The sequence below is a fragment of the Lynx rufus genome, unplaced genomic scaffold (assembly GCF_022079265.1).
Source record: "Lynx rufus isolate CCGP_SWC_20201006 ecotype Redwood Valley unplaced genomic scaffold, mLynRuf1.p SCAF_16, whole genome shotgun sequence".
Classification (NCBI taxonomy): Eukaryota; Metazoa; Chordata; class Mammalia; order Carnivora; family Felidae; genus Lynx; species Lynx rufus.
Genome location: NW_025814830.1, coordinates 31127183 through 31199271, shown reverse-complemented (window position 1 = coordinate 31199271; position 72089 = coordinate 31127183). Strand labels below are relative to the sequence as shown.

Genomic DNA, 72089 nt, shown 5'->3' with positions numbered 1-72089 from the left:
CTTGCTTTTTGTCCCAACTGTCAGGTGAGGTATTTGTTGCCCCCAAGTTGCCTGTCCCTCCTGTCTGTCTCAATAAGGTGATGTGGATGAATCCAGGATGTTAATTGCTGCAATGAGGCAGAATATCTTAACAGCCAGGCTGACACTCTCCTAAATTGTTTTGTTTTATAGAAAGGGACATTTGGAGTCCTTCCTTAATTAGTTAATTGGCTGGTTTAGATACATCACATTTTGTTCCAAAAAAAAGATCTTCTTGTTCTAACTCTTACTCAGTAAGCGTTTACTGGCCGATAAATGTTAAAGATATGATGTATTTTTTGGAGTACAATAGTCTTTGTTAATTATTTATAATAGAATGTTTTAAAAATTAACTCTGCTCCTTTGATCTCCACGGAAGGGCTGGAAATCCAGTGCATCCTATACTGGATAAATGTCCCTTACTATATAAAGGTAACCGTGCTTATTCAAGAGAAAGTACACAATTAAATGAAGCTCAAAGCAAAATCTTCCTACTCACCAGCATCCTCACCTTCCTAAGCTACTCCTCAGGGGTGTGGATGTGGTCTGTTAGACATTTTCTAACCAAAACCAGGGGCACCTGGGTGGCTCAGTCGGTTAAGCCTCTGACTTCAGCTCAGGTCATGCATGATCTAATGGTTTGTGAGTTCGAGCCCCACATCAGGCTCGCTGCTGTCAGCACACAGCCCGCTCTGGATCCTCTGCCCCTCCCCCACCTGCACTGTCTCTCAGTCTCTCTCAAAATAAATAAATAAACTTTAAAAAAGAATTAAAAAACCAAAACCAGAAATGAGCTCATGCTCTACACCCTGTTTTGTAACTTCCTTTTCTCCTTCAACAATAGATGGCCAAGGCCTTTTGCGGGGTCCAGGCATTGACTTGCACCCCCTTCTATGTACTGGCTGAAGAGTCCTGTCCACGCAGAATTTGTTCTTAAAGGCATCGGTGGCCTTGAGCACCGCCATCTCTATCAGAAAAAGCAGACTTCAAAGAGGCCAATACAATTTTCAAGGGGATCCTTGAAAAAAAGTTTTTGTAAATCGCCAGCCTGTGGCTGGATGCCATGGGCCTCAGACTCCTGGAAACTGCAAATGTCCCCCAGCAGCAAGAGGGTCGTGGGCAGACCCAGACCAGCAGCAGAGAGCAGTAGATGGTGGGGGCAAAATATACGGCTGTGTTGCTGGATAAGATTCCTGCTATAGGGGATCCCAGAGCCCCAGCAAAGCGTGTTGTGGTCCCATTTTCCACTTCCTCTGGGGTTTTGGTCATTGAGAATAAGAAATATGACAAGTTGATTTATTTTATGAGGAAAAGTTCCTCCCAGGAAAACGAATCGTTAACATGCACTCAGCATAGTCAAGCAATGATGTTTCTTTAGTGTAATGGGTTAGTTCTATAAAACACAAAGAAAATCCTTTATGCTTGCATATAAAGACCTGTACAAAAATAGTTTCTGCTGGATTATTTAATACTTTAAAAATTGGGCATAATTCCAATGTCCATCAGCAGGAGTATGAATAAATAAATCGAGGCAGGGTTGCTAGAGGGGAGGTGGGTGGGAGGATGGGCCAAATGGGTGATGGGTATTAAGAGGAGCATGGGATGCACACTGGGTGTTATATGTAAGTGATGAATTGGGGTGCCTGGGTGGCTCAGTAGGTTAAGCGTATGACTCTTGATTTCGGCTTAGGTCACGATCTCACAGTCCATGACTTCGAGCCCTGCATCCAGCTCTGTGCTAACAGTGTGGAGCCTGCTTGGGATTCTCTTTCTCTCTCTCTCTGCCCCTCCCTCGCTTGCTCTCTCTCTCTCTCAAAATAAATAAAAAGTAAACTTAAAAAATTTTTAATAAAAAAATAAGTGATGAATCACTGGGTTCTACTCCTGAAACCAATACTGCACTGTATATTAATTAACTTCAATTTAGATAAATAAATTTTTTAAAATGCGAAGTTACAAAAGTTAAATGAATTATAATTTTAACTGCATTTTAAAGATAGTACATGTGAAATTATTAAGTCCAGATAATCAATAAACTCAAATGCATACATAGGAAAAAAATAAATAAATTGAGGCACATTCATAGGCTAGACCACTTGACAGCAATTAAAATGAATGGACTAAAACTTATTATTTTTATTTATTTACTTATTTATAATATAATTTATTGTCAAATTGGTTTCCATACAACACCTAGTGTTCATCCCAACAACTGCTCTCCTCAATGCCCATCACCCACTCTCCCTTCTCCCCCAACCCCCATCAAACCTCAATCTGTTCTCTGTATTTGAGAGTCTCTTATGGTTTGCCTCCCTCCCTCTTTGTAACTTTTTTTTTCCCCTTCCCCTCCCCCATGGTCTTCTGTTAAGTTTCTCAAGATTCACATATGAGTGAAAATATATGGTATCTGTCTTTCTCTGCCTGACTTATTTCACTCACCATAATACCCTCCAGTTCCATCCACATTGATGCAAATGGCCAGATTTCATTCTTTCTCATTGCCAAGTAGTATTCCATTGTATACATAAACCACATCTTTATCCATCCGTCAGTTGATGGACATTTAGGCTCTTTCCATAAGTTGACTATTGTTGAAAGTGCTGCTATAAACATTGGGGTACATGTGCCCCTATGCATCAGCACTCCTGTATCCCTTGGGTAAATTCCTAGCAGTGCTACTGCTGGGTCATAGGGTAGTCCTATTTTTAATTTTTTGAGGAACCTCCACACTGTTTTCCAGAGCAGCTGCACCAGTTTGCATTCCCACCAACAGTGCAAGAGGGTTCCCGTTTCTCCACATCCTCACCAGCATCTATAGTCTCTTTATTTGTTCATTTTGGCCACTTTGACTGGCATGAGGTGGTACCTCAGTGTGGCTTTGATCTGTATTTCCCTCGTGATGAGTGACATTGAACATCGTTTCATGTGCCTGTTGGCCATCTGGATGTTTTCTTTGGAGAAGTGTCTGTTCATGTCTTCTGCCCATTTCTTCACTGGATTATTTTTTTTTCAGGTGTGGAGTTTGGTGAGTTCTTTAATAGATTTTAGATACTAGCCCTTTATCTGATATATCATTTGCAAATGTCATTTCCCATTCCATTGGTTGCCTTTTAGTTTTGTTGACTGCTTCCTTTGCAGTGCAGAAGCTTTTTATCTTTTTTTTTTTAAACGTTTATTTATTTTTGAGACAGAGAGAGACAGAGCATGAACGGGGGACGGTCAGAGAGAGAGAGGGAGACACAGAATCGGAAACAGGCTCCAGGCTCTGAGCCGTCAGCACAGAGCCTGATGCGGGGCTTGAACTCACGAACCACGAGATCATGACCTGAGCCGAAGTCAGACGCTTAACCAACTGAGCCACCCAGGCGCCCCCAGAAGCTTTTTATCTTGATGAGGTCCCAATAGTTCATTTTTGTTTTTAATTCCCTTGCCTTTGGAGATGTGTTGAATGAAAAATTGCTGTAGCTGAGATCAAAGAGGTTGTTTCCTGCTTTCTCCTCTAAGGTTTTGATGGTTTCCTGTCTCACATTCAGGTCTTTCATCCATTTTGAGTTTATTTTTATGTATGGTGTAAGAAAGTGGTCTAGTTTCATTCTTCTGCATGTTGCTGTCCAGTTCTCCCAGCACCATTTGTTAAAGAGACTGTCTTTTTTCCATTGGATACTCTTTCCTGCTTCGTCAAATATTAGTTGGCCATACATTTGTGGGTCCAATTCTGGGTTCTCTGTTCTAGTCCATTGTTTCTGTGCCAATACCATACTGTCTTGAAGTGGACAAATTCCTAAACACCCACACACTACCAAAACTCAAATGTGAAGAAATAGAAAATTTGAACAGACCCATTACTAGTGAAGAAATTGAATCCTTTATCAAAAATCTCCCAACAAATAAGACCAGATGGCTTCCCTGAGGAATTTTACCAGACATTTAAATTTTTTTTAATGTTTATTTACTTTTAAGAGACAGAGAGAGAGACAGAGCACGAGCAGGGGAGGAGCAGAGAGAGAGGGAGACAAAGAATCTGAGTAGGCGCCAGGCTCTGAGCTGTCAGCACAGAGCCAGATGCGGGTCTCAAACTCACGAACTGTGCGGTCATGACCTGAGCCAAAATTGGACGCTTAGCCGTCTGAGTCACCCAGGCACCCCTCTACCAGACATTTAAAACAGAGTTAATACCTATCTTTCTCAAGCTGTTCCAAAAAAAGAAATGGAAGGAAAACTTCCGGACTCATTCTATGAAGCCAGCATTACTTTGATTCACAAACCAGACAGAGATCCAGCAAAAAAAAAAAAAAAAAAAAAAAAGAACTACAGGCCAATATCCCTGATGAATATGGATGCAAAAATTCTCAACAAGATACTAGCAAATCGAATTCAACAGCAAGCATATAAAAAGAATTATTCACCATCATCAAGTGGGATTCACTCCTGGGTTGCAGGGCCATTTCAACATTCTCAAATCAATCAATGTGATACATCACATTAATGAAAGAAAGGATAAGAACTTTATGATCCTGTCAATAGATGCAGAGAAAGCATTTGACAAAATACAGCATCGTTTCTTAATAAAAACCCTCAAGAAAGTCAGGATAGAAAGAACATACTTAAACATCATAAAAGCCATTTATGAAAAGCCCACAGCTAATATCATCCTCAATGGGGAAAAACTGAGAGCTTTCCCCCTGAGATCAGGAACACGACAGGGATGTCCACTCTCACCACTATTGTTTAACATAGTGTTGGAAGTCCCAGCATCAGTAATCAGACAACAAAATGAAATAAAAGGCATCCAAACTGGCAAAGAAGGAAGTCAAACTTTCAATTTTCGCAGACGACATGACACTCTACGTGGAAAACCCAAAAGACTCCACCAAAAGTCTGTGAGAACTGATACATGAATTCAGCAAAGTCGCAGGGTACAAAATCAACATACAGAAATCAGTTGCATTTTTATACACCAATAATGAAACAACAGAGAAATAAAGAAATTGATCCCATTTACAATTGCACCAAGAACCATAAAATACCTAGGAATAAACCTAACCAAAGATGTAAAAGATCTGTATGCTGAGAACTATAGAAAGCTTATGAAGGAAATTGGAGACGATATAAAGAAATGGAAAAACATTCCGTGCTGATGGATTGGAAGAATATTGTTAAAATGTCAATACTACCCAAAGCAGTCTACACATTCAATGCAATCCCAATCAAAATTGCACCAGCATTCTTCTCAAAGCTAGAACAAACAATCCTAAAATTTGTATGGAACCACAAAAGACCCCGAATAGCCAAAGTAATATTGAAGAAGAAAACCAAAGCGGGAGGCATCACAATCCCAGACTTTAGCCTCTACTACAAAGCTGGACTAGATCTTAAAATCATGTTGAGTGAAAGGGCAAGCAGAAGAATGTTAGGTATGGTGTGAGACTTTCAAAAACACACAGAATGTTGCACATTTTTATGGATGTGTGTGATCTGTAAGAAAGTGTAAAAAACAACCACCAGAGGTCATGGTGCTAACCTTGGGGAGGCAGATGTGGAAGACACTGCCTGCCTGGACCACATCAGGTCCTTCACCTGCACCTGTGATGTTAATTCCTTTTTTGATTAAAAAAAACACGTAACACAATTTACCATCTTAACCATCTCTAAGTGACCAGTTCAGTCATGGTAAGTATATTCACACTGTCGTGAAGTAACAAATCTCCAGAATGTTTTCATTTTACAAAATTGAAACCAAACCCATAAACAATAACTCCCCACCCCCCACCCCTGGCAACCACTATTCTATTTACTTCTGCAAATTTGACTACTCTAGTCACCTCATATAAATGGAATCATACCACAGTTATCTTATTATGACTGGTTTGTTTCATTTAATGCCATGTCCTCAAGATTCATCCATGTGGTAGCATGCATGATAGTTTTTTGCCTTTTTAAGGCTGAATAATATTCCATTTACAACATATTCTTGACTATTTATCTGTTGATGGATTTGGGGCTGTGTCTACCTCTTGGCTCTTGTGCATAGTGCAGCCATACACATGGGTGTGCAAATATCTCTTCAGATCTTGCTTTCAATTCTTTTCATGTATACCCAGACATGGGATTGCTGGGTCGTATGGTAGTTCTATTTTTAATTTTTTTGAGAAGCATCTATACTGTAAAATGTACCATTTTACATTCTCAACAACAGTGCACAAGGGTTCCAATTGTTCCACAACCTGGCTAACACTTGCTGTTTTGTTTGTTGTTGTTGTTATCATTTATAGCAGCCATCCTAATGGGTGCAAGGTGATAACTCACTGTGGCTTTGATTTGCTTTTGCCTAATGATTTAATAGTAATCATTTTTATGTGGTTGTTATCCATTTGTATATTGTCTTTGGAGAAATGTCTGTGCAGCCCTTTGCTCATTTTTAAGTCAGGTTACTTGATTTTTTGTTGTTGAGTTATGGGAGCTCTTTATACATTCTGGATATTAACCCTTTATCAGATAGATGATTGCTAACATCTTTATCCATTCCACAGGTTACCTTTCACTCTGTTGATTGTATTAATTTCTTTTTAAGAAGGCACAAATATGAAAAAGATGAACTTATGCTCATGAGTCCTTGTTATATTACTCTTTATGCTTTCATTAAAAAAATTTTTTTTTTATTTTTGAGAGAGAGAAAGAGAGAGAGGGAGCATGCAAGCAGGGGAAGGGCAGAGGGAGAAAGAGAGAGAATGTTAGGCAGGCTCCATGCTCAGCACAGAGCCCAACACGGAGCTCAAACCCACGACTCTGGGATCATGACCTGAGCAGAAATCAAGAGCTGAACATTCAACTGAATGAGCTATCAAGGCACCCCATATTTAAAACATTTTTAAAATTAAAAAAAAAAAAGGTTGGGGCGCCTGGGTGGCTCAGTCAGTTAAGCATCCGACCTTGGCTCAGGTCATGATATCACGGTTTGTGGGTTCGAGCCCCACGTCGGGCTCTGTGCTGACAGCTTGGAGATTGCTTCGGATTCTGTCTCCCCTTCTCTGCCTCTCCCTCTCTCTCACTCTGTCTGTCTCCCAAGGGTAAATAAATGTTAAAAGATTAAAAAAAAAAAAAAGGTGGTGGGAAGCCTTGAAGGTCAGACAGGTCTGGGCTAAAGTCTTGGCTTAAATTACTTATCTCCTGAGTCTATTTCCTCATTTATAAAATGGAGACAATAAAACTCACCAACCAGGAGTATTGTAAGAATTAAAATAATATACTTAAACCCTAGCAGATTGCCCTCCTGTCCAATAAATGGTGATTATGACCTCACTGATGCTTGAGGCAGAAGCTGTCTTAAGTCACTTCCCTCCCTCCTGTAAGATTGAAGAACCCTACCACCTTATACTTTTCCCTTTCTGCTCTTTTTTTTTTTCTCCTCTTCTCTTCTATTCCTCTCCTGCTTCCACCGTCTATCCCTATCTTCTTCCCTCCTTGTTTTCCTTTATCCCAAAGTTCTGCACTCAGGCTTCCCATAATGAGGCAGGCTGGTGTAGGATAATAGGGAGTGGTGGGTCCTGTGACGTCTGGGGCATGGCTGGTATAAAGAGCACCCCTGAGCTCCAGGCTGCCATGCTGGAATGTGGGCCCAATGTTACCAGATATTTGGGTAGGGAGGATTTTGGGAAGAAGTCAGAAATCCATATTCGTATGGGAAATCTTTGAACTTTTTATTGTTGGAAGTATTCTAAATTTTATTTATCACTATGGAGTTCAAACTGAATTCTTAAGTGGGCCAGATCTAATCAGCAGAGTATCAGCCTCTGAGAGGTGAAGGAGCCACATACATGGTGGTGGTCAGGGCAGGAAAGGAATGGGAATGGGAGCTCTTCTGGGTCTCTGTGTATGTGAGTATGTGTGTCTCTATCTATGCACCTGTGTATGTATGTGCACCTACATGTGTATGCACCTACATGTGTGTCTGCACCTACATGTGTATGTAGATGTGTGCACTTGAATCTGTACATGCATAGGTACAGGTGCCCATGTAGATGTGTATATGTGTCCCCATATCTATGTGCTTGCATGTGTATGTAGGCGTTATGCCTGCATGTGTATGTGCACATGTGCATAGGTGTGCATGCGTGTATATGTGTATTTTACTGCCATTTCCAGTCCTAAGTAATGAGAAAGGAGTTGGTCACCCTGGATTATCTGGTAACTGCTGAGGCATTGGTTGTATAAGACCTGGGCCATTAAACTTCTATCACGTGGGGTCATTACCTTTTCTCTTGGAGACCCAAAGGTGCATCAGAGACCCTAAAGTGCTCTGGAAGGTCTCTAGGCCCAACATTCAAGTTAAGCCCAAACATCCTAGTTTCTTCCTGCCCTACAAATCTTTAAAGACTGTGTGCACTCAAACTCATGCCTGCCTTGGACTTTTCTGTCCTTCTGAGTGACAGACAAGATTTTCTGTCATATAGATTTCAAGCTGGCAGTCACTGACGGGACCTGGCCATGGCTGCCTCCTTTAAACAGGCTCCTTGCTCCCCAGTCACCCCAGTTCCTACTGCTCTGGATCCATCTCTACTCCAATGCTGACAAGTATCAGCGACATTTTATCATCACACCTGTCATGCTCTTGTCTCACAATAGTGTCAAGTAGTTTTTGTACCCAAGTCTCTATCAAAAATTAGGGAAGGGAAGATCAGTGGACAAGGTTATGTGTTTCATAAAAAATATGAGGGCACATTTCTTTGTGGAAGTGAAGAATATTCCTTTGCGCTTAATAAGTAAATAAAGTGCATCTGTATTAGAAAGATGCAACTTAAGATTTCATTATCGGGGCGCCTGGGTGGCGCAGTCGGTTAAGCGTCCGACTTCAGCCAGGTCACGATCTCGCGGTCCGGGAGTTCGAGCCTGGAGCCTGTTTCCGATTCTGTGTCTCCCTCTCTCTCTGCCCCTCCCCCGTTCATGCTCTGTCTCTCTCTGTCCCAAAAATAAATAAACGTTGAAAAAAAAATTAAAAAAAAAAGATTTCATTATCAAATAGATCATAGTAAGAACTATAATCAGCATCTATAAAAGATGAGTGCTGCTCTCAACAATAGCCAAATTGTGGAAAGAGCCTAAATGTCCATCAACTGATGAATGGATAAAAAAAAACTGTGGTTTATATACACAATGGAGTACTACGTGGCAATGAGAAAGAATGAAATATGGCCCTTTGTAGCAACGTGGATGGAACTGGAGAGTGTTATGCTAAGTGAAATAAGCCATACAGAGAAAGACAGATACCGTATGGTTTCACTCTTAGGTGGATCCTGAGAAACTTAACAGAAACCCATGGGGGAGGGGAAGGAAAAAAAAAAAAAAAGAGGTTAGAGTGGGAGAGAGCCAAAGCATAAGAGACTGTTAAAAACTGAGAACAAACTGAGGGTTGATGGGGGGTGGGAGGGAGGGGAGGGTGGGTGATGGGTATTGAGGAGGGCACCTTTTGGGATGAGCACTGGGTGTTGTATGGAAACCAATTTGACAACAAACTTCATACATTGAAAAAAAAAAAGATGAGTGCTGGAGAATTAATAAAAATGAAAAGCTGGGGTGCCTGAGTGGCTCAGTCAGTTAAGTGTCCGACTTCCGCTCAGGTTATGATCTCATGGTTCGTGGGTTCGGGCCCCATGTTGGGCTCCGTGCTGACAGCTCAGAGCCTGGAGCCTACTTCAGATTCTGTGTCTCCCTCTCTCTCTGCCCCTCCCCTGCTCGCACTCTGTTTCTCTCTCTCTCTCTCTCTCAAAAAAATAAATTAAATAAACGTTAAAAAAATTTTTTTTAAATAAAAAGGATTAAGGGCACCTGGGTGGGTCACTCAGTTAAGGGTCCGACTCTTGATCTCAGCTCAGGTCTTTTAATTTTTTAATGTTTGTTTATTTATTTTGAGAGAGATTGGGGGAGAGAGAGAGCGAGCGCATGCACACGTGTGCAAGTGGGGTGGGGCAGAGAGAGAGGGAGAAAGAGAATCCCAAGCAAACTCTGAGCTATCAACATGGAGCCCGACGCAGGGCTCAATCTCATGAACTGTGAGATAATGGTCTGAGCCAAAATCAAGAGCCAGACGTTTGACGGACTGACCCACCCAGGCACCCCTCAGCTCAGGTCTTGATCTCAGGATTTTAAGTTCAAGCCCTCCATGCTTGGCATGAAGTCTACTTAAAAAAAATAAAAATAATGAATAAAAAAAGGATTAAAATTTCAAAAAGGTTTGATTTTGAATGTGAGTAAGTGATACTGTTGTATAACTGCTGTATAACATGTGTTATCCAGTTACAGATTTCATGGGGGGAATAACATTGCTCTTCAGTGAGTACAGTTATTATTGTTGAAGAGATCTTAGTAGGCAATAGTCATTCAATCAGACATGTGATAATAACTCTTAGACATAAGATACTCCAAGCCGTAGGCCAATGGAGTGGTCAAGTTTTCCTGGGTCAGAAGCAGCAGAAACTGCCTCTGACTCTTACACCGTGAAGAGGTTTGCTGGTGGGCTGTGAGCTACCACAGAAGAGCCGGGTCTCAGGGAGGACAGGACAGGGAGGAGCCCTCAATAGAGCAGCAGGACCAGCAGGGCCTGCTGTCGGCCTGGCTTGGCGGCTCCAGCTGTTTTGGTTTCTCTGTCCTTTGGCTCCAGACTCAAATTCCAGGGACGGGAGGGTCTACTGGGCCTGGCTAAGGTCACAGGTCCACTCCTGGGCCCGCGGGAATAGCAGGCCTATGTGGTGTTACAGCTCCAATTTGCAAAAATGAGGGTTTAGTTAAAAGAGGTTCCATGAAATATAAATACAGCGGTGAAAAATAGAAGCATAAATACTGTAACTCAAGAAAAAGAGCGGCTAGGATTCAAGTGTGATTCACTTATTCTGGGATAAGTGATTCAGAGCGTATGATGAGTTCAAGTAAGCAGCCAAAAATCTAAGTGAATAAAACCAAACAACAGCAACAAAACAATTCAAAAGTGAAACAGGAAGTACAACAATGACTACCTGGAAATTATACTTTCCTCTACTGTGAATCTATTTGTCCAGTTTCTAATGTGTGGTTTGTCGTAAAGCTCAGTCCCCTTTGGCTTTGAGCATCACTGCAGACTAGGTGGTCTGAAGAGGCTTCTCATTGCAAAACAGTGCAGGGGACACACCCTCTGAGTTATCTTTGCTCTTACAAACTAGAGGAGAATATTCCAAGAAAAGTGAGCTGAGGCCAGAGCTCTCAACAGCTGGGAGAGGATGGGTTGCCTTCAGGTAGGGGCTTCGGTAGCCCAGCCGTTTAAATACTGAATCAGTGGAGAGGGTGGGAAGCCACGCCACAGTCCCTGATAGCGATGCCCTCTGGTGACTAGAGACAGAAGTAAACTCTGGAAGAATGTCTAATCTAGACCCATAGGATAGCCATTGATAAAGAAAAAGAAACTGACAATCATTACGCAGGCACGTGAGAAGGCAAGCCGCTTTGTGTGGACATTAGCAGACAAGGGGCACCTGGGTGGTTCAGTCAGTTAAGTGTCCAACTTGGTTTTGGCTCAGGTCATGATCTCACAGTTTGCGGGTTCAAGCCCTGCATCGGGCTCCGTGCTGACAACACAGGGACTTGTTTGGGACTCTCTCTCCCTCTCTCTCTGCCCCTCCCCTGCTCTCTCTCTCTCTCTCTCTCTCTTGAAATAAATAAACAAACTTAAAGGAAAAAAAGAAGTTAGCAGACAAAGGGGTACCTGGGTAACTCAGTAGGTTAAGCAACAACTCTTGATTTTGGCTCAGGTCATGATCTCGTAGTTTGTGAATTTGAGCCCCACTGATAGTATAAAGCCTACTTGGGATTCTCTCTCTCCCTCCTTGCTGCCTCTTCCTTGCTTATGATCGCTCTCTTTCTGTCTCTCTCTCAAAAAAAAAACAAAAACAAAAACAAAAACAAACATTAAAAAAAAAAGAAGTTAGTAGACAAAGCAAAGAGCATATTTAGAGTTCCCTCACCTCTGAAATAGAAGATCTTGAAACTGTCAGATATTAAATGTACAACACATATATATGAAATATTTAGGATGAAGAAATAAAGGATGTAGTGACTAAGATACCACCAGAAACAGAGAAACTTTGAAAAATGGATCTTCTAGAAATAAAACTATTTCTTTGTTGAATTTAAAAAAAAGAACTCCAGAAGATAGTTGAACAGTAAATTAGACGATGAAGAGGGAATTAGTAAACTGGAGGGTATAGCCACAATAATCACCAAGAATGCAACACAGAGTGACAAAGAGCAAGATGAAACCAAGGAGCTTGGGAAGATGGCAGAGAAGGACCCTGAGCTCACCTCTTCCCATGGACACATCAAGGCCACAACTACATTTGGACCAACACACTCAGAAAACAACCTCAAGACTAGCGAAACAGCTTTAGCAGGGCACAGCTAAGGATATAGAGAGAAAACCACATTGAGAAAGGCAGGAAGGACAGAGACATGGTTGGAACCAAACCACTGTGTGGTGGCCCACAAGTGGGAGGGACATCAAGGATGCCCCTGGAGGAGTTGGGGATCAGGCCCCACATTGGGCATCCATCACCTTGGGGATCTGTACCAGGAAGATGAACCTCCATAATATCTGGCTTTGAAACTCAGTGGGGCTTAGCTTTGGGAGAGCTGGAAGTCTATAGGAAATTGGGACTCTGCTCTTAAACTGCCAGTGCACTATATCACTTGGTCTGAGACTCAGCACAGAGGCAGCATTTTGAAAAGTGGCTGGGTTATACATGAAGGAGATTCACTGACTACTGTTCAGGCACGTGCCAGAGGGGCAGGGATCTGCAGGAACTTTCTCCAGGAACAGAATTGCTGCCAAGCACCATTTTATTTGTCCTCTTTTGGCCTAGCTTGCCTGACACTGGCAGGGGTCAGTTCTAACACTCTCAATCTACTTGGCTAACACCACTTGCCCTACCCTAGCATTCCCCTATGGACTCACCCCACCCAACCCACTCACCTTGGTGGGCACGTCTCCAAAGTGCCTCTGTTCAGCCACACCTGGCAGGATGCCTCAGTTGGGACCAGCACCCTTTCAAAGCAAGTCTTGCCCTAGGGAGGGGGATGGCAGCTCTTCCTACCAGCACATCCACAACAGCTGTGGCCAGGCCTCTCCACCAGCTGCACCAGGGGCCAGCCTTGTCCACCAGTGTAGCTGCAGTAGTTACAGTCCAGGCACAACAGGACGGCACACACAGCCCATACAAGGGATACCCCTGGAGCACCTGAATCTGGTAACCAGGGGTGATTGTGCTACTGGGTCCCACAGGATGCTGTCTATATAACGCCACTTTTTTTTTTTTAATTTTTATTTATTTTTGAGACAATGCAAGAAACAGAGTGCAAGCAGTGGAGGGGCAGACAGAGGGAGACACAGAATCTGAAGTGGGCTCCAGGCTCTGAGCTGTCAGCCCAGAGCCCGGCACAGGTCTTGAACTCATGAACTGCGAGATCATGACCTGAGCTGAAGTCAGATGCTTAACCAACTGAGCCACTCAGGCGCCCCTACAGCGCCACTATTTTTAAGATCAAAAGATGTAGCTGAACTACCTAACACACAGAAACAAACAGAGATCCAGACAAAATGAGGAGACAGAGGAATATGTTCTAAATAAAAGAACAAGACAAAACCTCAGAAAAAGAATTAAATGGAGATAAGAAATTCACCTGATAAAGAGTTCAAAATTATGGGCATAAAAATGCTCACTGGATTTGAGAGAGAAGTGGATGAACTCAATATGAACTTCAACAAAGAGAAAATATTAGAAGGAACCAATTCAGAACTGGAGAATACAATAACCTGAATGAAAAAAACACTAGGGGGAATCAACAACAGATAAGAGGATGCAGAATAGATCAGTGATCTGGAAGGCAGGGTAGCAGAACTCATCCAAGCTGAATAGCAAAAAGAAAAAAAAAAGAATTTTTTAAAGAATGAGGATAGGTTAAGAGACCTCTAAGACATCAGTAAGTGTACTAACATTCATATTATAGGAGTCCCAGGAGAAAAGAGAGAGAAAGGGGCAGAAGACTTACTTGAAGAAAAAATAGCTGAACATTTCCCTAACCTGGGGAAGGAAACAGACATCTAAGTCCAGAAAGCACAGAGAGTTCCAAACAAGATGCACCCAAGGAGGTCCATACCAACAAACAAAATAACTACAATGTCAAAAATTAAAGATAAAGAAAGAATCTTAAAAGCAGCAAGAAAAAAAAAAGCAACTAGTTACAAACAAGAGAAACTCCATAACTATATCAACTGATTTTTCAGCAGAAATTTTGAGGGCCAGAAAGGAATGACATGATGTATTCAAAGTACTGAAAGGAAAAGACCTACAACCAAGAATACTGTACCCAATACTCTATATTTTTTGAGACAGAGAGAGCGTGAGTAGGGGAGAGGGGCAGAAGGAGAGAGAGAGAATCTTAAGTAGGTCCATGCTCAGTGCAGAGCCCATTGAAGGCTTCGATCCCACAACCCTGGGATCATGACCTGAGCTGAAATCAAGAGTCAGACGCTCAACCCACTGAGCCACCCAGGCACCCTGGATACCATTTTTAACATAAGAAATAGAGTTTCCCAGACAAACATAAATTAAAGGATTTTATCACCACTCAACTGACCTTACAAGAAATGTTAAAGGGACTTCTTTAATCAGAAAGAGAAGGCCATAACTAGAAGTAAGAAAATTATGAAAGGAAAAAGTGTCACTGGTAAAAGCAAATATAAAGAAAGTAAAGGTAGTAGATAAATCACTTACTAAGCTATTATGAAGCCTAAAAGACAGAAGTAGTAAAATCAATTATATCTACAATAATTAGTTAAAGGATTAAAAAAACATATAAAATATGATGTCACGTACATAAAACATGGAGGGGGAGCAAAAATGTAGTGCTCTTAGAATGTGTTCAAACTTAAGTGACCATCAACCTAAAATAGACTCCTATATACAAAGGATGTTCACATGAATCTCATGGAACTACAAACCAAAAATCTATAATAGCTACACAAAAAATAAAGAGAAAGGAATGTAAGCATAAAGGTAAAGAAAGTCATTAAATCACAAGGGAAAAGAGCAACAGAAGAAGAAAGGAACACAGAACTACAAAAACAACAAGAAAACAATTTAAAAATGGCAATAAGTATACCCCTATCAATAATTACTTTAAATGTGAATGGACTAAATGCTTCAATCAAAAGACATAGGGTGACTGAATGGATTAAAAAAAAGATCCATCCATATGCTGCCTAGAAGAGACTCACTTCAGACCTAAAACACATACAGACTGAAAGTGAAGGGATGAAAAAAGATATTCCATGCAAATGAAGCAAAAGGAAAACTGGGGTAACAATACTTAGATGAAATAGACCTTAAAGCAAAGACTGTAACAAGGGACAGAGAAGGGCATTACATAATGATAAAAGAATCAATCTAACAAGAAGATAAAACAATTATTAGTATATATGCAATCCACCATAGGAGCACCTAAATATATAAAGCAAATATGAACAGACGTAAAGGGAGAAATTGACAGTAATATAATAACAGGAGAATTTAACATACCACTTAAATCAATAGATATATCATCCAGACAGAAACTCAATGAGGAAATTGAATGATACATTAATGAGATGGACTTAACAGATATACACAGAACATTTCATCCAAAAACAGCAGGATACACATGGCTTTTCAAGGGCCCATGGAACATTATCCAGGATAGGTGACATGTTAGGCCACAAAACAAGTCCCAGTAAATTTAATAAGACTGAATTCATATCAAGCATCTTTTCTGACCCCAACAGTATGAAACTAGAAATTAGTTACAAGAAAAAAATGGAAAAACCGACAAACATGTAGAAGCTAAACAATATGCTCCTCAACAATGAATGGGTCAATGAAGAAATCAGAGGAAATAATAAACAACTGGGGACAAATGAAATTGGAAACATACTGGTTCAAAACCTCTGGGGTGCAGCAAAAGCAGTTCTAAGAAGGAAATTTATACAATATAGGCCTTCCTCAAGAAATAAGAAAAATCTCAAATAAGCTATCTAAACTTAAACGTAAAGAAACTAGAAAAAGAGGAACAAAAAAAGTCCAAAGCTAATAAAAGAAAGGAAATAATAAAGATCAGAATGGAAATAAATGAAATAAAGACTAAAAAGGCAAAGAAAAGGTCAATGAAACTAAGAGTTTGTTCTTTGAAAAAGTAAACAGAATTGATAAATCTTTAGCCAAACTCATCAAGAAAAAAAGAGAGAACACTCAAACAAAATCAGAAATGAAACAGAAGTTACAACTGACATCACAGAAATACAAAAGACTACTATGAAAAATTATACACCAACAAACTGGACAACCTAGAATAAATAGATACATTCCTAGAAACGTACAATCTTCTAAGAGTGAATCAGAAAGAAATAGAAAATCTGAACACATCAATTACTAGTAATGAAATTGACTCTGTAATTAAAAAACAAAAAAAAACAAAAAAACCTCCCAAAAAACAAAAGTCAAGGACCAGATGGCTTCACAGGTGAATTCTACCAAACATTTAAAGAAGAGTTAATACCTATCCTTCTCAAACTATTCCAAAACATGAAAGAGGAAGGAATGCTTCCAATTTCATTCTACAAGGCCAGAATTACCTTGATACAAAAACAAGACAAAGATACTGCAAAAAGAAAAATTACAGGCAAATATCCCTGATGAAAACAGATGCAAAAATCCTCAACAAAATATTATCAAACTAAATCCAACAATACATTGAAAAGATCACTAACTACGATCGAGCAGGATTTATTCCAGGGATGTAAGGGCTCAATATCCACAAATCAACTAATGTGATACACCACCTTAACAAAATGAAGGAGCAAAAACATAATAACCTCAATAGACGCAGAAAAAGCATTAGACAAAATTCAAATTCCATTCATGATAAAAACTCTCAACAAAGTGAGTATACAAGGAACACACCTCAACATAATAAAGGCCATATATGACAAACCAACAACTAACACCATACTCAATGGTGAAAACCTGAGAGTTTTCACTGTAAATTCAGGAATAAGACAAGGATATCCAGTTTTGCCACTTTTATTCAACATAGTCCTGGAAGTCCTAGCCACAGAAATCAGACAAGTAAAAGAAAATAAAGACATCCAAATTAGTAAGGAAGAAATAAAACCATCACTATTTTCTTATGACATGACACTATATATAAAAAACTCTAAAGATTCTACCAAAAACCTATCAGATTAATTAAATTAATTCAGTCAAGTTGAAGGATATGAAGATTAATATACAGAAATCTGTTGCATTTCTATACACTAATAACTTGCAGAAAAAGAAATCAACAAAATAATCCCACTTAAAATTACATCTAAAAGAATAAAATACCTAGGAATAAGTTTAACCAAGGAGGTAAAAGATTTATACTCTGAAAATTATTGGACACTGATGAAGGAAATTGAGGTTTCTACAAATAAATGGAAAGATATACCATAATTATGGATTGGAAGAATTAATATTATTAAAATGTCCATACTTCCCAAAGCAACCTACAGATTCAATGCAATCTCTATCAAAATACCAATAGTATTTTTCACAGAACTAGAACAAATAATCCTAAAATTTGTATGGAACCACAAAAGACCCCCAAGAGCCAAAGCAATCTTGAGAAATAAGAACAAAGCTGGAGGTTTCACAATCCCAGATTTCAAACTATACTACAAAGCTATTGTAATCAAAACTGATACTGGCACAAAAACAGACACATAGATCAATGGAATAGAATAGAAAGTCCAGAAATAAACCCATGCTTACGTGGTCAATTAATCTATGAAAAGGTATACAAAAATATACAACAGGAAAAAGATAGTCTCTTCAATAAATGGTGTTAGAAAAACTGGAAAGTTACATGTAAAAGCATAAAATTGGACTACATTCTTACGTCATTTACAAAAATAAACTCAAAATGGACTAAAGACCTAAACATGAGACCTGAAACCACAAAACTCCTAAAAGAAAAGATAGGACATTGGTCTTAATATTTTTTTGGCTCTGTCTCCTCTGGCAAGTGCAACAGAAGCAAAAATGAACAATTGTGATTACATTAAACTAAAAAGCTTTTGCACAGCAAAGGAGACCATCAATAAAATTAAAAGGCAAATGAATGGGAGATGTTTGCAAATGATATGTCTGATAAGAGATTATTACCCAAAATACATGAAAAACTGATACAACTCAACACCAAAAAATCCCAAATACTCTAATTTAAAAATGGGTAGTGAACCTGAATGGACATTTTCCCAAAGAAAGCATACAGATGGCCAAAAGACACATGAACAATCTCAACATCACTTAATAATCAGGCAAATGCAAATCAAAACCACAATGACATCACCCCATGCCTGTCAGAATGGCTAGAATCAAAAAGGCAAGAAATGACAATGTTGGTGATGATGTGGAGAATAGGGAACACTCATGCACTGTTGGTGGGAATGTAAATTGGTGCAGCCACTGTGGGAAACAGTTTGGAGGGTTTTTTTTTAAGTTTATGTATTTATTTGAGAGAGACAGAGACAGTACAAGTGGGGGAGGGGCAGAGACAGAGGGAGAGAAAGAATCCCAAGAAGCTCTGCACTGCCCGCGCAGAGCCCGACGTGGGGCTTGAACCCACGAAACCATGAGATCATGACCTGAGCCAAAACCAAGAGTCAGATGCTTAACCAACTGAGCCACCAGGGGTCCTAGTATGGAGGTTCTTTAAAAACCTAAAAATAAAGGAGTGCCTGGGTGGCTCAGTTGGTTAAGCATCTGACTCTTGGTTTTGGCTCAGGTCATGATCTCACGGTGGTAAGAGTAAGCCCCATGTCAGGCTCCACACTGCTTGGGATTCTCTGTCTTCCTCCCTCTCTGTCTCTCCCTACCCCCCTCAAAAAATAAAAATAAAAATGTTTAAAAAAACAACTAAAAATAGAAATACCATACAATCCATTAATTCCACTGCTGAGTATTTACCTGGTGAAACTGAAAACATTAATTTAAAAAGATATATACATCCCTATGTTCATTGTGGCATTATTTACAATAGCCAAAACATGGAAGCAACCTAAGTGTCCACTGGTGTAAAAAGAATGAAATCTTGCCATTTGTGACAACATGAATGGACTTAAAGGGGAATTATGTTAAGTGAAATATGTCAGACAAGACAAATACCATATTATTTCACCTATGTGTAGAATCTAAGAAACAAAACATACGAACAAAAAAACCAGAAACAGACTCAAGTGAAATAGGTGAGGGGAATTAAGAGTACACTTAGAGTGATGAGCACTGAGTAATGCATAGAATTGTTGAGTCACCGTGCTATACACTGAAACTAATATAATATTGTATGTCAACTGTAATTCAATTCATAAATAAATAAATAAATAAAGTCTATGTTCAAGTGAAGAAAAAAATGAAAGCAATAATAAGAGATATGAAAGACAGAATGAGAAAGTCTAATGCATCTATTTGGAATCCCAAAGATAAAGCATAGAGAGCCTAAAGAAAAAGCAGTACTTGGAAAGATAATGTCTAAGTTCCAGAATCTATAAGAAAATATAAATATACAAAATCAGGGAGCATAACACCCTAACAAGAATAAATAAAAATAAATTCATACTTCAATTCACTTTAATGAAACCATAGTACACCAGAAACAAAAGTCTTAAAATGGGCGAGAGAGAAAGAATCTCTTTTATAAAGAAACATGATTAGATTAAGGGTAGACTTTTTCAAGACAATGGAATCCAGAAAACAGGAAAAGAACATCTTCAGATAAACGAGAGGAAGTAATTCTCCACCTAGAACTGTGTATCATCAAAACAATTTTCCAAGAAAAATGATGCAAAAAAAAAAAGAGAGAGAGAGAGAGACATTTACAGGGTAGCATAAACTGAGAACATGTGCCATCAAGATATCTGTACTAAAGAAACTTCTAAAGTGTTTAAAGGAAGATGATAAAACAATTCCAAATAGATCAATAATCCCAATAAATATAGTAGGAGTATATTTGCCAGTCAAAAAGACAGTGTCAGTTTAGATTCTTTTAAAAATAATCCAGCTGTGTATTGTTTATAAGAAATATATATAAAGCATAAGGATACAGAAAGTTCAAAAGTAAAAAAGCATGGAAAAGGAAATATCTACAAATAATAAGCAGAGATAGTTCATATCAGGTAAGCTTTAAGACAAAAGGTATTTTTAAGGATAGAAATCATATAGTTGATCCACATTATTCATGGATCCCATATTGCAAATTTGCCTACTCATTAAAATTTATTTTAACTCTAAAATCAATACTTGCAGATCTTTGTAGTCATTTGCAGACAGGCAGAATGGCAAAAAAAATTGAGTCATTCAATGCACACGTTCCCAGCTGAGGTTGAACAAGGTGACACTCTGCATTCTTGCTTCAGCACATCCTATAACTAAGTGTCCTTTTTGCTATCTACATAATGCCACATCTTTAGCATTTTTGTGCTTTTCATTGGTGATTTTGCTGTTTAAAATGTCCCCCAGCCATACTGCTCAAGTGCAGTCTAGTGTTCCTACACACAAGAATGCGGTGATGTGCCTTACGGAGAAAATATACATATTATATAAGCTTCATTCAGGTATGAGTTACAGTGTTGTTGGCCATGAGTTCAATGTTCATGAATCAATAACATATATTAAATGAGACGCCTTTAGACAGAAGCACACGTAAAACGAGATTATGTATTGATAAAAATGTTATGACCAGAAACTCATAGGAACCTAACCCTGTATTTTCTCTAGGAGCAATGGTTCAGTATTTGTTAAGTCAGTGTTTGCCACACTCTAAAGAACATAATTACATAGAATAATGATAATCAACTATAGACCAATTTACCAGGAAGATATGGCAATTCTAAGTTTGTATATCCAATAAAATAGCCTCAAAATATGTAAGGCAAAAATTGCTATAACTGTAGGGAGAAACTGTTAAATTCACCATTATAACAGGAGGCACCTTTCTTCTTTTTTTAAAAAAAGTTTTCATTTATTTATTTTGAGAGATAGCACAATCAGGAAGGGACAGAGAGAGAGGGAGAGAATGTCAAGCAGGCTCCACAATGTCAGTGCAGAGCTGGATGCAGGGCTCTTAAGAACTGTGAGATCATGACCTGAGCAGAAATCAAGAGTCAGATGCTTAACTGACTGAGCCACCCAGGTGCCCCAGGAGTCACCTTTCTTAATCACTGATAGGTCAAGCAGACAAAAAATCAAGAAGATACAGAAGATAAGAATAGAACAATCAACAAGCTTAAGGTTAATTGATAGGTATAGACACTATACATTTTCCTGAAGCAAACATGGAATAGTTAGAAAATTTCTTATTACATACTAGGCCACAAAGAAATTTGTGGAGGGTTTGAAGAATCAGTATTACACATATATCCTCTAAACAATTGGGCTAGAGGTGGGTATTAAAAGTTAAATAAAACCAGTTACACATTTGGAAATTTAAAAACACACTTCTAAATAGTTCAAGAGTAAAACACATCATAATGGAAATGTAAAAATAATTAGAACTGAATGATAAGGAGGACCAATATATCAAAACTTAAGGCTTGCCAAGAAAGTGAAACTTAACAGGAATTAATAGCTTTAAAGGTTTATTTTAGAAAAGAGAGGGAAAAATTAATGAGCTAAATGTCCAGTTTAAATTTTAGAAAAAGAACACAAAATAGACCCAGATAAAGTAGAAGAAACAGATAATAAATATAAAGGCAGAGAATAATAACTAGAAAATAATGACACAAAGTAATAAAGCAGTACTAGTACTGGTAATAAAAAAAAAAAGCTACTAGTAATAAGCTGTAAGATAAAGTTACAAAGATACAAAAGCCAACCAACCAAACAAAAAACAAAACAAAGGATGATCAACAAAGACAAAAGTTTATCCTGAAAATACAAACTGGAACTCTGGAGAAACTGAAAAGAATAGAGGCATAAGTAAACAATACTGGGAATGAAAAAAAGAATGTTAAATTTTAAAATGGAGATTTTCAGAGATAGTACTATAATCCCTATGCCAATACATTTGAAAACAAAATGGAAAAGTTCCTAGAAAAACAATTACCAAATCTGCCTCAAGATAAACAGTGGATAGTCTTAGAAACACTAAAAATAAAAATAAATTAAGCAGCTGTTAGAAATTTCCCCACAAAATAACCACCAGGCCCAGATAGTTTTCAGATGAGTTTTGCAAACATTCAGATAACAGACCATTTCCATCTCCCCAACTAATTCCACAAGGCCAGTAAAACTAATAAGGAACATACAAGAGAAGAAAATTATAAGCCAATCTAATTCACAAACATTGATACAAAAACCCCTATACCAAACAGTAATGAATAGTGGTATATAAGATGATAAAACATTAATCCCTGAAATTCAAGAGTAGCTTAATTTGAGAAACTCTATTAGTTTCATTAATCATGTTCACAAATTAAAGAAGAACCATGATTATCTTAATGCCAAAAAAATCATTTGACAAAATTCAACCCCAAGTTTTGATTAAAACAAACAAAAAAACCAGTAGAAATAGAAGGGGATTCCTTAACCTAATTAAGGAAATCTAGTTAGCAATCTAGATCATATATTATTCTATATGAGAAAGTGTTAGAAACCTTCCCTTAGACCAAGACAAGGATGCCCGCTTTTACGGATCTTATTCAACATTATACTGGAGGTCTTAGCCAGGGCTGTAAGACAGGAAAAAGAAATAAAAGTCATAAAAAAAATCTGTCATTATTTTTTTTTTAATTTTTAATGTTTATTTTTGAGAGAGACAGAGCGTGAGCAGGGGAGAGGCAGACAGAGAGGGAAACACAGAATCCGAAGCAGGCTCCAGCCTCTGAGCTGTCAGCACAGAGTCTGAGGTGGGGCTTGAACTCATTAGCCGTGAGATCATGACCTGAGCTGAAGTCAGACACTTAACTGACTGAGCCACCCAGGTGCCCCAACACTGTCATTATTAACAGGTGATAGGATTCTTTACATAGAAAACCCAAAAGATTCTAACAATAATTTTTTTACAAATTCTAAGTGGTTTAGTAAGAAATGGTTAAAAAGCATAATAAAAGAAGACATCATTTAATTGCAACCAAAAAGTATAAGATGTTTAGGAATAAATTCTATCAAAAGATGTACAAGACCTTTATGGGGCAGATCATAAAATTATATTGAAAAATCTTAAAGGCGACCTAATTAAATTGAGAGACACATTATGCTCATGGATAAGAAGAGTCAATAATATAAAGATGTTAATGTAGCCACGAATTGAACTATTGATATAATGCAAATCTTTGAAGGCTTCGTTTGTTTGTTTTTGGTGGCAGTGCCAAGTTGATTCTAAACTACATAAAAGTACAAAGGCCAAGGATAGTTAAGACATTCCTAAAGAAAAAGAATTATGTGGGACCACTTGCCTTACTAAACAGTAAGTCTTTGCAAAGCTGTAACACTTGAGATTGCATGGAATTGGCACAAGGAAATAGATAAGGTGAGCAGTGTGACAGGAGAGAGATCTCAGAACAGTCCCAGGCACATGTACGTCCGAGCTCATACTGGAGACCTGTGGAGAAATGAAGCTATCCATGTGGGAAAGAGTGGACCCACACCATGCACACAAAAAAAATTCCAGATTGAGGTGAGGACTTATGTGTCAAAACAAAACTTTTTTTTTTAATTTTTAAAAAATGTTTCTATTTATTTTTGAGACAGAGAGAGACAGAGCAGGAGCAGGGGAGGGGCAGAGAGAGAGGGAGACACAGAATCTGAAGCAGACTCCAGGCTCTGAGCCATCAACACAGAGCCCGACGTGGGGCTCTAACTTACGGAGTGTGAGATGGTGACCTGAGCTGAAGTCAGACGCTCAACACCCTGAGCCACCCAGGCACCCCACATAACAAAACTTTAAAGATTTAAGAAGATAATATAGTAGAATAGATCACTGATGTGGATCTAGACAAAGGTTTCTTTTTTTTAATTTTTGTTAACGTTTATTCATTTTTTAGAGACAGAGAGAGACAGAGCATGAGCGGGGGTGGAGCAGGGAGAGAGGGAGACAAAGAATCTGAAGCAGGCTCCAGTCTCCGAGCTGTCAGCACAGAGCCCAATGTGGGGCTTGAACTCAGGAACTGTGAGATCACGACCTGAGCTGAAGTCAGACGCTTTAACCGACTGAGCCACCCAGGTACCCCTAGAGAAAGGTTTCTTAAACAAGACACAAAACAGCCCTAACAATATAATATTAATACATTTGACATCATTAAAACTAAAATTAAGACCTCTGTTTATATGAAAACATCAAAAAGAAATTAAAATAGAAAACACAGGCCAGAAATTGGTAGAAGATATTCACAATACACATAGTGAACAACATTCAGAATGTATTAAGAATTCCTTCATCTCAGTAAGAAATTAAAATAGAAAACACAGGCCAGAAATTGGTAGAAAATATTCACAATACACATAGTGAACAACATTCAGAATGTATTAAGAATTCCTTCATCTCAGTAAGAAAAAGGCAAGCAACCCAACAGGAAAAAAAGGACAAACGACATAAACATTAACTCGAGCAGGTGACAAACACGTGAGAAAACTTATCTTTAACCTTACTAGTAATTAGGGAAACACAATTTAGCAATGAGGTATCATTTTATATCCATTAGACTAACCAAAAATTAAGGCTGACAGTAATAAGTGTTGGAGAGGACATTCATGAGTCAGCAGGATCATCTTACATTGCTGGTAGGAATGTAAATTGGTTCAACCATCTTGGAAAACAATTTAGCATTACCTTTAGAGCGAGGTATATCTTAACACATTCTCTGACCTAGCAATCCTATTCCTAAGTACACACACTCTAGAGAACCTTTAGCGGTAGTTTAGGCATACATATCTATAGATAAACTTGTCAAACAAAGAGCAAGAATGAAAGAGAGGGTTGAACATGGAGGTAGGCACAAGATAATGGTAATCTTTTAGCTCTTGTGTTGTAAGTCAGATGATATAAAGAAATAAATTTTGTAAATGTTTCTTTTAAACTGAATAACTTAAAATGGAATTTTTTCATTGGGGAAATTTATATTAATAAATATAGCTATATGTGGTACAAATGTTCATTATCAGCCAATTCAAAGATTATTGATTGGGTAATTTGACTTTCAGGGGCAATGGCTAATGAAATGCATTTCATTTAGATAAAGATTGAAAAACTCTTGCACACAAGCTCTTTCTTTAGGAGTCAAGAATATGATAAACATGACATTTTGTTTTAAACACTTTTAGGAAAATAAAAACATTCTATGGATGATCTATCTAAGGAAAAACCTGTAAGTCCAACGTAGATATCTGATGATAATGAAACCATTAAAACATTTTTGTCATTTTCAATCAAGCATGATTACCTCTTTGGTAAGTAAGTTATAAATACATATTTTTTCCAGAATGAGGGCATTATAATGCTTTCCAAGAAATTCCTGAATGTTTTTTGCTAAGTGGAGAAGATATCTAAATGGCAAAAACCTGATTCAGACTTGTACTCTTCAGAGTAGATGTGATACCACAGCTGAGAAGCTTTCAGTGAGTGTCGATAGTAACGAAAAGCAATTCAAAGAAAATGTAGTATGAACTATTGACAAACTTCTTGTTCAGAGGACTCTGTAAGATGTTGCATCAGTATCAAAGTCATAGTATGCAGTGCACAATAACTATGATATGTTTGGGCTAGCAGACATTTTACCCAACAGTTCAACAAACCATTGATCAGTAGCAGGCAACACTTGGAAAATGTATGACACGTAAATGAAGCAGTACTTGATTTTTTTTTTTTGTTCTGTTAATTGCATCCAAGAAGAGATTTTGAAATGCAGTAAAGCTTATTGGCATGTTTAAACATCCTTTTCCAAAACTGAAACAGAACATGAAGAAATATTTTCCAGAGGGAAAAGCAACTAAGTGATTTAGAGATTCAACCATCACTATCCCCCAGGATGAAACTTTCAAACTCCTCAGGAGAAATTTTCAACACTCCAGGTTTCAAGCACGATGGCCCATGAGTAACTGAGAGCAGTCATCAGCAGAGTGAAAAAAATCTCTCCATGATTTTGGAGTCCACAGTCAATCTGAATATCCAGAACTACCTGCCAGTTTCGAGAACTTGCTGCAATTTCAGACGTCCTTTAACTGAGAGTTAGGATTTTCTTTTTTTTTTTTTAACTTTTTTTTTTAAACGTTTATTTATTTTTGGGACAGAGAGAGACAGAGCATGAACGGGGGAGGGGCAGAGAGAGAGGGAGACACAGAATCGGAAACAGGCTCCAGGCTCTGAGCCATCAGCCCAGAGCCCGACGCGGGGCTCGAACTCACGGACCGCGAGATCATGACCTGGCTGAAGTTGGACACTTAACCGACTGCGCCACCCAGGCGCCCCGAGTTAGGATTTTCTAACTTAATAAAAATAAAGAGTAAAAATAGAAAGTGACCCGTTGAGAAACTACATATGTTTCATGCTGTCACAATCCTGGATATGTAGCCCTTGGTGTAAAGTTGCAAATGAATTTCCTCTCCAAGATATAAAACTATTATTACCATTGTTATTATTAACCTTAAAGAATTAAATAATTATTTACAAAATCGTGATGGGTCCTTTAAAAGTTACCAAAAGCTGATGGTCTGCATTAAGTAACCTAGAGAGGCTGAAGATTTGAGGCCTTCTGTTCACAATGTCTCCTGGGCCCCTGGCAGGATTCTGAGCCTTTCTTAGTATTATAAAATTATGCTAGATCGTTCCTGTTAAGAGTGGGTGTTTCTGGTGGTCTCCCCGTGGCTTCTTTTCATGTAGGAATTAAAGAGGAATTGGGGAGAGTTAGGGTCTTGTGCATTACCCTCAGAATCCCCACTTTTTCTTTTCTTTTTTTTTTTTTTTTTTTTTTTTTTTTTTTACGTAGGCTCCATGCCCAGCATGGAACCCAGTGTGGGGCTTGAACTCATGACCCTGAGATCAAGACCTGAACTGAGATCAAGAGTCAGATGGTTAACCAAGTGAGCCACCCAGGCACTACCCCCCCCCCCAGCATCCCCACTTTTAAAGAGCAACGCCTGGCTTTGCGCTAATCAGCACTTCTGCTTTGGTACTTTATCAGGCAGCACAGGGTCCAGCCCGAGAAATGCCAACTTGGGCATGGCTCACCACCCTAGAGTTGGAAGGATCTGGGCTCAAGTCCTGCCCCTGCTACTTTCCAGATGTGCTTTCCAGTGACTTTCCCCACTCTGAGCTACCACGTTCCCATCGGGAAAGCTCAAGTAATTCATCCATCTTGGCCAGGTGATTGTGAATTGTGAACGAGAAAATACACGTGAAAGTGTTTTGACGCTGACGATGTCAAACTGACATCGCGAACAGACTGAAGGATCAACTCCCATTTCTCCCACTGCCAAAAATCTTTCCCATTCTGTTCTCCCAGCAGAAGCCAAGGCTGCTCAGTGTTAAAGGTGATGGATGATTGTGAGGCACATAGGACATCAGGGGAATCTCGAGGGGAAGGAAATGGTGACTCCTTTCTGAGTCACGCTTTACTTTCTATCCAGTGATCTTTCCTTCCATCAGCCACTCATCTACCCATCCAATAAATATCTTTCATGCGACTGAGCCAGCAGCCTGTGAGCACTCTGATTCTATCTAATGAAACGTTGTCAACACTTCTCTTACCACAATGTTGTCAACAGCTCTCTTGAGTCCTGCCATTTGTGCTGAAACCAAAGCTGCTAACAGTGGCTGGAGTGCAGATCCCATCTGACCCTATGGTTTGGCAGAGCTGACAGTCTGGTGGCTTCGCTGGGACCATCAAGCCAAAGGGCTAGGGAAAACTGGGCTCCAGGAAACCACACTGAGAATGTAAGAATGCTTATGGGGATTGGAAAAACCAGACTCAGTTTAGTCGTGGGCTTCCTCCATCCAGTCTGACAAAGTTGTGTAGACACAGGGCGGGTGCTGAGGAAGTAGACAGACCACGGCTGCAATGGGACAGGGCTTTGTGATCTAGCAAAAGGGATGTCTTCTCCGCCAGACTTGGGGAAAGCCAGGCTTCCAGAATAGCCTTGCCAAGTTTAGGAAACAGGCAGGCTTTTCATCCTGGCTCCTCCTAGGTCTCCATGTCTAGACATTTGCTTGGTGATACCATGGTAACTGTGATGCCACAATGGAACATTCTTCCCAAGGTGGTAGAAGGAATCCCTCTGTTGAGCTCTGCTGTGTAAGGTCAGAGTGAGTTCATTTCTCCTTCAGCAGTAGCAGTTCACAGAAGACTCTGAGAGCCATCCTGACAACAAGAAACATCCAGTGTCATGAGCGGAACATGGTGACTGAGAACGGCTATTGTGCACAGTTTGAGGCAAGAGTGGGGCTGATGGTACGGTGGGTGGGGAGACACGTGTGGGCTTTGAACTCAGACAGACCCCAGTTCAAATTCCAGCTCCACCACTTGGCAGCTGTGTGACCTGGGGCAGGTTTCTGTGTGTGAATGTCAGTTTCTGAATCTGTAAAATGGGGACAGTGATACTGTCTGCCTTGTCCGGTTATTGCACAAATGAACAGAGCTACAAACTGGGCGGTTATGATGTAAAAGTATAAGTGGTCAGCAGTGAAAAGAAATCCCAGCATCATTTAAGCCAGCTGAGTGTGGCAGGATGGGCAAAGCCAGGGGTGGGCTTGCAGTAAACCCTGCTTTTACTTTCAGCAGCATTTTATGGCTACAGAGTTAAGAAAGGGGTCAGATTCCATGAGTCAAAAACCAACCCTCTTCTAAGACCCAACTCTCTGGGAAGCCTGGGGACCCTGGCTGGATCGAGGAGAAAACTGACACACAGGGGCTGCCTCCTCTCTGTGGGCCATCTTCCCAATCCTAACAATATCGGTGCTGGGCAGCTGGTCCCTGAGCCCTTCACTGCACGGAACCAAGCAATTGGGACGTGACAGGTCTGTTTCCCACGTTTTGGAGGCTTTGTCAGGGGAAAGGAAAGAGGCAGGGCCTCTGACTCGGTGGGGGGATTGCCGCTTTAGGGAGGAGAGGAAAAGCCTGTGCCACTGGATATTGTGTTTTCACAGCTGCCCATGGTGTCTGCTGCAGTTCACTTTGGGGATGGCAGAGATGAGACGGATGCTCTTAGTATTGCTCTATGTCTCCCACTCTTCTGCCAGTGAGTGTGCTTCTCTTTTCCATGACAATGTCAGCAGCTTGTGTGACATGGCAGGGGGAACTGTCCAGGAATCCTTCACATGGCCCTTAATGTCCAGAGAGGGACTCAGGGGGAAGAGGACTGGCAGTGCTCTGCTCGGACAGCAGGTGTTGGCGGTGGGAATCAGGCAAAGAAAGGGAACATGGGCCGTGGATGCAGGAAACTGGCTTCAGCAGTCTGATGGCAGAGCTGATCCTTGGGTGAGAGTGCCATTAGGAAAGTAAACCTCAGACTATGGAAAAGCCCACTCAGAAACCCCACCAGGCACCATCAGGTGGGGGATGTCCTCCCCATGCCCAGGTGGAGGCCTATGGTGTATCTGGTGTACGCAGAAACCAGGCCCTCCCCTTGTTTCTACCTAAGCATTGTGGTTTCAAATAAATCTTTTATCATTAACCCCCCAAGTATCATTAAACTGATGGTTCCTGGTCCCAGGAGCAAGAAGGTACCTTGGAGCCTGCTTGGGACTCAGTCCTTCCCTGACCTCCAGGTCATCCAGAACTAAGATTCCATCCTAGGAAGGGGCAGGTTGAGAGGGGACAGCAAGCTCTGTTCCATCTAGCTGCCACCCTAGCTGGCTCTGTCCAATCTTCCTGGAGTTAGATGGGAGACAGGACAGAGCATCTAACACCGCCACAGCACACACCAAAGGGAGAACCCCCTACTTTCCTAGCTTACTCCACCTCCTTGCAGCCCCAGAGAGACCAAGGGATACCCACAAAACAGAAAGGGTCTCTCCTCCCTCTTAAATAGCTTCAGGCAAACATTTCATCTTTAGCTCAGATTTCCTCCTTATATCCTGGACCTTCCAAGGGTTTTATAAACTAGCCAACTAGAGCTTTGAGAAAGCAAAAGTCATCACGTACCTGTAGGTTCTTGTTGATTTGGGTAACAATGGTTAATGCCTTGTTCACTATAGATTGCCAACGTTCCATGAATTGAATAAATGGCTGATAACAGAGCCACCAATTATCTGACCAATAGTTGGCTAGTGGTGCCCACCATGTGACACCTATCATCCAGGACCACCAATTTATTTTTTTTAAGTTTATTTTGAGAGAGAGAGAAAGCACGAGTTGGGGAGGGGCAGAGAGAGAGAGGAAGAGAGAATTGCAAGCAGGCTCTGCACTGTAAGCGCAGAGTCTGATGCGGGGCTTGAACTCACAAACCGTGAGATCGTGACTTGAGCCCAAATAAAGAGTTGAACGCTTAACCGACTGAGTGACCCAGGCGCCCCAAGGACCACTGATTTAGAAACATGTACTAGGTACTTGTGGTTTGGGATTTATAAACAGCAACCAGAGTAGTGGCTTACGTTAAAAAAAAAAAAGAAAGAAAGAAAGAAATCATCCATTAGCATTATCAGTCATGAGGATACAGTTTGCAAAGCACCTTCCCATAATCTCACCTTACATGATCTTTATGACTCCAAGAGGTGTGTTACCCCACATTTCAAAAGAGGAAACTAAGGTCCAGAGAGGTAAAGTGGCTTTTCCCAGGTCTCACGGCGCAGGGGCCAACAGTATCTGGGACACTGCATCCAGAACCTTCCCAAAACACTAGTAGGTCTCAAAGCTGAATACACATTAGAAACTACCTGGGGAGGCTTTTTAAAATGCCAGTGCCCAGGTCCTGTCCCCAGGGGGCCAGCAGGTGGATGGCCAGCAGGTAGATGAAATGTGCAGCTAGGTTGAGAATCCCTGCCCTCCACTCTGAGTACTGAGGATGAGATAGGCACCCCTGGCCATGAGGACTGTCAGGACAGGGAGGGAGTCAGCAGCCACAGAGAGCAAAACACCCCCTGTGTACGCCATCCCATAATGTTGCCTGCAAAGTAGGAGGCTCAGCTCACTCAGTCTGGGGCTTTGAGTTTCAAGGGTCCTTCCTGTTCTATCATTCTTACACTTTCCATGATTCTATGAATAAGGACTTATTTTTCAGTACAGAGCAATACAGCATCTTGGGTGAAACCAGGACAGGCAGGGGGAGAATGTTTATTTAAAACATTAGTCAACATTTTACTCTCATTTGAAACAAATGTCCAGACCCAAGAGACTGCCCAGTTGGAGGCAACTCACTTGAGGGCCTGGAAAGGCAAAGGCCAAGCAGGCCTGAATGGGCCAGAATCAGCCTCAACCTGGTGGGACCTTTTAACCCCTTGATGACTGGACTTCAGGGAGTGATTGGTAAAGCAAAATGCTTTTGTTCATTCACCAAATGATTTACTGAGCACTTACTATGCACTATACTAGCCCATAGGGATACACTGGCAAGCAAAACAAACACGGGGGAGCCACACATGCTAAACTGCCCAGACAGGGAAAAGCAAGGGCAAATTTGAGAGTGTGAAATGTGGCTGGAACAGAGACTGTGAGGGGTTGAAGGTGTATGGAGTTTGAAATCCAGCCCTGTACCTACCAGCTGTGTAACCTGGACAAGTTCTTACCAGCTCTAAAACTCCATTCTCTCAGCCACACGTGGAGAATGACAACGTCCCCCTCCGCATCTGTTGGAGGAGTTACAGGAAGTAGTACATATCAGCAGTGCTCCAACTTTTTGACACTCTTAAAAATTATGGAGGGCCCCCAATAACTTTTGCTGTGAAGCTGTATCTTTCCATATTTACTATATTAGAAATTAAAAACTGGGAAATTTTTAAAACACAAGAATATACATGTTCACACACGCTGGTAGCCGTCACAGTGATGACATCACGTAGCCTCTGGAAAATTCCACTGCACAAGAATGAGAGAATGAGGGTGAGAAAGCAAACACTGTCTTAGTATTCTTATGAAAACAGTTTTAACCTGTTTTAACCAATTTTAATCTGAGGACTTCCAGAGGTCCCAGACCACGCTTTGAGAACTGCTTTCCGATACTGCCTTGAGTGCACTGCTAAGTGCCCAATAGAGGAGAGGGATTATCGGTAGCCTAAGGGGTTATTTTTAGATTCAAAGATGCCATCAAGCATCTTTTATGGAGAAAATGATCCACCAGGAAAAGAAATGTGGGTAGTGGAGTTCGTGGTGACCAAGATGGAGAGCCAGGAGGAGTGGGGAACCAGCAGGAGAGGTGGTCTTGAGGTGTGACGCAGTGGTGGTGGCCTCAGGCCGCCAACTCCTTGCCCCAACAGTGAGGCCCCCACACACCCTCTCTGCAGGTTGTGGCATCCAGAAAACCAGTGTTGTGGAAACTTCCGAGGAGGGTTTGGTCAAAGACCAGGAATTCCCGTGGGTGGTGTCGCTGCAGGATTCCCAGTACACTCACCTGGCTTTTGGCAGCATCCTCAGTGAGTTCTGGATCATCAGCATCGCATCTGCCTTGCAGAACAGGCCAGTACCCGTGCCTTTGGGGCCTACACAGCCCCCTGGGGTGGAGGTGGAGGGACCCTTTCCGGCTCAGCCTGGGGAGACCTGGAAGGTAGATTCCTGGTGACAGGGCAACAGGGCTTTTTACTAGCTTGGCACTTGCCCTGCCATGACTCTTGGGGTCCTGGAATCACCAGTTGCCAAAGTCATGTTGTCCAGTGTGTTCTCTGCTGTGGGGACTGCACACCCACAAGGTGAAATGATTGTTCCTCCATCCTCCACGGGAAGGACATCTGTTCCCATTTTACTGCAACACAGGCACTGACCCCTGGTACTAGAGGTACTAGAGGTCTTTACTCTAAGCTTGTTAAGTGAATTGTTAGGAGCCCGTACCTTAAAACACTTAACCTTGAACCTTACAACGTGACTGCCACAAATATATGTGCATAGAGAAAAGACTTGAAGGAAATATGCAAACGCTTTACAAGCACTTATCTCTGAATGCTCAGAATGCACCCGATTTCTGTTTTCTTCTTTGAACTTATTCTCCAAATTCTATGTGGTAAATTTATACATTCTTGTAAACCAGGAAAAAAAAAACACCTCAAATGTTATTAAAGGAATAATTTTTTTGTAAAACATTTTACTTTTTGACCCAAAGACTTCACTTTTGAGAGTGGACATTAATGAAATAATTTCAACCACTGGAAAAGTTTTATGCACAAAGTTGTTCATAGGGTGGTTAAACACACACAAAACACTCAAAATGTAATGTCCAATTACCATGGATAAATAAATTATGGTTACTCATTCATATATGTATAGCATATAATATATAGTATATAAATAATATATATAATTATTATATATCTCTATATATACTATTTATATGCCATATATATATACACGTACACACACACACACGCACACACACACACAAACACACACACACACACACACACACACATACAGAGTATGGGGGAAGAGATTATAATTACTATAATTGCCCAAATAAGTAATAGTATAAACACTTGATAGAATATGGTGGAGATGCTGAATTTTTAAACCTATAACTTATATTTTTATTTGAAAATAGTTTTATTTATTTATTTATTTACTTATTTGTTTATATTTTAGAGAGAGAGAGAGAGCACAAGTGGGGGAGAGGGGCAGAGGGAGAGAGTAAGAGACAGAATCTTAATTAAGCAGCTTCCATGCTCAGCATGAAGCCTGATATGGGGCTCCATCCCACGACCCTGGGATCATGACCTGAGCTAAAATCAAGAGGCGGACACTCAATAGACTGAGCCACCCAGAAACCCCTGAAAATGCATGCGTTTAAATTAAAATACATGTACACAGTATAATGTTCAGAAGGAACCAAAAGATTCCCTGGCCTTCAGACACTAACTTCCTCCCTTAAACCATATTCTACCATCACTTTCTTAAATATTCTTCCTTAATTACTCAATGCACTTATGGATATCTATATATCTATAGGTCTAGCTATATTGATTCTTGTATCTATTGACAGAGAGAGATTTTTCCTTCCCCCTTGTATTAATCTGCTAGGACTGCCCTGACAAAATACTACACACAGGGTGACTTAGACAACAGAAATTTATTTCTCACCTTTTGGAAGCCAGAAGTCCAAGATCAAGGTGTCGGCAGGACTGGTTTCTTCTGAGGACTCTCTCTTTGGCTTGGAGATGGCTGCCTTCTTGCAGTGTCCTCACATGGCCTTTCCTCAGGGTGTGCACTTCTGATGTCTCTTCCTCCTCTCGCAAGGATGCTAGTCCTGTTGGGTTAGGGCCCTACGCTTAAGACCTCATTTAATCTTAATAACATCCTTAAAGGCCCTGTGTCCAAATACAGCCACACCTGGGGCTAGGACTTCATCAACAAATTTGGCACAACACAATTCAGTCTATAACAGCCCCTGATACAACTGATAGTGTACCAGACACAGCATTACACTCAGCTTTTTCACTCTTTTCCACTCCCATATTTATCAGCTGCACAGTATCCCAAGATGGATCTACCATAAATACACGGTCCTCTGATAGTGGAAATTTGGGTTGCTTCTGATCTTTTCCTAGTGCCAAAAATTGCTGCAAGTAGATATATTTGTCCATATATTATTGCACACATGTGCAATACACTGTAGCATGAATAACCCAGGAGTGGACAGATTGGACTGAATCTTGGCACTAGCCTTCCAGAGAGATTTGGCTTTCCAGGTAGCGTTTTCATTATTGTTATTTCCTATCTGGTCTATTTTGGTTTTGATTTTCCCTTTGCCTCAGGGTTTCATTAAAGACAGAGTTTTCAAATACTCAGGGTGTTTTGTTTGTTTTCTGCCCTTATTTCATTTTGAGTTATACTACATGATGATTAGATCTGTTTAGGAATTTGTTGGGGTTGCCCTTGCAGTCTACTATATGTGAGTCACGTGAATGTTTCCCACGGTTAAAATTCAAAGTTCATTCTCTGTCTCTGGTAGACAATTTAATATATAAAATTGGGGGAGGGAATCTCTTTGCTTTGTCCTAGGTTGACAGAGGTGAGTTAAAATCTATCATGAACAAGCTTTGGCTCTTTCTCCTATTTCCTGGAATATTTCCTTTATGAACATTATGTCACATGCTGCAGATGCTTATGACTACAAGGTCTTCGCCATAGACTTAATTCTTTTTCGTCATTAAGAGCCTGTCTTACTTCATGTTCTTCTGCTCTAAATTGATGTTCTAAATGAAACTCCTGCTTCTTGTTTTCATTTTAGTTTATGTTTTCCGCTTTTGTGGCTTCTTGTTTTTCTTTTCATTATGTGGCCTTTGTTTTGAATGTCTCTTCTGACAAATTTGGAAAGTTTGAGTTTTTGTTCTGGTGTTCACCTTAGAGTTATAATTTCAAGGAAGACAGCAACATCCTTTGTTTCTTTCTGCACTGTCCTCTTTATTATTATTATTTTCTTTTAATGTTTCCTTTTGAGAGAGAGACAGACCGCGACTGGGGAGGGTCAGAGAGAGAGCAAGATGCAGGATCCAAAGCAGGCTCCAGGCTCTGCACTGTCAGCACAGAGCCCAACACGGGCTCAGAGTCACAAACCCTTAGTTTGTGACCTAAACCAAAGTCGGAGGCTTAAGCAACTGAGCCACCCAGGTGCCCCTGGACTGTTCTCTTTAGACTCTACTGTGGTCAGTGCCAAAAGTCCTATCTTTTTACTTCTTCCCTCCTTCTCCTCCACCACACAATTTTTATTAATTTTTTTTTCAACGTTTTATTTATTTTTGGGACAGAGAGAGACACAGCATGAACGGGGGAGGGGCAGAGAGAGAGGGAGACACAGAATCGGAAGCAGGCTCCAGGCTCTGAGCCATCAGCCCAGAGCCCGATGCGGGGCTCGAACTCACGGACCGCGAGATCGTGACCTGGCCGAAGTCGGACGCTTAACCGACTGCGCCACCCAGGTGCCCCTGGACTGTTCTCTTTAGACTCTACTGTGGTCAGTGCCAAAAGTCCTATCTTTTTACTTCTTCCCTCCTTCTCCTCCACCACACAATTTTAATAGATAATATAAGTGCTTTAATGTTTACCTTGATTCACATACATATTTGCACATCCTTATTATTTTACATATTAGCTGTAAATAATATGTTTAGATTCCTTTAAAAGATGAGGAAACTGACATATATACCTACCTTCCGACCTTCTTTATAGCTTTAGTTACACCATCTGATTACTGACAGAGTTTACATTTTGACTCTAACCCAAACTCTAAAAAGGCTTTTAGTCCAATGTTATAATGAACTCCACACTTACTGACAGTCCTTTTGCTGGATTTTCTCCATTCAACACTGCTGGATTTTCTCCATTCAACACTAGAATTGGCTAAAATTTGTCTCCAAGTAATGTCATTTCTTAAAGGGCTCCCAAGAACCATATTTCCTTGGGTTTTGGATATTAACAAATGTGCTGTCCTTAAGCCTGAATGACAACTTAAGTGTAGAATTCATGGATCATGCCTTCTTTCTTGTGGAGACTTAATAGGCATTACCACTGCACACCCACACCCACCCCCACCCCCACAACTGCCATGGTTTCTGGTGTTAAATCTTGCTGCAGAGAAGTATGAAGCCATTCTGATTTTTTCCTCTCTAGGTACATGATTACTCATCCCAGTGCACCTGAGAGAGGTCTGGTTACACCTATTATCCTAGTGTCCTGCTGCAAGCATCCCCTTTCACTCTCTCAAGTTCCTTGGGTTAGGCAATAAATTACATGGCCAAACTTAAGATGACTTAATCTGGTTTTGTTTGGATGCCTAAGGATTCCTCCTTTGTCATTGAAGTCCATCAACTTTACTAGCTATGCGGCACCTCTTCCATTTCTACTCTCTACTCTCTTCTACCCTTCTGGGTCCCAGGAGGCTGACTTGTGTGGGTTACACCAATGGTACTCTTACCTTCTGGGTTCCAGTTGGGTTTGGCCAAGGGGAGTACTGGCAAGAGTTCAGAGGAAGTGGGGAGGGCAAGGGCAGGGTCCTTATTCCCCAGAGGGGTACTGTAGACTGGCTGCCTCCTCCAGCCAAGTGACCCACTGCCCACAGCTCTGACCACTCCCTCCCCCCTCTAGTACCCAAAGGCACAATGGCACCCTGTTGTTATCTGAGCAGGAAGCTACATTTGCCACGTGACACCCAGGTACTGAACTATTCTCTGTGATTTCCCTACGTCCTTCCAAGACCATTGTAAAGAATCCCCAACTTACTTAAACTTTCCCCAACTTACCTTGAGAGTGCCATCTGTTTCTTGTTGGGAGCTGACAAGGCTATGTCTCCATGTTGATCATTCTGTATCGCTTTTTCCCTAGGGTGTGGAGTACACTTCCAAACTGTAGAGCAAAGGCTTATTTCCAGAAAACGTTCTTAAATTGGATCCTGAAATCTTTTTTCTGTCTTATTTGGGTTACTTTCTTTGTGATCTGCTGGCTCTCCATTGACTGCCATATTTGTCATTCTCCTCTCTCGCCTTTAAAAATCTTTGTTAATGTCCATTTCATTCTGGTCACTTTTCTCAGTCCTCCACCCTGTGCCCTTTAACGTATTTTCTGTTCTCTCTATTCTCCTTTTTGCAACTTCCAATTTGGCCTTTATTTTGGTGCTTGTTTTGTTTTCTTTCTACCTCTTTGCTGAGAAGCGTGTTTGACCAGCTTTTCCTGACTTTGTGGGAGTAGGTACCATCTAGAACACCCTGCGCTTCTGCCGTCCTTTACTGCTGTTGTCAGCCCTTCCTCTAATTCTGAGGTTTGGATTCTCTAGTGTCTTTTCATTTTATGGTGTTTTTCAGCATTTGTTTCTCATTTCTGTAGTCCCTTGGGTGGTCCCCAAGGGGAGAAAGGGAAAACAACCAAATGAGCTCCATCGCTATTATAATTGGAATTTCTCTGAAGAGTATTTACAGAGTATGTAATATGAAAAGATGTTTCTTTTAAAATGTTAAGTGCTAAAATCAAGAGTCAAGGTTACATCCTTGGTGTAACTATGACTATCAAAAAACAAACCAAAAAACTATGGAAAAAGCATGAAAAAAAGATAAGTCATAGCAGATTATCTTTGGGTGGTGGGACAAATGACATTAAGGTAGAGGAATTGCCAAGATGCTATGGGCTCACAAAGGAGGACATGAGTCTAGGAGTTCAGAAAAGGTTTCCTGGGGACTGGGTCCAAAGGGGTAAGTAAAAACTAGCCCAGGAAAAATCAATTGGATGAGTGTTCCAACCCACCCCCCAAAAGAGTAAATATGAAAAGGAAAGTGTGAAGCTTCCATGGTGACTCGGCTTCTAAAGATTCCCTTGCTTTTTCTCTAGGAAGGACATCATTGTCATAGTTGGTATAGCTAAGATGGATGCCAAAGTGATTGCTCATGAAGAGTATCCGGTCAACACCATCATCATCCATGAGGATTTTGATAATGAGACCATGAACAATAACATAGCCCTCCTGAAGACAGACACGGCGATGCAGTTCAGCAACCTGGTCCGACCCATCTGCTTCCTTGGCAGAAAGCTGCATATGCCACCAGCCTTGCAGAACTGCTGGGTGGCAGGATGGAATCCCACATCTGCAGTTAATGCCTTCCTTCTCCTAGAGGAGGCTGTGTGTGTGCGAGCAGTGGGGGTGATTTGGATGAACTGTTCTAGGGTTTAGCTTCATATTTCCCATTGCTCAAGATTCTAGAGTTGGGCTGGAACCCTCATGTAATCAGTCAAGATTCCCAATGCTTGCCCTTTCTGTAGCCATTCTTACATTTGGTTCCTTTTCTTTTAGCTCTACACCCAAATTAGAAGTACATAGTCAGCAAACAGCTTGAAGGGAGTGCAAAGCCTGAAGGGAGAGGTCAGGGGACATTATTGCCTGAACAGGAGCTGATTGCCCTCTTGACCAAGCCATCCTTCTTTTCTTTTATTCTTGGGAAGTGAACAAGGAAATGTATTCTCTGTAGATGTGGAAGAAGGATGAATATGTTCTCTATTTTTACATTCAAGTTCAAAACAGTGTTCAGAAAAACTCAGACACAGTTTCCGATTTCTATGAGAACAGGGGGTTTATCAGAATATTCTCCACTCATTCCCATCTGGATACATGAGTTGTAGTTAACATAGAAAATGTCTTCTCATTAATAATTCTTGGCTTTCTGTTGCATGGTCCAGACAGGAAATCACATGACAATGAGTATCCTGAGGAAAATCTCCGTGAAAGACATCAACATGTGTCCCTTACACAAACTCAAGAAAACAGGATGTGGCAATCACATAGAGCAGGAAACCGATGCTGTCTGTTTGGTAAGAACATGATGGAGTAAAAGCTAAAGGCTGAGAGTAAGCAGTGGTCACTTCAAGGGAATCTCGGGACTCTCCCTCATTGCACAGTGAACTCCTTGAGGGACTGGCAGGGACTGTCACTTGGGATCCATGGCTGTCTCCGGGGTGAACGGTACTTGGCAGATAGCAGATATTCAATAAAAATCTACCGAGTGGAGTAAACAGTCACCATTTTCAATGTGACATGATTAAACACGTCTAAGTCCTAGATGGTTTTTCACTGGCTAAAAGTTTGCAAGTGTGAGTCCAAACCATGTATACTTTGAGCATGTCTACAGGGTGGGGTCACTGTATTCAGCTTCTATGGAATCTAGACTCTGATGCTATTGCTCATCAGTTATTTGTTTTTTGTTTTTCTGTAAGAAGCCCTGCCCTCCAATCGGATGAGGGCTGTACAGATGTGGCTATCCTACTACCTCAGCAAAATGTGTGGAATTGACAAGTCCCTGGTCCAGGCTCCCTCATGTCCACACCAGAGAAGGTGGGGCTTACAGGGATCACACAGTTAATAAATGTTATAATAAGGATGAGAACCCGGGTCTACCAGGTGTCCAGGAGGTTTCTCTCCTCTACTCCAAAATTTCTACACTCTACTATTTCTAATCTCTACTCTCCTTCAAAGTAACTTTCAGCATTCCCAGATGGGGAAATTTTTTTTCCCCAGATGATCTAGGGAAAGTATTTTAAATTTTTTTTCAACGTTTATTTATTTTTGGGACAGAGAGAGACAGAGCATGAACGGGGGAGGGGCAGAGAGAGAGGGAGACACAGAATCGGAAACAGCCTCCAGGCTCTGAGCCATCAGCCCAGAGCCTGACGCGGGGCTCGAACTCCCGGACTGAGAGATCGTGACCTGGCTGAAGTCGGATGCTTAACCGACTGCGCCACCCAGGTGCCCCTAGGGAAAGTATTTTAGAGAAAGGGGGAAGAGTACATATATGTGGACAATTCTTCCTAAAAGTAATTTTATTGCAAATGCATGAAGGACTGCCTTTCATTATACAATGTTTGCCCTTCCAAAGTTGATCCAACATTTATTGAGTGTCTACTTTGTACTGGACTCTAGCAGGTGGAAGACTAACAACTTTTTAAGTTAGATAATTGAGGTATTCCCTCAATCCAGCACCATATTTCATCAAATCTAAGATGCTATCAGTTGTGGAATGTGCCATTATTGTATGGAATACCAAGGGAGAGAAAATGCTGCCAGTTAAACTCTGATATCAACCAATTAAAAGACACATATCATTCCAAAGATGTTAATTTTTTTAAGTTTATTTATTTTGAGAGAGTGAGAGTGTGAGCGAGGGAGGGACAGAGAGACAGGAAGACAGAATCCTGAGCAGGCTCCGTGCTGACAGCACAGAAGTGGGGGCTAGATCCCACGAACTGTGAGATCATAACCTGAGCCAAAATCAAGAGTTGGAGGCTTAACCAGCTGAGCCACCCAGGTTCCCCAAACGATAATAATTTTTCAAGAGCATCTTAGATTCAATGGGATATGGTAAGCTGCTTCTACTCTAAATGATCACCTCTTCAAATCTACCTGCAAAGTTTAGTCTGGTTTTAGTCTGTAGCACACCTGCAGTCAGTCCTTTGTTTTTGAACTGTGCTAGCAAACTGGCTCAGACAAATAAATGGTGACTTGTCTACCTAGGATGCTTTCTTCTCTCGGACATGTGTTCTAGTGTCCAGAAGTCCTCAAAGCCATATTTCAGATATATAGAATAAACCTCCCAAGTCCAATATCTGCCTAGTGGGTCCCCAGAAACCCAACAAAAGCAGAATCACTCTGAACCCACCCCCCCTCCTTTCCCCACAACTGTCAGGGCTTTTGTTCAATGTTAAGGTTAAGGATCACACAATAAAAGAGCCCCTTTAAGCTGGGGCTGCTCCCCTAGGAGATGAGGTGGGGCTGCTCCAGAGGAGCACCTGGTACTTCTTCTCTCAGCTGCTTGGGCTTCAGAAGTTGGGCCCCACACGTTATGAGGAAGAGGAAAAGCCATGTATTCTACTCCTGGGCAGAGTGGCAACTTGCAAAACCACGCAATAGCCAGGGAGGTCTCCATACAATCATTCATTCATCAAACTACTTGTCCTAAATTGCACTATTTGTCTTCCTCCAGCTATGGAACCACAGTTAAAGCAAATTGGGGTTGGAACTGGTGACAGAAGGGAAGACCATGCCATGCTTGGCTGGACAGCCTCTCTGCCCCAGGCAGACATGATAGGGTGCAGATATGAGCCCATTCAACAGTCGTAGCAGAGCCAGCCAGCCCTTGGGATGAAATCTCTGCCCTCTGCTCCATGGCAGCACAGGGCAGCAAGAGTACCATGTGCTGGCCCAGTCCTTCTGCATAGGCGGGCCACGTGGGCCGAAGGGGCTGGTCAGCCTTTGAATGACAACCCTTCTTGGGGCAAGATGGACCACGGGGTTGGAGTGGGGTCAGGTATTACCTTAAGAGGAGGCTTGGGGCTGGGGCAGTTAAGGTAAATTATACCTAGTAGTTGCCTTATTGCTCTTCTCATATTTCTCAGCTTTTCACATAAAATGATGGCCTTTTATATTACCAGGATAATAGTAGCTAATTCTTTGTGTACTGTGTGCCAGGCACTGTTAGGGTTCTGAACTTTACTCAGAGAGAAGTAGATGACTCTCCGGGGTCACACATCTAGGTAAGCGTGCCAAGCTTCTCATCACTCCCTTAAAAGGAGGTAAGGTCTGTGTGGTAGAATCCCTGAGTCCCAGAGGAAGGCTGAGAGCACGGGCAGGGCTGGTGAGCAGGTGTGCTGACAGGCAGCTGCCAGGTGGAAAAGCCGGGAACCCAGCCTGGTCAACATTGGAGGAATGAGGAACCAAGAGAGAGTGAGGATTTAGTCAAAGGGGCATGAAAATGAAATGCGAACCAGGAAGCTAAAGGCAAATGGCAGAAGCCTGCAAATACTCTGCACGATAAAAGGAAAATCCATCTTGTTGGAATTCGTGGTGGTGGCTGCCTAGATCGGAAATAGTATCCTATAATTTACCCCCTGTCAAGTGAGAACCAATATAAAACATTTCTAGAACAAACGGTAAATTGCACAAGGATATATTTAAAAAGAAAATGAGTTTTCTTAGACCTGAAGCCTTCTGTCCTTTGTCACAGGGGGACCCTGGAAACCCCATGATGTGCCAGCTACAGCAACAGAATCTGTGGGTGCTGAGAGGAGTCTTGTCCCACGGGGGTGAGAAATGCCCTGGCTTTTTACTGTACCTCAAGGTGGAAGACTATGGTGACTGGATTATGTCCAAGACTAAGAAAACCAGCCATCCGCTGTCTGCCTTCCACCACTGGGAGAATTTGCTGCCTTCACTCAGCTACAAAGAACATTTCACCATTACACAGAGAAAACATTCCGGGCTGGGCCAAGGTGGATGGTCCCCAGCACACGTGCAAGGAGAAAAAAAGGCCGACATATATTCATTGCCAGCAAACAGCTCTAGAAAGAGCCCAGACATTGGGAGGAAAGGGTTAAGGGAATTAGGCAGGACTTCTGTTGTGGACATACAACCCATGTACTATGATTATTATGGCGGGGACTCTGGGGAGGGTAGAGGGCCTATTTCAGGTCAGAACAGGTTACATCAGCCCCAAGAAATTACCTTGTTTTTCTTTGTGCTTGTTTTCTTTTGCAATGGTATCTAGTCTAGGAGCTAACCCTCCCAACTGAGGAGTAAGCTCAGAATGCTGAGTGCTGGGCAGTCACATTCTGTTTTGCTGTCTGTTTAATGGTGATTGTTTTTGCTAGCTGCACACCTGGGCTGCCATGGACAGGCCCAGGGTGCACACTGGGCTGGCTCTCCCTCCTCTGTCCCACTCCCACATGCGGGAAGGTCACTTTCATTTGTGCTTGTGAACTAAATGTGGGCTAACAAGTGTCAAACCATTAGAGTGCCCTGTGGTTCTTTCAGTGTTAACCGTTCCAGGGGCCAGGCTGTGAAAACACTCCCCACGGGCAAATGTGGCCTGGGGAATGCCTGCCAGCGTGGCTGGAGAGTCGGGGACACCAAGCAGCACAGGGAACAGTGAGAGGACCCCTTGACTGGAAAGGAGCTGATTACTTTAATGGATCACTCTGGTCTGCAGCTGTGGCCTCCCTCTGGCTACTTCCCAGGGGGACAAATTGCCTGCAAATGCTCATTGGTGGTTTTCATTTTATTCCAAGCCTTGCGGTAGCCTTTTAAGGTCATCTGCAAAGAGGAAAAAGAGGGTGAGGGGAGAAGGTCACTTGGGAAAAAGCGATTGTGATTTTTCATAACGCAACCCGCATCCAGCCCTGTGGTGAGGCAGGTGACTCTGTGTGGAAGAGTCAGCCAGTCTGGAAGAATCTTCTAAAGAGCTGGTTTCTGTTTAGTGAAGTGAGAAGCTGCAGGTTCCTGCCATGCTTCTCTGCTACTTCTCGGCTCCAAATCTGAAAGGCCCAAGTTTGGATCCTAATTCACCCTCTGCCACCAAGTGACCACGGGAAAGGCAGGACAAAGTACTGTGGGAACCGGAGCCTGGGTCTGGATGTGAAAACGCCAGGCTTCCCAAGTGACCTGACTGGGTTTTTAAGCTACTACTACTGATGTCTCAAGTGTTCTCAGTCTGCAAGTGGGCCTGTGGCAGACCTGGGGCTTTCTTTTTTCGCACTTTGCTTTGCATTTTGTTTCCCATTTCTCCCTGGCGCTTACCAGGAGCAAGGGTGCTCTGAGCACACCTATCTCAGGAAAAGGCTGCGGGGTTCTCAAAACAAAGGCCCAGGGCAACTATGTAAATGCATGGAATCGGGTTCTGAGTGATATTAAAAATCCATTATCTCATTTTTAAAAAAAAAACCTGGCTTCTCCATGTATAAAGTAGCAATCACTACATCACCAATGGTGGGGGAAGGGATTCAGAAGCTTCCAGAATTCATTAAGAAAACAAGCAAATGGGGCACCTGGGTGGCTTGGTCGGTTAAGCGTCTGACTTCGGCTCAGGTCATGATCTCACGGTCCGTGAGTTCGAGCCCCGCATCGGGCTCTGTGCTGAAAGCTCAGAGCCTGGAGCCTGTTTCAGATTCTGTGTCTCCCTCTCTCTCTGACCCTCCCCCGTTCATGCTCTGTCTCTCTCTGTCTCAAAAATAAATAAACGTTAAAAAAAAATTAAAAAAAAAAAAGAAAACAAGCAACTAAAAACAATATTACTACAGAGTCTCTTTCTGTCCCTAACACTGAAAAGGGAACTTACCAAAAGGAAAGGGCATCCTTCATTTCCCTTAGAGACTTAAGTGACTGCTGAGATCTCTCACAGACATTACCTGTCCAAACACCTGTACTCTTAGCTTGAAAAATGAAACCCTTGACAAAAACGTGAAGGACATGAAAGGCTGCCTGTCTTGGGGTTCTGGGAGACTTACCTCTGCAATCTCCACTTTCCTTTCCCACATCTTGATGGTCTTCTCCAGGTCCCCAGTTAGGATCTTCTCCCGCACGTACACCATCACCTGCGGCACTTGGAACTCAGCCAGCTGTCTGCGGAGTCTCTTGTTCACGGCCTCAGCCTTGGCCCGGTCCTGGGTTGGGAAGGACCAATTAAACCAGGGATCCCTGGCAGTTCTGGCTTACTGACCCTGGCATCTCTCCCCAGTTTCAGTGGAGTTCTCAAAATAATGTTGAAATTTTCAAAGGAGGGGGGAAAGTTGCGAGATTCTGATTCTGGTTATTCTTATTATTTTTTACAACTGGTGATGTTTTTCATCTAGTTCAGAAACACTAAGTGCAGTCTAAAACAGTGTTTTTTCCCTGCCTTTCTTCCTTCATTAAGGAATATGTTTTTATTTTTAGGTTTGGTGGGTTTTCTGGGGGAAAACTATGTATTTAAGTACACTTTGATTTGATCAGTCTCAACTCTCCTTTCTGTAAAATATACATAACATAAAGTTGCCCATTTTAACCATTTTTAAGTGTGCAGTTCTGTGGCATTCAGTACATTCACACTGTTGTATGAGCTTCACCACCATCTGTCTCCAGAACTTTTTTCATCTTGCAAAATTAAACCTCTGTACTCATGAAATGATGACTCCCCATGACTACTTCCCCCAAGCCCCGGCAACTGCCAGTCTACTTTCTGTCTCCATGAATTTGATTACTCAGGTACCTATATAAGGGCAATCACACAACATTTGTCCTTTTGTGACTGGCTTCTTTCACTTAGTACAATATCTTCAGTGTTAATCCATGTTGTAGTATATGCAGAATTTCCCTCCCATTTAAGGCTGAATTATGTTCCATTGTATGTATACACTACATTTTGCTTCTCCATTCATCTATCCATGAACTTTTGGGCGGCTTCCACCCGTGGGCTATCATGGACAATGCTGCTATGAACATGGGTGGCCAAGCATCTGTTCAAGTTCATGCTTCCAATTATACTGGTTATATACCCAGAAGAAGAACTGCTGGATCAATAGTTACTCAATTTTTTGAGGAATCTCTGTCTTTTTAAATTTTATTTTATTTTTTTTAATGTTTGTTTATTTTTGAGAGAGAGACAGACTGTGAACGGGAGAGGGGCAGAGAGAGAGGGAGACACAGAATCCGAAGCAGGCTCCAGGTTCTGAGCTGTCAGCACAGAGCCCAACGCGGGGCTCGAATTCACGAACTGTGAGACCATGACCATGAGAAGTCGGACACCTAACCAACCGAGTCACCCAGGTACCCCTTAAATTTTACTTTTGAAATTATCATATAGTAAAATTAAATAGTGTTTTTCTTTTTTTTTTTTTAATGTTTATTTTTGAGACAGAGAGAGACAGAGCATAAACGGGGGAGGGTCAGAGACAGAGGGAGACACAGAATCTGAAGCAGGCTCCAGGCTCTGAGCTGTCAGCACAGAGCCCGGCGCGGGGCTCAAACTCACAGACTGTGAGATCATGACCTGAGCCGAAGTCGGTCGCTCAACCGACTGAGCCACCCAGGCGCCCCTAGTGTTTTTCTTTTAATTGAGTGGATTCTTTGAATCAGCAATGTTATTTTATTGTTTTAACAATTGTTTTGAATAGGTAATACACTTAATTCAAATGGTATAAAAATACAGAGTGACCATCTCCCGTCCTACCCTCTCCCTGGCCACATAGTTCCCTTCCCAGAAGTATGTACTATTTTTAGGTTTTGTGCATTCTTCTAGAGATCTACATTCATATAAACATATATATCTCCCTTTTTTGCACAAAGAATAGCCAATGCTATTCATTTTTACTCCTCCAACTTTATTTCACTTAGTAAACATTGAAGACCTTTCTGTATCGGCGCAGAAAAAAACGACTCGTTCTTTTTTTTTCCATTGTATAGAAGCCCTCACAAACAAGTCACTTAGTTCCTCGATCTCTTGCTGTTACCATAAACAATCCTGTGATTACTAATCTTCCCGGTATGGTCATACTCTAAATACACAAGTACATCAGTAGGATGAACTACTGAAAATGAAATTGTCTGTTCCGAGGTGGCAATTTTGCCCCCAGGAGACATTTGGCAATGTCTGGATGTATTCCTGGTTGTCACAACTCAGGAAGTGCTACTGGCACCTAGTAGGTAGAGGCCAGATATGCTACTAAACACCTTACATGGCGTAGGACAGCCTCCAGAAGGAATTATCTGATCTAAAATATCAGTGGTGTCCAGGTGGAGAAGCCCTGCCATGAACATATGTGTATGTTTGGTAAAGAGTGCTAAATCGCCTTCTAGAACAATCAAGCCAATTTTGCCTCTGCAGCAGTGTTTGAGACTGCCTGTGTTTTCTCCGTTCTCTCAACACAGTCTTACCGAATTTTTTATCTTTGTTAATCTAGGAGAGGGGAGATGGTATCTCATTATGGCTTTATTTTGCATTCCTTATGAGTGAGGTAGAACATCTTTCATATAAGATTTTTTGCTTTTCTGTAAACTGTTTGAATCTTTTGCCCATTTAAAAAATTTTTTTTGTTAGTTTTCTTAATTTGTAAAAGATATTTAAGTTTTAAGAAAATTAACTCCCTGTGATATAAGTCAACACATTTTTCTAGTTATTTATTTTTTGGCTTTGCATATGATGGTTTTTGTTACACTGGAAAAACTTCATTTTTATGTAACTGACTTTATTGATTTTATGTTTCTGTGTCTTACACCTCAAAAATCCTCCCAATTCCAAGAGTATAATAAAAAATGTTCCCACTGTTAAGTTTAGGACTTTTAATGTTTTTATCATTTATACTTAAATCTCTGATACATCTGGATTAGTTTCACCATAACTTTTGTTTTTTCCTAAATGGCTATCTCACCATCCCAAATCATTTATTGAGTAATCTGGTTGTGCCTCACTGTGAAGATATCTTTATCATAAACTAGATGCATCATATAAAAACTTTATCAGATACTTGATAATATATATGACATACATGTGATCTGTAATGGGGCTTATCATAGACTTATATTTTTTCTTTGAACTTCTAGTTTATTCATGAGCTTGTTTTTAATACTGTAATTTCATATCATGTTTCAGTATATGGTAGGGCTAGTCCACTCATTTACTTAAGAATTTGGGGGATATTCTTATTTAATCTTCCAAAATTTTGGAGCCAATTTATTTAAGTCCTTTAAAAAAAAATCTCCTTGGGGCACCTGAGTGGCTGAGTCAGTTAAGCATCCAACTTCAGCTCAGGTCATGATCTCATGGTTTGTGAGTTCGAGCCCCACATCAGGCTCTGTGTCTCCTCCTTTCTCTGCCCCTCCCATGCTCATGCTCTGTCTCTCTCTGTCTCTCAATAAATAAATGTTAAAAAATTTTAAAAATAATAAAAATAAAAATTAAAAAATCTCCTTGTTATTTTAATTGTAATACCATGATTTCACAGATCAATTCAAACAGAGCTAACATTTTTATAATGTTGAATCTTCCTAGCCTAGCATTGTCTTTTAATTCCTTGCTTCACAAAGTACATCACCTGTGAGGTGGGTAAAAATGAAGACCCTTAGGCCTACCCAATCAGAATCTGCATTTTAACAAGATCCCCAGGTGGTTGGTTTGTACCTTCTAGTTTGAGAAGCACTGTTTTAATTCACTCTGAAGCAAATCAATAAAAGCATTTTTTTAATTAACTTGTCAGAATGCAATAAAACTTGTCAAGAAGCATTCAGTGAATATGTGCTATGTCTAGCATATATCTGTGGGGACATCTAAACATGTACCTAGAACCATCAGTAGACATTCTTGTAAGGACAATGATTAAAGAATACCTAAGATAACGTGTAATGAAGGAGCAAGAACCAAGGCATTAAAAATAAGTTCTACTGCTAGGAGGAAGGTGCTGAGAAGACCAGGAACTGCAGTCCCTACCCGGCACTTCACTTGTAGAGCAGGGGTGTCACCACAAGACAGGCAGGCCACTGTTCCCACCTCTAGGTCTTAGCAGCAATGCAGAAGTTTTGCTCATGGGGAGAGACTGTAAAATAGAGAGCTCCAGAGTGCTGCCTGGAGGGACTGACTGATTTTGGAACAAAGTGTGGGGAGTTCATGCCTAAGTACTTTCTGGAAAACAATGGAGATCTTTGGGGTGAGCAATTAGGAGGCAGCTGGAAGTTCTATGATAATAGTACCAACAAACAATAGACCAGCTGGATGTTTAACAGAACCAGGTAAGGAGACCATTAAGAAACTTCATGGGATTGGAGCAAACCTCAAAGACTGCCAAAGAGGTCCCTGCAAAGGGGACTGACTTTGACTTGATCAGAATGTGCAGCAATTAATGTCCCAGAGGGTTGGTGAAAGCAACAATCAGCTAGTAATTAATGGAGGCTAACAGCTGGGTATGATACCAATAGAAGCAGAACAGCCAGATGCTTAGCTGGAAGATGAAGGAAAGAGTCAAAGAGAAGTCAGCTGAAACACCAGTCATTCCTGGTTGTCAGGGACACTTATCCACAATCAAGGCTTCCTCCTTTAAGGAGCAACACCAGAGGCTATCAATAGCAAGAGAAATAGACTATAACATCTATTTCTAATAGTCAAGCCAAATCACTAAATGAGCAAAAGGTGAGTGGAATTAGTATCCAGCATTGCTATAATATTATCTAAAATGTCCAGTTTTCATCAAAAACTACAAGATGGGGATGCCTGGGTGGCTCAGTCGGTTAAGTGCCAGACTCTTGATTTCAGCTCAGGTCATGATCTCACAGTCTGTGGGATCGAGCCCTGCATGTGGCTCTGCGCTCACAGAGTGGAGCTTAATTAGGATTCTCTCTCACCCTCACTCTGCCCCTCCCCGCCATTTCTCTAAAAATAAATACCTAAACTTTAAAAAAAAAAATTACAAGATAGGCAAAGAAACAGGAAAGTGCGACTCACAAAGGAAAAAAAGCAGGCAACATAAACCACCTTTGAGGGAGTCCAGATGGTGGACTTAGCAGACAAAGTCTTCAAAACAGTTATTATAAATATGTTCAAAGAACCAAGGCAACCATTTTTCTTAATTTAGAGAGAGAATGTGCAAGTGGGGAAGAGGAGTGGAGGGAGAGAGAGAATCTTAAGCAGAGCTCTATCCCATGACCCTGGGATCCTGAGCTGAAATCAAGAGTCAGACCTCAACTGACAGAGCCATCCAGGCACCCCAAGGCAATTGTTTTTAAAGAATTAAGAGAATATATGATGTTAATGTGTCATCAAATAGAGAATATTTATAGAGAGGTAGAAATTACTTTTTCAAAAAACAAATGAAAAATTTGGAATATTTTCTTTTTTTTTTTTTTTCAACGTTTATTTATTTTTTGGGGGACAGAGAGAGACAGAGCATGAACGGGGGAGGGGCAGAGAGAGAGGGAGACACAGAATCGGAAACAGGCTCCAGGCTCTGAGCCATCAGCCCAGAGCTTGATGCGGGGCTCGAACTCACGGACCGCGAGATCGTGACCTGGCTGAAGTCGGACGCTTAACCGACTGCGCCACCCAGGCGCCCCTGGAATATTTTCAACATAGTAACTGAAATGAAAAATTCACTGGAGGAGATCACAGATTTAAGCCAGCAGAACAAACAATTAGAGATTAGAGATCATGAAATAGGAAAAGCACAGAGGAGGGGCACCTGGGTGGCTCAGTCCGTTAAGTAAAATCTGACTCTTGATTTTGGCTCAGGTCATGATCTCACAGTTCATGGGTTCGAGACCCCATTAGGCTCCATGCTGACAGTGTGGAGCCTGCTTGGGATTCTGTCTCCCTCTCTCTCTTCCCCTTCCCTGCTCTCTATCTCTCTCTCTTAAAATAAATAAATAAACATTTAAAATATTGAAACAAAAGAAAAAAGGAAAAAGAAGAAAAATTAAATCACAGAGAAATGTGAGACACCATTAAATGTACCAGCATACATGTAATGGAAATTTTAGAAGGAGGGGAGGAAGAGAAAGGAAAAAATATTCAAGGAAACAATGGCTTTCCATTATTTCCATTTTCCAATAATGGAAAACTTCCAAAATTTGATGAAAAATATTTTTATGAAAAATATTAAGCTACATATCAAAGAAGCTCAACAAACTCTGAGTAACAAATTGGAAAGAAATCCATACCCAGACACATCATACCCAAAATGTTGAATGACAAGGCAAAGAGAAAATAGTGAAAGCAGCAAGGAAACACAAGTAATCACATACAAAGGAAACCAAATAACAGCAATAGCTGACTTCTCATCAGAAATACTGGAAGCCAGAAGGCAGCAGGATAACATATTCTAAGGGCTGAATGAAAAAAACCTGTCAAATAAGAATCTCCTATCCAGCAAAACTATCTCTAAAAATGAAAGCAAGCAATGAGCACACTCAGATCTTGGTTTCTAATGCTATTCTCAAGTAAGAGGAACCTGGACTCCTTGGAGAAATGGCTAATTATAGCCATTCTGCTGAAGCAGAAAATATATGAGATGAGTCTCAAGCATTTTCTAGTGCCAGAAAAGAAAAAGTGCTAAGACACCCACACCCACACACACATGCCTGCACACATGCACACACAGGGATATGTCAAAGGTACATAGGCCAACTGAAAGAGCTCCCAATGGCCAAGGTGAAACAATGTAATAAAACAAATAATATTAGATTATAACCCAACATATAAAATTAATATCCATGGTCCCTTTGACAGCACATATGCTAAAATTAACATCCATGAGTTGATACTGATATACATAAATGATTAAAAAAATAAATGGAGGAGAATAGACTAATCTCCCAGACAGATGATCCAAATAGTTTATAACTCCCCACTTCTTCAGTGTGGGCTACACATTGTAACATCCTTCCAAAGAATATGGTCTGAATATTAGAGGAAAGAGTAACTGTATAGTGGATAATCCCACAGAATATTACAGCAGCCAGATGATCAAAGTTGACATCAGTAGTGATAAGTCATGTTGACAGTATGCTCCTTTGATAGGATGTGATGAAAATGGCACTTCACCTCTCTGATCTTCCTCCCAAAAACCATTTAACCTCAGTCTAATCATAGGAAAGACAGCAGACAAATCCTAACAGAGGAACAGTCAACAAAATACTTGACCACTTCACAAACTTTCAAGGTCATCAACAATAAGCAAAGCCTGAGAAACTGTCAAAGCCAAGAAAAGCCTAAGGAGATGTGACACTGAATGTAATGTGTTATCCTGGATGGGATCCTGGAACAGAAAAGGACATCAGATAAAAAGGATATATGAATAATATTAATTATAAGTATTAATCATAAGGCATCAATAATGGTTTATCAATTTTAATAAATATTCTACTGTAAGATGTTAATAAGAGGGGAAATGGGTATGAGATACTTGGGAACTCTGCACTCTTCACAGTTTTCTAAAACTGTCCTAAAGTAAATTTTATTTTCTTAAAATGAAGAATAGACATTCCCAGATAAACACACACCAAAGAGAATTTGTTGCTAGCAGACCCCCCCTTACAAGATATACTAGAGGAAGTTCTTCGGGCTGAAAACAAATGACACCAGAAAGTAACTTAAATCCATGTGAAGAAAACACATAGCACAAGTAATGGTAATTGTGTAAGTAATTATAAAGGACAGTATAATGACATATTCTCCTCTCTTAATGGATTTAAAAAGCAATTCATAAAGCAGTATGTATATAGTTCTATTGTGGGCTGGTAACATAAAAATGTAACACATTTGATAATGACAGCACAAAGGCAGGGTGAACAAAGCTATATTTGAGTAAGGAAATAGCACAAGATGGTAACTCGAATCCACAGGAAGAAATGGAGAGAAGCACATTATGGTAAACAGGAAGGCTAATACAACAAACTCCAGGAATATACTTCATCTCCTTTCTTCTGGCAGCTTTTAGACCCCTTCCTCACATTTACAAGATTAACTCAAAATGTATTATAAACCTAAATGTAAGACCTATAAAACTCAGAACAGAAGACATAGGCCTGAAGCTTCATGATAGTAAGTAATGGTTTTATTTTATTTTATTTTATTTTATTTTATTTTATTTTAATTTAATTTAATTTTATTTTATCTTATTTTATTTTATTTTTCAGAGAGAAAAAGCGTGCATGCACATGGGGAGAGGCAGAAGGAGAGGGAATCTTAAGAGGTCCAGCAGGGCTCAATCTCACGATCCTGAGATCATGACCTGAGCCAAAATCAAGAGTCAGACACTTAATCGACTAAGCCACCCAGGCAACCCAAGTAATGGCTTCTTAGATATGACACTGAGCTCAAGTGCAAAAGAATAAAATAGATAAATTAGAGCTCGCCAAAATTAAAAACTGTAAATAGTACCATCAAGAGAGTAAAAAGGAAACCTACAGAACGGGAGAAAATATTTGCAAGTCATATATCTGACAAGTTATTTGAATCCAGAATAAAGAATTCCTATAATTCAATTATAAAAAGACAGATAACTCAATTAAAAACTTATTCAGGGGCTAAGGGCTTGAATAGATATTTCTCAAAAAAGACACATGGCCAATAAGCAAATGAAGGGAAGCTCCATGTTAATAGTCATTAGGGAAATTCAAATCAAAACCACAATGGAGGTATCACTTCACATCCACTAGGACAGCTATTAGAAAACAAACAAAAAACCCTGGAAAGTAACAAGTATTGGTGAAGATGTACAGAAATTAGAACCCTCATGTGTTGGTGAAATGTTGGTAAAATGGTACAACCCCTTTCTTTTTTTTTTTAACGTTTATTTTTGAGACAGAGCAAGACAGAGCATGAACAGGGGAGGGTCAGAGAGGGAGACACAGAATCCGAAGCAGGCTCCAGGCTCTGAGCTGTCAGCACAGAGCCCGACGCGGGGCTCAAACCCACGGACGGTGAGATCATGACCTGAGCCGAAGTCAGACGCTTAACCGACTGAGCCACCCAGGAGCCCCAAGTGCAGCGCCTTTCAAAACAGTTTTGCAGTTTCTCTAAATGTAAAAATGTCACCATATTTAACTCACAATTCTACTTTTACCTCTATGTCCGAGAGAAGAGGAAACATACATTTACACAATACTTGTACGCAAAAGTTCATAGCAGCATTATTCTTAATAGCCAAAAACAACCCATGGGAAACAACCCTTTAACTGCTGAATGGATAAAACGTGGTCTATATCCATACAAGGAAATATTTTTAGCCATGAAAAGAAACAAAGTACTGACACATACTACAACATGAATCTTGAAAATATTGTTGAATAAGCCAGTCGTGAAAGACCACATACTATATGATCTCTTTTCAGTGGAGTGTCCAAGGGCACCTGGGTGGCTCGGTCGGTTGAGCATCCGACTTTGGCTCAGGTCGTGATCTCATGGTTCATGGGTTCAAGCCCAGAGTCAAGCCCTGTGCTGACAGCTCAGAGCCTGGAGCCTGCTTCGGATTCTGTGTCTCCCTCTCTCTCTGCCCCTCCCCTGCTCACACTCTGTCTCTCTCTCTCTCTTTCTCTCAAAAATATAAACAAATACATACATACCTACCTACATACATACATACACACACACAAATAGAAAGCCCAGAACAGGCAAATTCACAGAGACAGAAAGTAGACTAGTGTTCATCTAGGGCTGGAGGGCAGGAGTGAGGTGAAGTGGGAAATGGACAAGGATTTCTAATGGGTACAGAGTTTCTTTCTAGGGTGATAAAAATGTTCTCAAATATTATGCTGATGGTTACACCATTCTGCGAATATACTACAAACCATTAAAATGTGTGCTTTAAATGAGTGAATTATATAGTACATGAATTAAAACCCAATACAGCTGTTAAAAAAAAAAAAAGGTAACAAGAAAACTAAAATATACTAAGCAGTGAATGCCAGGCTTGTAAAAACTGATGCTATGTTTTACTTATAATCTAATAAATGTCCACCCAAACAAATAAATACCACAGAAATTCTGCATGGAGAGAGCACAGACTACTCCTTGAACTTTGTTACCGGCCACTCTGTACCGAGATGGGTTTTTTTGCAGGTGTTGGTTCTCCATCAAGGAAACAACGTGGATGCCATGACAAAACTAAGTCAGCTGTAGTCATCCTGTGGCTTTTCACCTATCATAGACAGGTTTGGGGCCACACATACTGCTGGGGACACTTATCCCATTCAAGACAAGGTCACTAATAACTGTATAAATTATGAGGCTGACAAAGCATTGCTATCCTGGTTCTAATGGATCACCACAAGGGTTGTGACATCTATTTCAAAGATGTGGAAACTGAGGCCTGTCTAATTAAAAGGCATGTTCAAAGCTAGAACCTGGCAACACCAAAGCTGATGCTCTTTCCCCCATCTTTCCAAAAAAGTCCTCTGAGTCACATCCTGCGTGTATTTAACTTGCCAAAATTCAACTGTATGCGCTCAGCAAAATAGTGAGAGTGTTAACTCACAGTGTAGATGTAAGGGGCTCACATCTTTTCACACTGTGACCATCATCCCAGCATCCTCTATACCGAGTAAAAACTACATGTTTAAAGAACTTTCTCTCCTTTACACAGAACACTATATTTTGGCATGTGTACTTTTTCTCATACCGATTTTTACACGCATTCTACACTTTTTGTGAGGTTGTATACAAAACACTTTGAATATGATACTTTATGGGTCACTTAAGGAATTCTCGAGTGTTATCTGGACTCTACATGATTTCTAGACTGATTCATGCTTTCTACGTGATTTTTGACTCTAGACCCTAACCTAGCAATAAAATGTCAACACTACTGGGCCGTGAGTTCCTGGTGCCATTTCTTCTTTTCGATGGCCCTGAGCTCTTTTGACTTACGGTCTAGGCTTTTCTAGACAAAAACCAAGGTGGCTTGGGTCTTGGTGTGCACTGGCTCAAGCCCTTGTAGACAGAAGGAGACAAACACCAGAAACAGCACATTTTGCCCTCTCCTACCTCCTCTGCTTGTAGGGTTTCGCTTTCAATTTTCTCAAGTAACTCATTTCTCAGCAAGATCTCCTTGTCCAGATGGATGGACATTTCCGTTGATTGCTGTAGCTTGCTCTGAAATATAACAACACAGCAAGTCTTTAGCAAAGATGATCGCTCAGGACTACAGGACATGTACTAAGCAGGACAATACGAGACTGTCCAGGAACTTGGGCCTGCTCTTCTCACAGCCTCCCATATCTTTAGAATGCTGGTACCCAGATGGGAGGGGGAGGTGAAGACCTGCAGAGTGGCCAGACACACCAGGATCCAAACCCTGCCCCACCATTTACTAAAAGAAACCTTGGGCAGGTCCTGGAACCTCTCTAAACATGGTCGCCTCACAGGGCTGTGGGGAGAGGCTTAAGGGAGATAAACATGGCAGAGTGCTGAGCATGGTGCCCGACGACACTCACACAAACAGCTGCCATTACTAGATGAAGAGAGAGAGATACTCCCCCGGAGGTAGGTGCCATTATCCCACTTTATAGGTGAAAGAACTGACTCCTAAGAGGGTGAAACAAATTTGCCCAAGGTCGTAGAGACAAGAGGTTAACCAGGGTCTGAACCCATGGGCTCCATGGGCTCCACCCGTCTCCAATGCCTGTCCGAGCTGGGCCTGCTGGCATCATCAACTCCTGCACGGGCTGCCCTGCAGCTTCCGATCATCACCTGCAGCTACCTTTCACCAGCTCCCCCCAGGCTCCTGCTTCTCAAGATTTGCCTCCGTTGCACCTTTGTCTCCCAGCAGGAGTCAGCCTGGAGTAGTTGGGACACACTCTGCTGGGCTGAAGAGTGGGCCAAGGGACAGAATCCAGCAACTCTGAGGGGATCGCTCAACAAGTTCTGAGACTCCGCTTACCCAGCACCAGGCACTGGCCAGCACAACGACCTAGGCCATGCCACCCAGAGGCCGGCTTGGGGGCTACATGGAGGCGTAAGAAACAAAGTAAAACTGCAACTGTGCTGATCCCTAAGAAGGGGAGGATAGCGGTCGAGTTTCCCTGGGGGATAGGATGCTGGAAAGTGAGCTGAAGGGTTATATCAAGCGTGTCTAGGTAAGAGGGGAGGGAAGAACATGCCGAGCTAAGGAAAAGCTTGGGAGAGGAGGGTGCTGGGGCATTATGCCCAAAGTATCAAATCTTAGAGCAGGCAGAAAAGCCTAGAGCCATGTGCCTGGGGGACTCAGGGCACTGGGGGCCACCACCCTCCTTGTTCCTCTTCTCGCCAGACCTCCCTTCTCTAAGGCTCATTTCCTGCTCCACCTTCTGCATGTAGTTGCTCTGCCTAGGAAAGTGCCATGGGTCAGAGACCAGGCTGAGGGGGTGGGCTGGGGGGCAGTGGGGGGCAGTGTGGGGGACCTGCAAACCAGCAGGTCACAGGGGAGAGAAGGAGAGCAGAGGGAAGGCACTAACCCCGCAGTACAGAGAGACAGGGCAGGAAAGGAAGGACCGCAAGGGCACCTGTAAGGCAGTCCCTGGCTCCGGTGGGGCAGGGCCCTCAAGGTGTGAGGACAGCAATTTGTGATGCTGAGCGGGACGCCGGTCACTTAAGGTGGCTACTTCTAAAAAGGTACATCTGCTCTCTCTTGCTGTGTAACAAATTATCACAAATTTTGTGGCATAAAACAACACCCTTTTATCATCTCAGTTTCTATAGGACAGAGTCCAGGCACAGTGTGGCTCGATTCTCTGCCCAGGTAGGGTCCCGTGGGGCTGAAATCAAGATGTTGGCCAGGGCTGGCTCTCATCTGGGGTCCTCTTCCAAGCTCACAGACCGTTGGCAGAATGCATCTCCTTGAAGTTGTAAGACTAAGGTCTCTGTTTTTATCCTGGCGGCCACAAGGTCCCTCTATATTTAAGCCAGCCATGGAGAACTTCTTGCTTAGAGAATTCCCTCCAGTGCTTCAAATCTCTGACTTCCTTTTACAGACAAAACTCTCTGCTTTCACAGGGCTCGTATGATTAGGTCATGTCCACCCAATAATCTCCCTATCTTAAGGTCAACTATGCCATATTATATTATGTAATCATAGAACAGAACCTAATAATAGAATCCATCACACCCACAGCCTTGGGGGATTGTACAGGGTATATACACCAGGGGGTGGGGAGTCTTGGGGGACATCTTGGAATTCTACTGACCACAAGGCACTAGTTTACATGGAGATCACTAGTTTATAGTCAATTAGGAATGACACATCACAGCTGTCATCATACACTTATATTCTACTAGATTCTACCAGGGAGAGCTTGACGGCATAAAGTCAGAGAAAAAGGTGCCCCTTTGGCTGAGGCTCCTGGACCAAACTCACAGAAGAGGCCGTGTCTGTTTCCTTCGCATCTATACCCTCAGCACTTAGCCTGGTGCCCGGCATGCCACAGGTCCTTGGTATGTTTGGTAACAGTTATTCTGCATATGAGCTGCTGAAGTGAACACCTGGTAATAGCTATTTTCGTGCTTTCACAAGGTCTTACACTTGGGTGTTTGATATTTATATGAAAGTGGTCTCTCCTGCCACCACCATCCCCCCAACCCACCATCCTCTAAACACACACCTGAATTGCTAGCAGCTCCTTTGACAATGCTGGCTAAGCACTTGCTTTGGCCAGGCACTGTCCTCGGTGCTAGGAACATGGCGCAGGCCAGCCAGAGCTCTATCCTGGTGGTGAGTCGCAAAAATCTGTCTCTGAGAGGTGAGGCACCATACCCATGGTCCCTAGTGGAATACCCCTTCAAACTCAGGTGAGGTAGGACTCCGAAACTCAACAGTTGTTCTGCCTCCATTTCCCCTAGGAGACCTAACAACTGAGACATGGAAAAAATGAGCCGGCTCCTCCCTCAACCTGTCACTGAGTCCACTGTAGGATTCCTGTAGGCACCTCCTCCCAAGCTCCACCATCTGCTTACTATTATTTGAAACAGGCCTGCAGGAATGATGGCCTCTAGGGTTCTGACCAGAATAGTTCCCATCCCACTCACTGTGGCCTGTGTTGCTGCTGCATGGGTACGGCCAACAATTTGTCCTCTGCATTGACACTTGTCCTAAAGAGCTCAGGCCCTGGACCTGGAAGTTTCATTTTATAAACCAGTAGCTCCACTCCAAACCCTTAGCTTTTCTACACAAGACCAGACAGGCTCTGTGCTACTTAAGTTGATTCTATGGGATAAGATCAAGATCCAATGTGATGCAACCACGTACTACCCAGCTTTCTACCAGTGAGGGCCTGGGAGTCATGGGGATTGGCTTCATCTTGAAATAACAGTGATCAGATAAGCTAACTACTGATGAGATAAGATCAAAATGGATGATCTATTGCAGATGGATGACACATGAGTTTCAAAATGCTAGCACAATGCTGTCTACATGCTTTATGCCAGGGAGAAGCAGTTGGGTTAGGTGGGACACGTACCGGACTAGGAGTTCCAGCCCTGTCACAAACTTGTTGCTTGAACCTGGCAATTATTTTCTCTTTGGGCCTCAAGGTTTTCATTTGTAAAAGGAAAATGTTGGACAAACTTAACAGTCTAATCTAAACATCTCCAAATTTACATTTTAAAATGACACTGTGTGGGCCAAATGAAGACCACCTGTGAGTTACCTGAAGCCTGTAGCCACCATTGTCACCAGGGCACTAGGCTAGGGGTCAGCAGCCTTGCTCTGTAAAAGCTGGATAGCAAATATTTATTTCTTTTAATTTTTTTAATTTAAATTTTATTTTATTTTAGAGAGAGAGAGCGTGAGTGGGGGAGAGGGGCAGAAGGGGAGAGACAGAATCTTAAGCAGGCTCCATGCTCAGTGAGAAACTTGACATGGGGCTTGATCCCACAATGCTGGGATCATGACCTGAGCCAAAATCAGGTCAAACACTCAACTGATTGAGGCACCCAGGTGCCCCAGATAGCAAATATTTAAGCTTTGCAGGCCAAGAGGTAAAATTGAGGATATTATGTAATTACTTATATTAACAAAAGAAAAAACAAATTTCTACAAATGTTTTATTGATGAAATTTAAAATATAATAAGTACATTTTGGAATAGAGGTCTACTAACGAGTAGAATGGAATTTCTGGAGGAGAAACCAATTTTACTTAATTGGGTTTCAAAGATGGTGTTGTCTATAACATCAGTTATAGATGTTCTTCTGTAAAAACCATTCTTTGCTCACAGGCCAGTGGGCAGGATACACTGGCCAGTTAGCTGACTGCTGCATGAAACAATTGTTAGCAGGGTGACTGGACAGTCATGGCTATCATCCCTGCTTAATTATTAATAGTACCTCTTTCTCTCCCAAAAAGGTTCTGTGGGGATGAGGAATTATTTATTAGTTTTCTGATTTTTAGCTAAGAGAGTTTTCTTCTGGAGGGTTTTAAGTAGGGAAGTGCTTATTACAGGCTTAAACAGGGCCCTAAATGCAGTTAGTTCTCAAAACTCACTGTACATATAAATCATCTGGGGCATTAAAAAAAAAAACCAAAACACATGGCCCTCACCCTCACCCCTTAACTCAATTGGCCAGGATTGGACTAGGGTGTTTGTACATTAAAAAAAAAAAAAAAAAAAAAGCTCTCTGAGTGGTTCCAATGCACAGCTAGGGTTGTGGGAATATTCGAGTTTTTTAGGAGAAACGGCTTGTCAAGAGAAATCAGGGAGCAACAGTAAATGAAGGGGATCCAAGCCTTTTGTAAAACTGCAGTGGTGTCTGGGAACCTCACTGTGGCTGGCAAGGTGGGTGTGGGAGGCCTCAGCGACCTGGGCATCAGGGAGGACCTTACTTTGTATGCATTGAGTCTCTGCAGGGTGTTTCCAGATGCCAGCTTTAGCTGGATCAGTTCTTGATTCTTTGCTTCAATGGTCTCTAAAAACTGAGCATTCTCGATCTTCAGCTGCTGAAAATCAACGTCATGGAGGGCCTCGCCCACCTCCTCCTTCTACAGCTCAGAAAGAAGAAAAAAACGACATGAGGTTGTGAGTTCTAAATATGACTCACATCTTGTAATTATGGATGAAATTCTGAAAATTGGTCATCATTTAGTCATTCAACAAACACAGGCTGGGGATCTGCTTGGTGCCAGGACTGGAACAAGGCACTAGGGTAGAGATTTGAATAAATACAATACTCCCTGGCCTCAAGGAACACACATTCAACCAGGGTTCACAAACAGGTCACTGTGTGGTATAGTGGGAGGGGCAGTGGGCACACAGAAGCCCCTCAGCCAGGCCAGAGAAGAATGGAAGCCTGGGTCAGTAAGGGCTTCCCACAAGAGGTAGTGCCTAAACAGTGCTATGAAGGAAAAGTAGGAAGGAGACCATATAAAAGTTGTTTTTAACCTGGAAAACCCAGGACCAACAGCCCATAAATTCCCTTCCTGTGTTCATGTGACGTTTTTGTACTGTGGTTGTATCAGGGAGGGTTCCCTCCCTGACCTGGCCCACCTTACCTGCCTCACCAGGTCTAGGCCATCTTATGTTTGTGGCAGGTGAGAGCCAAATTCGGGAACTGTTCCTCACCCCTACACTCTACTCACGCTCTACTACCTCCTAGAAGGCTTCTTCCCTTTCCCTCAAAACAACAAGAACAATTTCCTGAAGCCCCAGTAATGACCCATCCTTCAGCTCAAATACTCCCAAACCATCTTCCACACCAGGAGAATTCCCCCTGTGGCTCCTTGGTCCCTACTGCTGTTACCTCTGGATACCAGTTACACATGAAGCCTTTTCCTACCATCCCCACTCTCTGCTAATCTGTGAGCTCCCGAGAGCAGGGCCACCTCAGGGCCAGTCCTGTGTGGCAGTGGCTTTTAGGCTAAAAGTCATCCATGCCCTCCCTCTCTCACACGTCAATCCGTCTTCCAGGATGCCTGGGCCTGCACAAAGCCTGGAGTACCAGAATCGTTTCTGGAGGCAGCTCCTCTCTATTTTCGGCACTGCAGCCGGGGCCACATTTTTTCTTACACTCATCTCAAATATCCTTCAATGACACCGCCACTCCAGCCCTCACTCCCCACTGGGGACCTCCAGAGCAGTGTGTTCTCTCCTTCCCACAGTTGCCTGCACACTTGGAGACAGCAGCTGGCCCTCCCCGTTCTTCTTGGGTCCTCCTCTGTTCCCCTTGCTCTCCAGCTCCCTCTCCTGGGTGGGCTCTAGATGACCAGTTCTTCCAAGCGTGCAGCTCTCCCCGAGACGCACTGCTCCAGGTCCGGGCTGCTCAGAACGAGAGGAGCAAGCCCACCGCTTTCTCCGTGGAGCACTGTGGTTCTCTGGGTGCCCCCCAGGCCACAGCGTCACCTCCAGCTGGGCTGACTTTATCAGGGACTCGAGGGTTAAGCCATGTGGTGCCTGTGCAGTTATCTTAGGGGATCAAAATGGAGGATCTTAAATTTGTCTTCAGTCACTTTGTGCTGTTAAAGATGTTCCAGCTTGTTGTCTTTGGGGATCCCAAGTCAATCAGGCAAGAGTTCCAGACATGTTAATTCTCCTGTACAACTTCGTGTCATTGTCAGTGGTCACCTCTAATGCACATGCCATCAGTGCCCATATTCAAGTCAGTTAAAAATATATTGAGCTAGGAGAGGATGGAGCCATGGAATCACATTCTAGAGGCCCCATGCGGGTCTGCCTTACTGCCTTTAATCAGGAGCCCATAGAGTCTGTCGCAAAGACACCCAAAGCACACTGTACCTGTGCCGCCCAGCCACGTTCCCCAAAAGGGTCAACAAGTATGTCACGAGGGTCTTTCAAGCTCAAGGCAACTATGTCTATGGATCTGCCAGCACAGTAACTGTATGAGTCTACTATTACCGCTGTAACAAATCACCACAAACATAGTGGCTTAAAACAAAAATCCATTATATTCTAGCTCAAGAGGACAGAAATCCAAAATGGTTGTTTGGGCTGAAATCAAGGTGCTGGCAGAGCCACTCTCCTTCTGGAGGCCCTCAAGGAAAATCTGTTTCCTTGCCTGCTCCAGCTTCTAGAGGCTGCCTGCACTCTTTTGTTCATGACCACTTCCTCTACCTTAAAAGTTCATCACTCTGATCTCTGCTTCCGTTAACACATCTCTCTCTCCTGTCTTCCTCTTACAAGGACCTTTGTGATTATACTGGACCTACTCAGATAACCCAAGACAATCTCCCTCTGAGTCAAGGGGAGATTATTTTAAGAAAATCTCAAGATCCTTGTCTTAATCACATCTGCAAAATCTTTTTGCCACGTGAGGTAACAGATTCACAGATTCCAGGGATTAGGACATGATCATCTTTGGGAACACATTACAGTGATACATCACAGTAACAAGGAAGGAAGGTGGGAAGGAAGGAAAGAAGGAAGGAAGAGAGAAGGAAGGGTGGGGAGAGAGAGAGAGAGGAAGAGAGGAAGGAAGGAAGAGCCACATACCTGCCTCAATTGTAAAAGCATCTTTTTCCTCTGCACTTTGAGAGAAACATTTTTCAAACATAATTTATCCTTCATATTATCCTAAAAAATACAAATAAACTTTAATCCATGTCCCTTCTTCTGCCCTGTTGGTTTGAAAAGTTGGTAGGTTTGGGGCTGCAAACTAAACACTGAACCTAACATTCAGTCACTTATTTTTAGGTCTTCTTACCCCCACTGGCATGGCTGTAGCACTTCACTCATGACCAAGAAGCAGAGGTAACTGGGTCTGTGCCATGCAAATTTTCTATTGCTTTTAAATTCAAGATAATTTGGGTATATCGTTTGGGTACAGGGGCCATTCCTGACCAAAATGATTTTATGATTCTTTGGTCTCTTATTCTCTTGGTAGTTTATATAATTTTTATCACTTATAACACATTAAGGATAATAACCCTACATATGTCCAGGATCCTAAGCTTGACATGCTACAAGATCTTTGAAAGTGAAGGAACATAATTTTATGTCTCCTTATAAATAATGGAACTTGAAGAGCTTGAGATTTATGCAGTCACCTGACTAGATAGGTTCTCATCACCTATCTCTAGAAAACATATCAGATCTTGAAACAAATAGTAACAATAAAAAAGAAAAAAACAGTCTGAGATATTATTAATATTCATCCTGCCTGATTGATTTTAGCCTTGATAAACTTGCATTTTAAGACACACAGTGGTAGTGATGCAATAAATCTACATATGTGGACAGCATTTATGGTCTTATGGTGGACCAAATGGAGTGGGGCTGCTTCCCATGGATCATTCTAATGTCATCATCTGATGAATCTATTCTCCCTTGCTAAGCCCCAGCCTCCTGTCAACTCACCCTCCGGCGGTTCATGTCCTCAATGTACTTCATCACTTTCTGAGTGGCCAAAATACTCCCTTTCTTCTTGGATATAGTTTTTAGAACATCTTTTTTAAACTCATGCACGGCTCTGCAGACTTCAACCCATCTCATTTCAGCTTCCTCAATGATTGCCTGGAGGAGTCAGAACAAAGAAAGAACAGTTTCCAAAAATCCTCAAGGATATCTCCCTCTAAGGAAACCTAGGTTCCCAGACCTCTTTGCGTCCTAACACGTTTCTTCTTAAACTTAGGAAGATATCTGTAAGATACAAATTTGACAATATCAACATTATTATTAAAAAGCAGGCCTCTGGGGCACCTGGGTGCCTCAGTTGGTTAAGCACAGGCGCCCCAGTGTCTCTCTCTTTTAAAAATAAACAAACATTTTAAAAAAAAAAGGCCATAAAAAAGGGGGTGTCCATAAAAAGGGAGTGAACAAACAAAAACAGTGCCTCCGGTATCTCTGTACATATATATTTCCATATCTGAAATATTATTTATTCATTAAAAATCATAACATTAATATAATGTGATAGGATAGGATATAAAAAACATCTGGAAGGATATACACCAAAACATTAGCCATAGTCACATCTGGAGAGATGGATTACTAGGGAGACAAATGCTCTTTTTTTTTTTTAATGTTTTTATTTATTTTTGAGACAGAGAGAGACAGAGCATGAGCAAGGGAGGGACAGAGAGAGAGACACAGAATCCGAAGCAGGCTCCAGGCTCTGAGCTGTCAGCACAGAGCTTGATGTGGGGCTCGAACTCATGCAGTGTGAGATCATGACCTGAGCTGAGGTTGGCCGCTCAACAAAATGAGCATCCCAGGTGCCCCAGAAGACAAACACCCTTACCATACACTTCTGTAACGGTAATTTGAAAATTTGAAAAAAGACATTATAAATGAATATATGTATTGACATGGAAAGACAGTAAGTGCAAAATACAGTTTATAAAATAATATGATACTTTTTATAAAGAAATTCATATATGCCTAGAAAATAATCTAAACTCTAGGAGATAAACACAAGAGTCAACACTAATTACCTCCAGGTGGTAACACTGTGGATGGTTACAAATGTTCTTTTAGCTTACCTATACATTCAAATTTTGCTACAATACAGACATTATCTTTAAATAAGAAAACACAAACACATAAAAACACATTATTTGAAAGAATAAAAGGGTATCTGTAGCTGCAGAGCAAATCATCTTAGTTCAGGTTTTGACCTTGGGCACCAAGAAGCAAAAGCATCTTCCTTCACTGGCCATCCCCTTCCCTCCCTGTCATCTTCACATGCCAGAACTCAATCCACCTTCAATGCCACTTTCAACATGTCACTCTCTTGCTCAGCCATCCTTACTGGGGTCATGCTTTCTAAGACATCAAAGATAAAGCCCCCTGCCTGGATTCCAAGGTCTCACCGCCCTACTCAGGCCTGATTTCCTCATACATCCCCCAAAGCAGCCTCTTCTGTAATCACACTAGCCCCCTCAATGTTTTGAACTTGCCAAGTTAATTCCCACCTCCAAGTCCTAGCTCATGTCATTCACCTTACCTAGGGTACCCTTCTTTTCCTATTCCTGTTCTCTATTCCTCATCATTCTTCAAGGCCATGCCAAGCCCTGGGTATAGTCCCATCTCCTCGAAAAAGTCTTCTTTGGCCACTCAAGCCCACATTAGCATGTTAAAATTCAACAATGCATGTTTGGAAAGAGAGAGGAGAGTGGGGGGAGGGCAAGAGGAAGGGAGAGAGCGAGGAAAGGATAGGTCTATGTGGTACAGATGATTCCATCAATAAAGGCATGAGTCTACTGATCTGTCCCTCTGGAGGCAATGAATGTGAGTCTTTGTGTGCCCACATTTAGAAACAGAAAAATGTGGGGCACCTGGTTGGCTCAGTCAGTTAAGCATCTGACTTCCACTCAGGTCATGATCTCACAATTTGTGAGTTCGAGCCCTGCCTTGGGTGACCTCGAGCACTGCTTCGGGTGAGCATGAGCCCTGCTTCAGGTGAGGCCTGCTTCTCTCTCTCTCCTTGTGGGATTCTGTCTCCCTCTCTCTGCCCTTCACTTACTTGTACCCTTTCTCTCTAAAAAAAAAAAAAAAAAGAAAAAGAAAAAGGAAAAGAAAAGAAAAATTTGGGGCACCTGGGTGGCTCATCAGTTAAGTGTCTGACTCTTGATTTAGGTTCAACTCATGATCTCATGGTTGTAAGATCAAGCCCCGCATCAGGCTCTCTGTGCTGGGCATGGAGCCTGCCTGGGATTCTCTCTCTTCCTCTTCCTCTGCCCACATGCACGCTTTCTCTCAAAAAAATAAAAATAGGGGCAGCTGGGTGACTCAGTCGGTTAAGCATCTGACTCTTGATTTCGTCTGACTCTTGAGTTCATGAGTTCAAGCCCTGCATAGGGCTCTGCGCTGATGGTGTGGAGGCTGTTTGGGATTCTCTCTCTTCCTCTCTCTCTCTGACCCTTTCCCACTTGTGCCCTCTCTCTCCCTCTCTCTCTCAAAATAAATAAATAAGCTTTTTAAACTGTTTTAAAAATTTTTTTTCAACATTTATTTATTTTTCTTGGGACAGAGAGAGAAAGAGCATGAACGGGGGAGGGGCAGAGAGAGAGGGAGACACAGAATTGGAAACAGGCTCCAGGCTCTGAGCCGTCAGCCCAGAGCCCGACGCGGGGCTCGAACTCACGGACCGCGAGATCGTGACCTGGATGAAGTCGGACGCTTAACCGACTGCGCCACCCAGGCGCCCCTTTTTAAACTGTTTTAAAATAAATAAGTAAAAATAAATTTTTAAAAATTTCTAAGAATAGAAAAATAGAAAAATTTAGAAATAGAGCAGAAATATCTCTTTTTCATACAATATTGCTCTCTAATGCAAGCCAACAACTACATCCCATGGGCAACTGAACTAACAGTGATGTTTCTTCTCTGGAGGAAAACTGACCATTTTGGTCTCCAAGAAGACACGGACCATGGTCTTGTATGCTACACACAGAAGGTGACTTAAAGGATTTTTCATCCAATCCATTGACTTAAACCTCAAAATCCTTATATTATTAAGGAATTACTATATATTTTTAATGGTATTTATGGTTATTATGGTTATTTTTTAAAAGGATCTATATCTTAGAGATACATACTTAAATATCCATAAGTAAATGAAGCAATAAGTATTATCACTTCACAATAGCCCAGTCGCCTGTCATGAGAGGGGAGTTGGTAGGGATATGGAGGAAACAAGGGTGGCCATATGTTGATGACTGTTGCATGTGGCTGTTGAGTACATTATGCTAGTCTCTCTACATGTGTGCATTTTTAAAATTTTCCATTTTGGGGCGCCTGGGTGGCTCGGTCAGTTGACTGTCCGACTTCGGCTCAGGTCATGATCTCATAGTTCGTGAGTTCAAGCCCCACATCGGGCTCTGTGCAGACAGCTCAGAGCCTAGAGCCTGCTTCAGAATCTGTGTCCACCTCTCTCTCTGCCCCTCCCCCATTGGCACTCTGTCTCTCTCTCTCTCTCTCTCAAAAATAAATAAACATTAAAAAAATATTTTTTAAGTTTAAAATTTGTTGTCTCCTCAGGCAGGCGATAAATTCCTTGAAAGTAGGCCTTAAAATTGTGTTCTCCTACTTGTGTTTCTTTGAAAATAACAAAAGTTATATGAACATACTATGGGTACTACTCGATGAAGTGGAACTGGGGAGCCCAGGTAGGATGGGTTACAGAGAAAAAGGTATACCTCATGGTGCTGCAGATCTCGTTCAGCATTTGCTCTCATGTGCCTTATTTCATCCTTCATGTCATCCAGCTCCTTTAGTACAAGCTCACATTTTTGGTCGTAACTGAGGCCTATCGCACGGTCCACACCTACGCGGGATTTGGATCTGTACCTGCCTCGTAACTGTAATACAGGAAAAACAGAGCCATTGTCAAGTAGGAAGTGATGCTCAAGCTGGGCATCAAAATGACCACTCAAATTGGCTAGAAATTACTCCAAATGACAGCCAGGGAGAACAATCTCAATGTGAAAGGATTCGGGATATTAGGCCTGAGGTGATGTTTGTTTCCCAAGCCAACCCAAGGCCCTCTGCTAAATAATTCAAAGGCCTCTGTGTGATAATGAACTGAAATATGAATAAGGGAAAGTGTCTTGAGGGTAGAAAGACTGTGAACCTGCTATAGACTAGCATTCAAGTCAGTGTCAGGGGAAGCCCCAGAGTTCAGTGCTTCCTAAACTGAACACGGAGGAGAAATTACATCTGGGGGCGCAGTATTCAGCAAAAGAACCAAACAGACAAAAATATTTTGATTTCCTACACACTGAAGCCAAAGGTAACCAGCAGACGGCCCAGGGAATGTGTGGCCCCAAAGGTGAGATTGTTTGGCCCTTTCAAAAGATCTACATACAGTTTTAAATTTTCAAAGTTAATTACCCGCGTTTGAAAAGCAGGAGATTCCACCAAAATAATCTAGATTCCCAGCCTCTCTCGTAAAATCAGCTACTCTGGCCAAACCAGGCCACCTGACTGGACCTTCTAGACAAGGGAGGAACTCTCTCGTGCCCACGCAGACCCACTTCCCTCCTATATGTGGCTAGATGGGGCTCGTAAACATTTGAGCCCCCCAAGTTAAGAGAATTATTTCAAACAAAGTTACTCTGGGAGAGTCAGTCCACTATTAATTGAACCTGATTCCCTTCACACTCACTTGAAAGAGAAACCCTGGGAAGGAAGGACCAAAAGTAGAACAGGGAGAAAATCATATGCAACTTGGCCAAAGAGGGCACGCCACAGGCAGATACACAGATACCACTTGCATCGAAAGGGACAAACAGAAGAAAATAATTCTCAGGTCTCCTGTGCAAATTCTGCGTACCTGTGCATATTCTGCTCTTGTGATTTTAATTTCTGATAACCGTGGATGTCGCTGATCCCTGGGCTCCAGTTTATTATAATATTTCTCAAACATCTCTGTCTCAGTTTTGAGAGCAGAGTTTCCATAACTGCAAGACAGAGGGCATGTAAGTTCTACTGATGAGAGTTCAAACCCTAAATCACTAGCATTTAACTTACTAGCTACACAGGACCTTTTGAGAGATACTTAACTTCTTGGTGCCTCAATTTCCCCATCTGTAAAATGGGAATAATAACAGCACTCATTATTTAAGGTTGCAATAAGGAATGCAAAACCTTTGGAACAGTGCCTGGTACCTGATAAGTGCTATTTAACTATTTGGGTTTTTTTTTTTAATCTGCTTAATGCGGGGTGCCTGGGTGGTTCAGTCGGTTAAGCATCTGACTCTTGATTTTGCCTCAGGTCAGATCACACAGTTCATGCAATCGAGGCCCACATCGGGCTCTGTGCTGACAGTGCACAGACTGCTTGAGATTCTCTCTCTTCCTCTCTCTCTCTCTCAAAAAATAAATAAATAAATATGAAAAAATTTTAATCTGCCTAATGAGCCACAAAATTGAGAACAGGGATTATGGTGAAAACTGTTACTGAGATGAAGCTGCAAATTCACCTTCGAGTATCTTCTAACCCATTTGTAAAGTTCCTTCTGAATTAGTACAGGTGTGAAGTTACTATACATCCACAGTCTTCAGATGTTCCCTTTGGCTTATACTTCTCAGTTTTCTATTTTAATATTTATTTATTTTTGAGAGAGAGAGAGAGCACAAGCAGGGGGTAGAGACAGAGAGGGAGACACAGAATCAGAAGCAGGTTCCAGGCTCTGAGCTGTCAGCACGGAGCCCAATGTGGGGTTCAGACCCACAAACCATGAGATCATGACCTGAGCTGAAGCCAGATGCTTAACCAGCTGAGCCACCCAGGCACCCCTGTTTCTCAGCTTTTATTTCCAGCACTCAAGAGATGGAAGCATCCACGAGAGGTTTATTATTATAAATGGTGGAAAACCTTTGAACAGGTGGTTCTTGAGCAATTAGGGATGACAGACCTAGTTTATCCTGTACACATCAAGCTTATGACCTTTTTAACTTCTTCATACATGCAACATACAGGTTTTATGTGTGTGTGCGTGCATCTATGTATCTATACATATGTATGAACAGCTTTAGGTATTTTCATATATTACTGAGCGAATTCCTATGGGCTGAATTTTAAGATTAAAAGAAAAGGCTCATTGGAAAGCCCCAGAAATCAAAGTGCCTTTTTTCTTTCAGCATGTCACGTTCCCAGGTAGGCTGTGGAGTGGCACCTGAGTCTGAATCCCAGCATCACCACCGACTTGCTGCCTGATGTCAGGAAAGTGACTAAACCCGTTTCCTTGCCCGCTCCCTAGGGTTACTGTGCCATTATAGAAGGCCATACGTGCAAAACAGTCTGCACGTAACAAGCATCCAAAAACAAGCATCCAAAAAGCGGTAATATTCCCAGTTCTGACCTACACTATTTATAGACATATAGGGGCGCCTGGGTGGCTTAGTCGGTTAAGGGTCCAACTTCGGCTCAGGTCATAATCTCCCAGCCCCTCAGTTCGAGCCCTGCGTCGGGCTCTGTGCTGACAGCTCAGAGCCTGGAGCCTGCTTCGAATTCTGTGTTTCCCTCTCTGTCTGCCCCTTCCCCACTCGCGCTCTGTCTCTCGCTCTCAAAAATAAATAAACATTAAAAAAACAAAAGTTGTAGCTATTACTAATATTACCTCAGTTCTGACCTACACTATTTATAGACAAAGAAGTAACATCTGTTCAGCTGCTAGAACAGGATATGCTGAGACCAAGAAGTTGTACAATTGACCTCTGAACTCCCAGAAGCCAGCCGGCCGGCCGTACCTGAGCTCTTCCACCAGCCCACACAGCTGGATAATAGGCAGCTCGTTTTCCTCTCCCCCCTGTAACTCGGTGGCAGGGGTCTCAGAGTCCTCATCACTCATCACTCTGCCCAAGCGGCCCTTGTCAATGCTCAGTGAGGCCAAGAGCTCCGTGTGCGAACGGCAGAGCGGCGCGCGGGCCGCGACCTCCAGAGTGTGTTGCCGGAGCGACCGGACGCGTGCGTGCGGGGCGGGACTTCCACAGGCCCCGCCCAGCGCCCCTCCGCCCGTCTTCCCGCGGACCAGAGCGCAGTCACCTACTTCCTCAACAATCGTTCATAACGCGCTGATAATAGCAGGTACTGTTTGCGCGGCACTTACTATACCCTTGGCACCATGTGAAGCATAGTTTGTGAAAATCCTTGCAACAACCTTGTAATCTTACCTATTATTCTGTTTATTCTCCAAATAGAGGAAACACCCAGAAAGTTCACTCGGTTTGTCAGCTTCTTCCTTCCCCCTACCTCACTGCGAGTCCTCTAACTCTGTTCACCATCTGATGCTTCATACATACTAACTGCAGTTTCTCTCAGATACCTATATCCTGCATTCCTAGAAGAAAAAAACCTGACTATTAACTGGTATAAACTCAAGAGACATCTCTAAATAGGCACTGAACACCTATTATGTATCCTGGGGGAATGTATGGAGCAGGCAATTCCAGCTCTCGCTTCTGGTTAAATGAGAGGGAAAGAACCCTCAAACCAGCTGTTGCAAATGGAGTGAGGATAGCAATAATGTCGCGCTTCAAACATTTTCATACTCATCATCTCATTTATTTATTTATTTATTTTTATTTATTTTTGGGACAGAGAGAGACAGAGCATGAACGGGGGAGGGGCAGAGAGAGAGGGAGACACAGAATCGGAAACAGGCTCCAGGCTCCGAGCCATCAGCCCGGAGCCTGACGCGGGGCTGGAACTCACGGACCGCGAGATCGT

At 41.9% G+C, this 72089-nt stretch overlaps 2 protein-coding genes across 3 annotated transcripts; one reads left to right on the top strand and one right to left on the bottom strand.

The window, feature by feature from the left end:
* Positions 1–29244: 29244 nt before the first annotated feature.
* Positions 29245–43248, top strand: PRSS54 (serine protease 54). Its single transcript, XM_047079314.1, is given in 6 exon segments — positions 29245–29283; positions 29285–29333; positions 32533–32704; positions 38549–38807; positions 39392–39523; positions 42709–43248. Coding segments are annotated over 6 exon segments (1188 nt in total). The 5' UTR covers positions 29245–29247.
* A 412-nt stretch (positions 43249–43660) lies between these two features.
* Positions 43661–71211, bottom strand: CCDC113 (coiled-coil domain containing 113). Of its 2 annotated transcripts, XM_047079330.1 has the most exons (9): positions 71111–71211; positions 69192–69318; positions 68056–68217; positions 64274–64429; positions 63410–63490; positions 60790–60945; positions 55981–56088; positions 44984–45139; positions 43661–43793 (listed from the first exon to the last, which is right to left on the bottom strand). In XM_047079330.1, the coding sequence occupies exons 1-9, from the start codon at positions 71209–71211 to the stop codon at positions 43707–43709; spliced, it is 1134 nt and encodes a 377-aa protein (XP_046935286.1). In that variant the 3' UTR covers positions 43661–43706. The 2 variants fall into 2 exon arrangements, with proteins under 2 accessions (XP_046935286.1, XP_046935287.1); XM_047079331.1 differs by lacking the exon at positions 68056–68217.
* Positions 71212–72089: the final 878 nt, after the last annotated feature.

Coding starts and splice junctions, on each gene's coding strand:
- CCDC113 (XM_047079330.1), bottom strand. CDS start 71,211: ATGAGTGATGAGGACTCTGAGACCCCTGCCACCGAGTTACAGGGGGGA. Junction 68,218..69,191: donor CAAGAGCAGAATATGCACAG/GTACGCAGAATT, acceptor CCTGTATTACAG/TTACGAGGCAGGTACAGATC. Junction 45,140..55,980: donor AAACCCTACAAGCAGAGGAG/GTAGGAGAGGGC, acceptor TTCCCAACCCAG/GACCGGGCCAAGGCTGAGGC.